The sequence below is a fragment of the Saccostrea cucullata genome, unplaced genomic scaffold, assembly GCF_032062105.1.
Source record: "Saccostrea cucullata isolate Sc308-1 unplaced genomic scaffold, CSIRO_AGI_Scuc_v1 ctg3798, whole genome shotgun sequence".
Classification (NCBI taxonomy): domain Eukaryota; kingdom Metazoa; phylum Mollusca; class Bivalvia; order Ostreida; family Ostreidae; genus Saccostrea; species Saccostrea cuccullata.
In genome coordinates this window covers 67108-139196 of record NW_026923489.1, presented here as the reverse complement: position 1 = coordinate 139196, position 72089 = coordinate 67108, and the positions used below count along the sequence as shown (strand labels likewise).

Below are 72089 nucleotides of genomic sequence, written 5' to 3'. Positions count from 1 at the left end.
TTCTAAATAAATAGCGCACCAAGGGAGATTATCTCGAAACTTGCGTATTACATCTCTTTTAACCAAAGAGCAGAGATAGAAATTAATTCAAAGACATGTCTGTTTTTTAGCGTTTTACCTCCAGTAACATTGAGAAAAATTATTTGACTTTTCAGGATAATTCCTGGTAATTCCAGCACAACCCGATATTCGCCCTCGTCAGGAAATTCTGTATTGTTTATAAGAAGGAAGAGACCATAACTTCCATTATTAATTGTGAGGTCCTGTGCGTATTTGTCGTCGTTGAACGATATATTTGTCGGCACATCACTGTCTAATTTTTGCCATATAAAGGTTGTAATCGGTAGTAGTGAAGCAACTGTAGAATTCAATATGGTCGTGTATCCATAAATAATGTGAGTCTCTTCTGTTATTGTAACTGTCGGTACTAAAATGATTGGTTATAAAACATGAAATAAAAAAAAAAACAATTCTAACATTGATAATATCGATGTTATAGTTTTAATTTTGCGTTAAAAGAAGATTTAAACAAGCATCAAAACTTATATTATGATAGTACAAAACCTGTTTTCAAATTTAGTGCACATTAAATTCCAAAAATACAAATTCAATTGAGGCGTTTGCAAGTTTTTGTACTCTTATTTTTTGTATTTTCAATACAAAAAAGCATTAATTATTGCTGGCTTATATCAAGTAATAGCAATGGATTTCATATTCAGTACATGTATAAAGAAAATTACATGTATAGTGGGTAAAATATGACCACAAGAAACTTATCTAAATTTTTGGGTGTGTGAGCAAAATCGTGATTATGTTTATACTTATAAAAACTTTAAAATTAGATAAAACTCACCAGTATTTTTCTATTCTCAAAAATACTTTTGCCTCATTTTGGGGAAAAAATAAAATTATATAGAAGTATTAAAAACAAATAACTACAAAGTGTAAATGCCAACAACAGGTGAAGTAGTCAGTACTCGATTCCTTTGCTCAAATCATCAACATTCTGATGTGCAAACTGTCTAATCTTTTGAAAACATCTGTATTCGCAATGATATATTACCTACAGTACAATTGTTAGCCATGAACTCAAAGAAATGTTGATCACACTGACACAGGCCATCAGTACAAACTGCTCCTTTGTATCCGCCACAATCCTCCACTGTTGAGCAGTTCCTATGCTCTGCTCCAGTGAGCAGGAACAATATTGAAAGGACCTTCGCAAAATAAATGGTATTACTTACATCTTCCTCTTCTCAAAGTTCTCAAATACATTGCTTATAAATTAAATTTACAGAACAGCAGTTACTTTTGGCCTGGTTGCATAAATTAAAGTTGAAAAACCATACTTTTTGGTATTTAGATTTTTAAAAGTTTCTAAAGGTTGAATACTAGTGTATAGTGTATATTTAAATCAAATTCTATTTTTAAGAAATATCTACATTGCGATTAAAGTCAGTCAAACATCATAGCAAGATCCTCTTATCCATATGCTGAAAACATTTAGATATAACTATTCGAAGGTGTATTAAAGCTTACCCTCTATTGTAATTTAAGAAATTTGCCAGTAAAACACGAGTATGCAAATGTCTGATGTGAACAGATGCATTCCTTGCACAATTTCCTTTTTACATGACGAAAAGCACTAAAAATATACTCAATGTTTGAATACTTACTACCCTATATATCTATACTTATAAATTAATACATTTTGCAAATAAATTTCGAAAGGGTGCACCAGAGTTCTTACTTACTTCTCTTACAAAACACTAGGTACAATATTTCACTTGCATAGTTAGTATAGTACATAAAATTAATAGTTTTACTTTAATTTTCTATAAACAGCCATTAGATAGCAAAAAAAAAAAAAAAACATGAGTACGGTGGCGTTTCCGGTCAGTGGATCCAAGCTATTGGTAACAAGCAATGATCGTTTATTCATTCATTAAAATTTCATCACTGACTTATTCAATCAAACCTTAATTTAAATGATATTAAAAAATGAGTTATGATAACCGATTGAAAAGGGAAATGTGCAATTTATTTTCGTCATCTACTGATCTTAATATTGACAGAAGCTTCTAGAACATCACATAACATCAAGTCCGATTTTTTAAAAGAAAAACGATGTGATTATAGCTGCATTAACTTAAAAAAAAACTTTTATGTGGATTGGTATTGAAGCAATGGTAAATCATTTTTGCGAAATTATTCATATATCGAAGACTATTACGAGGGCTGTTCAATAAATAATGTCCTGAACTGTATGACATACAATACAGATATCATATGACATTAAGCTTGACTTTCTCTCATTATTTAATCTTTAATGAATTTATAACAGTTTATGTGACCACTTTTCATCACATTGTTTCATTGTGAGAAGCTGGAAAACAAGGGCTATTCGAGACACTGCATTATAAAAGAATGCTAAGAATAAGTAGACTAGAGTGAAAATAAAAGCTTCATTAAAGCTGCTGTAAAACTTGTTTAAAATCCCATAGAAATATTCACTGAAATACTAGTATGTGACATTTACAGCAACCAATGCCTGTTTTATAGACAAATGAGCAAGTGGATTTCAATGATAAAACATTATTTAATGAGCATCAAAAATGGGTACCGTCCTTGCCAACAAAAAACTATAACAACTTATGTACTGTTTACCAAATTTCAACAAATAATATTTGATGATGTATGATTGACTTTAAGACAGGTAGCAAATTTGATAAAGTTCATTTCGGGAGCAGTTTACACTGTTTTTAAGAAACGTTTGACGGTAAAAAAAGCTTAGTACTCAAAAGTCACCCTATATTTTGAAAAATGAGGGAAAACGACAGCGTGTACGAATGTCTTAACAATTATTTTAGAATATCAGTGATTGTATTTATCCACGTATGTTTGATATTCAAACAGATAATTGCTAAAAACCCTTAAAACAAACTTTACCATAAAATGCACCTGATAAAACAGCGAAGGTCTGACAAGAGCAAAGAATTGCAAGAGCACAAAGACAGATTTATTTGCAATTTTCTCAAATATAAATGGTTTTGTTCTTCAAAAGCGTATATAGGGAGACAGTTTAATTTCTGGAGAACGCTAGAAAGCAAATGTTGTGCAAAAAATTCTAAAGGTTTATCAGAGGAAGGACCCAGAATCAGGAATCCACCACATTAAATTTCTTCATGACAGCGTCCAAACCCGCACGCCCTGAAGAGTAAAGGGGGTTTCTGGATAAACAGAAGGTAATGTTTTTTCACATTAACAATATTCGCCAGATCTTTGATCTTTTGACTTGTTTTTATTTTCAAACTTGAAAAAACACCGTTCAGAAGGAACAAACAAGTCCAGGAAATCCTTGGATCTGCATTTTCCAGTATACTAAGGGTCATACCCAAAAATGAGTTCTAAAATAATCAAAAATTGCACAAAAATGTTGCAGACATGTGTTTTAATTAAAAGAGATTAAAAAGTTAAATCATGAAGACTTAATCATTGAAAAGCGTCTTTTTGCTTCTTTCTGAGCACCCAGGACATTATTTACTGAACAGCCCTCGTACATCGTAGGTTTTTCTAATGATCTTATCTTTGAATTTGTATTTTCCTCACTGATTATCGTAGAAATAAATCCGATGTTCAATACGTACTTCGTAATTAGTTTGCTTACATTAAAACTTAAACATGAAAAAAATGAATAAGGCATTGTTCTAACGCAAATAAGTTGCAAAGTTTTGTGCAGTATTCATGCTATACGTTAATTTTCAGTGTTGTTTTTTCCCCCTGAATAGTCTTTTTGTATTTAATACTAGGCCTATTCATATAGTGTAAAAAGCTCATTTTTTCACAGGTACTTTGGTCTGTGATTACAAATATCTATATACATGTACTTCATAGGCACATAAAAATCAATGTCAACTGATTTTTAAAAACCTATTTTAATATTCACAATTCCCTATTAAAGCAATTTAAATGGTCAGCAAAAATTTGAAAATTATTTGTTGATTTATAAAGGAGATACGGAACTTAAACCTCTTCATAATGAAAATAAGGTTCGTGCCTTTTTATTACAAATAGAAAATATCATATTAATGACATAATGAGATGCTGCTAGTCGATAGAAAGGGTTTAATTGTATTTGGAATAAACTTCTTTATAAATTGAAGAAAATTACTTATAATGTACATACATCAGTATATTTAACCTATGTAAACAAAAACATGACATGGGTCTTGCTTTCATAACAAAGATTTCAAGCTCTAAATTTTTACGTCTTAAGGTAGAGACCGATAGCAATCACGTGATCGAAAGAATTCGCATATTTGCACGTGCTTTTTTTCCGGATTCCGGAACGCCGTCAAATAAAAGTCTCCATTTACACATTATTGTCTATGCTACAAGATGGCCGACGAAGCGATCGACGTATTAAATCTTTACGGTTCTCGAAATTGAAGCATCTTCATGAGAATCAAAATAGAAGTGAGACTGAAGCCGAACATGAACATAATTTTAATGAAACTACTCCTTGTCCAGTGTCCGCTGCAGCACCACGTGGGTACACCGGTATCGATCAGTGCCTGATGTTGTTTTCTGTATAGACATTTTAAAGACCATGACCCTACAGATGTTAATTGGTATGATGGAAGAAGTAAAATTTTTGCAGAACAGATTTTTTGTATGCTGTGTCCGTGTCAGATACATAAGGTGAATATTTACGACTTAGTATGTCGATCATGACTATGGTGCTTGTTTGTTTACGCACATGTCTGGTACAACCAGTATATTTAGCTTCAATTACCAATAACCTTCATAGAAGATTTTTTTCCTTCCTAAAGTAGTTTTGTTTAGCTAAAAATTAAAACATTTCATGACCAGACTGTAACTTCTAGAATAGAAGAATAAAACTGGACATTTCTGGTGTCAGAACATGATAAAGGCCGGATTGATAAAAAATGTAAAGTAATCATACTTATCTGTGCCTAACACACGAGGTGGTGTTTAGTTACTAGGATAAAAAAAATGGAAAAAAAAACATTTTGCTTAAATTGTTCAAATGCAGAAATGTGTAAACTTTCTCTGCTTTGGATGACAGATGCTTTTTAATTTATTATTATACTGTAACCCCTTTTATAAATGATAGTGGACATTTACTTGCAAATGTTTTGTCTTTTTTAAATAAAAAGCAAATTGTAAAAATTTGCATTGAAAAAAAAAGAAACATTTTTAGGATCAAATGACAAAAAAATAGGGTCAGTTGGGTAGCAGGAAACAAGACTATTTTTTTAGCCTTATGTAATATTTATGTACCTGTAATAAATTTATGTATGTATTTGTTTTATGCTCAAAAGGGCCCTGATTATAAACAGATATCATATTCATAGATTACAAAAGAAATATTTAATACTACAGGTGAAGCAAGCTATGAACTAGACAGTGTATTCAGCTTTCTCTGCTGAAATAATGTGACCAAATCAAGTGTCACCTGGAAAGAGGAATGTCAAGGGTGATTTTTACATTAACTCCAAAATAGCCATTGGTTTGTATTTTTTTCTTTCAATTTACACTTGCATATGTATCAGGAAAAATCCAGAAATTTTTTTTCTAGGGGGTGGTGAAAAGGAGGTGTTTTATAATACATGTATTAAAAATTTAAATTTATGATTTTTAGTCCTTGTATTTTTAATTTAAACACCATAATGTACATACAGTATTATTGTATACATATACATGTAGAAGCATTTTCTTAAGTCAATAATTTCTCAAAGATCATATTAATATTTCAGGAAAGTTCACGCCAGATCTGCTACAGCAAACTGAACATAAAGTGGCATACTTGTTTGTCAGGAAACGAGGAACATGTATGGCTGGACTGAGAATCTAACAGGAGATCCCTGCATCACTACTTACATGTAGGTGCTCTATTGACTTAAATAAATGTATGGTTAAATATTTGTGTATAAACATTTAAAAAGTCAAGTTGTAAATTGAATTCAAAACTCAATAACCAAATAAATTGTAAAATGTAAAGATGTTTTCTAACTTGAATGAAATTATTTCAACTAAAGCACCACAGAATTGGTATGATAATATGAAGAAGTCAGTATTGTTAAAACACTTGTAATTGACATGGTTTTTTAACAATATTGACCTCTTCACATTATCATAGCTAAATTTGCAAAATAAATCAAAATTGTTAATAAATTCTACAATTTTTTAAAAAGATCAAGCTATTTACTTTATTTTATTTTCATCATGTTACAGATCCCATGGAAATATAGGGTCACTAATCAAGTGTCATCTGCAGTGTTACAAAAGAATATTGGATTTATATCAATAAGGTAATTAGGGACAAAACTGAATTAAAAAAATGGAATAAGATGTAAAAAGAAAAGTATTTTAATTCCACATATGATAGTTAGGTTGCTAGTTGTATATGCATTGATGTGTCACTAACAGGTACATGTAGTTTTTAATTTCCACAAAAACTTGATCCTTTGGTATTAACTCTTGAACAGTTTGTGCTGAGTCTTTGTATTTCATGTTTATTTCTTTTCCTTTAACCCCATGGTCTTGGCCTGAGAGTGTGGCCTACATTTAGCAACTAAAATATTTGATCTTTATCCTTATATACCAGTTTGTTTAATTAAGACAATTCATTAATCCAAATAATTTCCTTGGGAGCAAAAGTGCCCAGATTAATGAGGCGACTTTATATGCATTTGATTTAAAAAAATTCATGACATTATATAAAAAAGGTATCTCAAAAGTGTCTTATATTCATATAGACATAGTCATACTATGTTTGCAGTGTAAGAAAGAAGTAAAACATGTATTTTCATTCTTATTGTATTAAAATAGTTTGTTCTTTTCAGAAAAAGAATTACCAGAAGGAGACAGTAAAGAGGAACGGACATATCACACCATAAGACGAGCTTCAAAATCTAAATATACAGAATGAATTTTGCTCACTGCAGATCCTTGTGAAAGAACACCTTTGTTGTATTGACATAAAAACAACGGAATTGTCAGGATCCTTGAACATGACGCAACTGGCTGCATACGATAGCAATTAAAAATGCATACATCCATGTTTACATTGATCTTTGTTAGCCAGTAAGACAAAAAGCAAAATAGCAAGTTTATCCTATTACCGTACACGTACTGAATGTATTCACTTTATTTTGTTGAACTGCATCATGAGTTTAAAAATTGTACAGTATCATATACAGTTTATGGTGGGATTCCTCTATTTTTTATGAATCTGTTTGCAGAATCTATACTTTAAAGTTACAAAATTATTACCTCTAATACATTTTATGTTTTATTTTGTAAATTATTACACTATTTTTGTATGTATGTAATGATAACCAAATCACCCAAATTTCCCGCACTTTTTACCATGTGATGCCTTAGTGTATTAATATCTGACAACTGATGACCAGGCAGTCTTCATTCAACAGTGTAATACATAACACATTTTTATCTGAATATTTTTAAAACAAGGATAACATGCCGTGGATTGATTCTGTGTTCAAAACTTCATAACACTGGGTTTTCTTATTTATGTTGCACATGTATTTGGAATAAAAGAGGAATTGTTAAAAGAAAAGTGAAATTAATCATTCTATTGTTGTCAAAGGAAGATAATAAAACCAGTTTACTTATGCACAGAATTAGTCAAAAGATATTGTCATTAATAATTCATCCAAGAATCATATGTATAATAAATCTACAAAGTCAATTTGAACGATATAAAGGAAAGTTCTTATCTTTTTTAATATAAGTGCAAAAAGGTCAAGCAGGGCAACATGTGTCCAGGTGTACATGTATAAATTGTTTTCTGTGATATAGAATGTAATTTAGAAGAATATTACTTGGAATTTAACTCATTTTCTTTGAAATATTTTGATTAATTCTATCTATCAAAGTCAATTTGAATGATACAAGGAAAACTTCTTATCTTTTTCAATATAAGTGCAAAAAGGTCAACCAGGGCAACATGTGTCTAGGTGTACATGTATAAATTGTTTTTGTAATACAAAATGTAATTTAGAAGAATATTACAAAGAATTAACTCATTTTCTGTGAAATATTTTGATAAATTCTTGCTAATCTCTCTTAGTCACCATATTCTTCAAAATTGCATCCTTCTAAAGGAAGGGGGTAGGGTAGGGTGTATGATAATAAACTTGTTCCAGGTTGAATTTAAACCCCATTATGTAGTATGATTTTTTTCTAAAATTTAAGACACTTATAGGCTAACTATAATATGCAATAAAGAAAGAAATTTGATGGGTAATTTTTTCACAGTGGAAGCAGAAGTGTGAGACTTTATGCAATGAATAGGCAATATTTTAACCTAATTTGACCATGGATCTTGGTAAATGTAATTCTGTTTTTTGCTTACAATGCTTGATAAATTTAAGATTGATGTCAAATATTAATCTATACAGACAGATGTTTGAATTCATATAAGACAAATGATAATTGATATAGCAATAAAAAATTTACAGCCCTTTTCATATCATTTTCTTATATTATTTTACCCTGCTTTTTCAGCTCTTCGGTGGTTGATGAAGGCTATGTTAAAATTGTCAAATTTCTCTAAAACTAGCCCGATGACCTGCCTTGAATTTTTGATATGATTTAGAACAAGGACTCAACACAAACATATAAAAAATTCAGAAAAATTCAATGGGTAGTTTTTTTGTTGACAAGCTATCAATCTCTACCTTAATTGTATCTCGACAACTTTCATAATCATAAAAAATACCTTGAAGACTTGAACTATATGATAATCGTGATGACTTTAACTTTTCTATCGTCAGCTTTCCTTACTTATGCAACAATATACCTTCATCACCTGCATACGGAGAATATATCTCAGTTGATTCGATACGCAAGAGCATGCTCTACGTATGAACAATTTCTAAAACGAGGTAAATTATTGACAAGCAAGATGATGAAACAAGAATATCAGCAGTCTTGTATAAAGTCATCATTTCGTAGGTTCTATGGTCGATACAATGACCTTGTCAGCAAATACAATTTATCATTGGGTCATATGCTGACTGACGTTTTTCAAACCAATTGTTAGTCCATTATTTATACACTGAATTGATGACGGATTTTATCCATTATTTCCTGATCATGACAAGGAGCACACGGCGGGTATGACCGGTCGGCAGGGGATGCTCACTCCTCCATAGCACCTGATCCCACCTCCGATGTTTACCCGGGGGTCGGTGTTTGCTCTGCTCTTGTTTTGTATTGTTTTTTGGACTTTGAGACTGAATACTGTTCGCTATCTCCATATCCTTCTTGAATACTCTTTGCTACCTACATATGTTTCATAAGTTAAGTATTTGTGAACATAAAAAAATGAAAAATAAATTCTTCAGTTGAAACTGTGTGCATGTTCCGTAAGCTTTAATGATATGTTAAAGGAAAACTACCGGTAATATACATTTTTGCAAATCATTAAAGTGGGATTTTGAACAAAGTATTTCTTTCCCCAGACCTGCAGACTGTCAATAGAAACTACATTATATTTTTCTTCGGTAGTGGTATCAATAAAGAATGGAGTCGTTCAAGGCCCCCCGCTCTGAGAAAAGACGTTTCTAAACTTTCAAAGTTCATGAAAGCTTTACTTTTCAAAATTATATTGTTTTTAATCATCTTATATTCTTATACGCAATTAATTCTGTATGTCATTGTTTTGATATTTTATGAATAATTTATCTTTTCACTCGTGTTTTAAAGATGTGTGTAAACAAAAAAGTAAAAGCTTCACGTATGATTTGAACTCTTTCTATATCAAAGGGTTTAGTGCAAGGCCGACCACGTTAGCCACTACGCTACGAAGTATATGCATTTTCATTTCTGTCAGTGTGGTTTAAATGAACGGGTTTGTTGAAACGTACATTTTTTTCAGAAAAGGTCGATTTTCATATAGAATGGGTTCAGATTCCATTTTTTGGACAAATGAAATAGATTTTACATTTACGTTTCCATCATTTAAGCGTTAACGAAGAATGGAGACTTGACCCATTCATGTTCAAAATTCATTTTTTATGGCTCTAGTAAACCCATTTTTCACTGAAAATGCTTAACTGTCAACATTGAAAAAAAGATTGTCAAATGACATGTCGTTCAGTTAAATAAAATAAAAAGATGTTTTGAAGATGATATTACTGAGAACACGATTTGAGAAAAAATATAACTTTTCCGTGAATTTTGAAAATTGAGAAACAAATTGTCTCAGAGCGGGGGATTGATTACACCTTGTACGCCCTCTTTCTTTAATTTTCCGCGATTGCGATGGGTTTCATCTAGTATCATCACAATTTTATCTATGTCTGTGTAGTCTAATTGTGACATTATGTTAGCGCAAATTTTTCCATATTTCTACGCGTGAGTATACACGAAAATGGCATTCAAATCAATTTCACAGTTGGTTTACTAGAAAAACTAGTAACGCAGCAATAGTAAATATTTTAAGTCGGAGACTATTAACTACCAGAAAATCCATGACAAGCCAAAAAAAAGGTCATCAGACTTTTCATTGAGGGGCACGAGCAGATAGTTGTTATGATTTCTAAAGTTTACTATATATCGACAAAAGATTTTGAGCCCCCCCCCCCTTCCAGGTTCCTACTGCCATGGATATGCTCATTGTTATTATTTAAAGCACAGAGACATTTATTTCTTTAAAATTTTTGCCTAGATATTATTTGCAGTAACACAACTGCAGTAATGCAAAATGATATTTAATCGTCTGTAACTATAACATTTTCTGTTCTTATTCGTCGTTGTCTGATTTCTGCTCCTGAATGAAATATATTAAAAACGAATTACTTACATGGAATAAGTCAAGATAGGAAACCAACATCTTTCCATTACGAATGCAGAAGTCATAATCACGTTGTACCGTTATGTTAATAAACAAAGACACCCGATTTGTGCTTTTGAAGGACATTTAAAGACGTTCAGAAATTTAAGCCTTACAAGAAAATAAAGGATAATTTTGTAGCTGAGCAGCCATAGTGATTTAATAATAAATATTGTACCCAGCGGAGAGATAATTATGTAACTTAATAAAAGAAAAATAGTCTTAGCTATTTAATCTGCATGTCTCACAGTGTACTATATATATACGAGTATGTATATGAAATTCATATATCATATAGATACATGTATATATTCTACAACGCTCGTACACAAATTTTATATTCATTTGTAAATTATCTGATTGATCGAATACATTTCATTTAAAAATGTTATTTGTCGGTGTAATAGGCATTGGACATTAGTAAAGGAATACGCAAGTTTTATAATCTCAGTTATCAAATATTTATGAATTTCTTTATCATTATAATATTGATTGAAGACATGTTTTCATGTAAATAGGTAAGGACAATTGTCCTTTGTTTATTTTCTGTGATGAAATATATGGAGATAAGAAACATCATTCAAGCCTAAAAGTCCATAAAACGATACAAAATAGGAGCAGAGGAAACAAGGACCTCCAAACTAAGAAACTGATCAAAAAAGAGGGGGTAAAAAATGAAATTTCAACTTAGAGATGGTCTTTTACAATAAATACAATCTTTTTTTTAAATTCGAATTCAAGCTGCTTACATATACATTTACAAACTTTACTTCAAACTTTACATTTACAAACTAACGGTATTTCCTGTGATTTTCGTCACTCGGGTGTAATTTTGTGGTGAAACATGTATTTCCTTTCATATTTTAATTTAAAAAGATGGAAATAATGATATTAGCAGGAATGAATAAAATATAATGTTTAAATTAGTTTTATTGCATTTGTCATGCATGTCTGTAAGTTTCCATGTCTCATGGCCATTTGGTAGATCTGCGCTCTTAAAAACAGTACTACACGTATATCAATATCGATGTAAGGTTCATGCTGGTAATAAACAGGGTGTCCCAAAACATTTGTTATACTTTTAATCATCTAATAACTTTATCAAACCAAAAGCATACACAAAGATATTTTGACAACATCTAATGTACAAACATTTAATCTGACAAACTTTCGAGAAATTCTGTTCAAAAGTCAGGTAATTATGATGTCCTAATGACGTCATCATATTTTTTAATATGGAACTTTCATGTGAAGAGCTTGTAGAAATTGTAAAACTTTACTATCGGTGTAAAATTGCTACATTAGTTAGCATCCTGATATGAAAGTGCTCAACATAATACTAATTTACAGATTTGTGAAGGAGTTTGAAATTAAATTTAATGACACATGACTTAATTCTGGTATTGGAAGACCAAGAAAAATCCGATCCAAAGAGAACATAAATACCATGGATAGAATTTTTACTGAAACTTTACAAAAATCCTTTAGACAAGTCCTATATAAACAAGATAGCACCTTTGAAATTGATTCCTTACAAGATAAATGTAATGCAGCATTCGAAAGAGACAGAAATTAGAAGGCGTTTGAGTTTGCCCGTTGGCTTTTAATTAGACCCGACTCTGAAAATTTAACAGATGCACGATTTTTCCATGAAGGCTCCTTCCATTTAAACAATGTTGTTTAAGAGAATCTTAGATTCCATTGTTTGGTGAAACCCAACTTTGAGGTGGAAAAACTTCTGAACTATTATAATGTTACATTTAAAGCTGGGTAAATAAAAACTTCAGGAATTGTGTTCAAACAAGGTTAATTCAAAGGGACGTAATTTGGAACATGCTGTAAAATTACAGCTGCTATTATAAAGAAAAAATGTAGATAGTTAATAAGGAAACTGTGACAAATGTATGCTTTACAAAAATTTATAACATTTTCATTATATAAATTTTTAATTTCATTGTTGTAACTTGAGGCATAAAATTTTCATAACGGTATAAAAGTTTATAACATGTATATGTTTTGGGACACCCTGTATTGTAGATTATATACCTGGATAGAATGTACATGACAAAGCATAATTTTTAACAATACATGTGCATACAGACTAATCCAAATAATACTCAAGCAAGTTGTCACTTAGAGGACATGCAAGCGATCCAACTGCAGTTTCTGCTTGCTTCGAACATCATCCAGTTGACTGTATCAGCAACCATGAAGGGAGTTATTGTTTGCATTCTTGTTACTGTGATTTTATTTTGGTGAGATCAGTCTAGTGCTTTATCTCTCATTTCATCATTAAGTTAAATGCTGACTGACGTTTTTCACTGTCAAGTGTTGTTTAATTGTTAGTCAATTATTTATACAAGGAATTGACGACGGATTTTTTCCGTTACTTCCTGATCATGACAAGGAGAACACGGCGGGTGTGACCGGTCGGCAGGGGATACTCACTTCTCCATGGCACCTGATCCCATCTCTGATGTTTCGAAAGTCTGTGTTTGTTCTGCTCTTATTTCGTATTGTTTTATGGTCTTTGAGACTGAATACTGTTCGTCATCTCCATATCCTTCTTTGTTATATTGTATGCATTTGCATTTTTAACATTTATAGACAGATACGTGAAACTTTCTACAAAAGTAAGACTAACACCTAACAGAATTAACTTTTTGAAAATCATTATGCTGTACATGTAGGTCACTCGAAAACAATTATAAGACATCTGTAAATAAAATTGTATATGTAAAAATCTTTGTAATTTGTAAATCAGACTATTCTATGCAAAAGAAACTTTGTTAATCTATCAACAAGTGGAATACCTACTCCTAAGGTAGAACCTATGTCTGAAAATTCTTCGTCACAATTAAGATTTTTAAATTTTTCAAAATGATTAATAAGTACTTGCTTATCAATTAGTTAAAAGCTCATGATATGTTTCCTTTTTTTCCAACTATTAGAGCCTGTGAAACTTGGCAAGGTAATTACAAAATGAGACTACATATTTTCAGTTATTTTTAAGAGTACTTGTTAAGAAGAGAATATGAAAATCACAAAAATACATCTTCAAACAACTTCGTTTATAGACTTTATTAAATGAACAATATTCAGTGTAATATTTTTCAAGAATAATTTATTCAATTGACATAAAAGATAAGTCCACATTAAAAAAAGGGGCAAATGAACTCTATTTTTTGGTCAATTTTCCAACCGACATTTGTAAATATTTTTCAGAAGTCTTCGTCAGAATGTTTTCAATCTTTAACATGATGAAGAACATACGCCAGTGATTTCAAAAAGTGATTAATTAAATAACATTCGCATCTAACTAATTGGCGCTGGGTTATTTACAGATGCTAATGTTCTTGGCATTTTTCACTAACATCGGATTTAATTATCAAATAATTGTTTGGGGGTTAATTTCCGATAAGAAATGTTTATAGAAATTGTACTTTTTATTTAAAAAGATAATATTTAATAGATTTACTGAAAAATTGTAATCAAACACCAAGAATATGAATAAGTAACAAAAATTATGAAAAGGAATGCATCATTCCATGATAGATCTCACGAAAATGTACACACGATCACACGATCTATAACACGTACATCTTTGATTTAGACACATTATATCAAGAAATAACATTGTTTAGTTGGCAACTGAAAATTCCTTAGGATTTTTGCATTCCTTCCTTAATTAAGGTCATGATCTAGTAAATAAAAGCTGTCTACAGGTTTCCCTAATTCTAGAGAAACATGTATATTGTCATTAAGCATTATAACCAAACAAGATCCCCACGGGTCTTATAGGTCACCTGAGTATCATGTAACAACTTTCCAACAATTGAATTTGATTCGTGTGTTAAAGAAAAAGCCATGAAATTCACAATTTTGAAAGATGTACCATTATCTATCATAACTGGACACTTAGCATTCTTACTTTGCTTACTTAATACCCAGAGGTAGATCAGAATAACAAAAAAGAAAGTGCATTTCCATTTTATAACCAATAGCTGTGCTCCCAAACCCACAGGAAACCCTGACCCTGGGGCCACATATTCCAAAATTTTGGAAATTTATCATAAATTTTAAATTTTATTTCATCATAAATGGTTTATTAAAACCAAAGGGCAGATTTCAAGGCATTACTTATTTTCAGACTATATACCCCCGTACATGTAACCCAAGGGCCCTGAAATGAACCATTTTGGATGAGGCACCTTTTTTCATCATAGATATGTACCTAAATAATTTGCATATTACCCAGGAGCAAAGGAAAAGACTTTCTAAAGAATTTCACAATATAATTATTAGAGCCCCGTCTGAACACCAGAACCTTAACCAAGGCGCCATGAAATTTAAAAATTGGGAAGAAGCATCCTTCACCATCATAACTATGTGCATAGTTAATTGGTTTAATACCCAGTGGCCCATTTTACAAAAGAACTTACGATTAAGACCAAAGACTTCAGATTATTGTAAATTTTGCAAAATTAATAATTCTCTTTGAAATTTTCTGCGTAAAAATATCTTACCATATTCTTTTTAAAAAGTTTAAAACAATTTTTAATAAAATGTTAATTAAAAAGTTACATGAATAGATAAACTTGGTCTTAAGTCGTAGGTCCTTTTTTTTTAAAACGGGCCCTAGGTGCAGAGGGGAAGATTTTTTTTTTAAAGAATTTATCCAAGAGTTTACCCAAAAGTAATGGAAAAACTCTTATAAAATCTGTAAGAATCAAATATTCTCCGACATAGAATACTACAAACATAATCAAGGCACTACTTTTCGGCACTCATTTTTAGTAAATCTGGAAAACTTTTAACTTTTAATATTTTTCCTTTCTCATTTTAAAGATATTATTTACTGTCATTTTTCTAAAATGTGTATTTTATTAGTCAATGTAATTTAACTTCATATCTAAATTCAATTGATTTCTAAATTCAATTCTTCTTTTTTTCAATTCAATTCTTGCATTTTTCTAATTGTCAAAGGACGCCTACCCCTGACGTGACATTGAAGGTTGTCCGATCGTCCTCCTCAGTTGAAATTGATGTCCTTTTTCTGTGTTTATATGAAGCAGAATTTGTGCAAAATCTTATGCATGGAAAGAAGAAAACACTAGCTATGGCCTTCAACTCTCCACATTTTCATATATCGACAACGTATTGTCAATTAACAATGGTGTTTTCCATTCTTTTGTCGATGATATATAACCTAGTGAGCTTGAGATAAAAGATACTACAGAGTCTGACACATCATCGTCGTACAGCAAAAGACAGAGGGTGGTTTGGAAGTGTGCTGGTGAGGTTTCAGGTTAGAACACCTCAAGAAAAAAAAGAGGTGAAGGGGCTGGTTACTAATACCTATGACCGCGGTATTAACTGGAGGCCCTTGTGGCAGTTTGGACGATATTTTTTCTCGCCTTTTATATTACTCAGTGTTCATCCATGTTGAGTTAAACAAGAACAGATCCGTGAAAGGTAAGCTGCTTTTGTAAACAGGACACGAGTTCTTTTATTCTTTCATCGGGTGTGTTCAAATTGTTTAACTTTTCACACATCACTGAGCACGTATTGACAATACTGGTGAGTTGGTTTTGCTTTGCCACATTTAAACTGGATTTCTGGATTAAAGTTTGATTATACATATGTATATAATTACTACTCAACAAAATCTTTACTTTTCTTAAGTTTTTGGGATAAAGATTGTTCTATGAAAGTGCAAGGATGTATCAATCAAACGTGTTTCGAAATTATAAGCTTCAATTGTTTTTAGATGAAGTAAGTTTTTAAAAATTATATTTCCGTATAAATATTATATCGACATTTATTATACCGACAATCTGAGAAAATGTTAACTTCAAATCCTATTCCAATTACATTTAAGTCTTTGAAATCCATTTGCAAATAAATCAATGTAAATTTCACGATGTAAATGAAACAACAAAATTTTGATAAGACAACAACAAAAAAATTAATTTGCGAATTCAATTGATCTTCGTACACCAAACACTTAATCAAATCTTACAACAAATTTATGTCAATAAAGAAATTAAATATCATTTTTAGAGTTTCATTGGGGTATGATATGAAATCGGTCACGTGATCAAATTCTATAACGCCCGAAGAGTTGGAACTTTCCAATTTGCTCGTGCAGTTTGCTTTCCATACGCAAGAACGTCTGATCATGTGACCCACTGCATGTCATTGAAATTTGAATTTCAATTTTATAAGCAGCGTTATATAAAGAAAAACATTAGCAAATGTAAATATTTGAAATTAAACATTTCGTTTTAAGATAAACTTGAAACACATTATATTTCTTTTCTCTATGGAAGAGTTTCATATGAACTTGCACTTTCTGAAAAAAAGATTAATTCAAATTAGACAAATGATTTAAATGATTCATATCATTTAGGCAAAACAAAGGATATATGATTCAAACTACACGAGACTAAGACAGATGCTATCACATGATTCAAATTATCTCTTTTTAAACTAAAGGAGGTTCATGATATACATATGATATAATTGAAATATAAGATTGATAATGCAAAAATTCGTTACCTTCTCCGTCTGGTGAGCTTGAAACGTGCTTTATAGTACTCTGTTTAAGATAATTTTCTAGGCAGAAATACAGTAAGGCATATTGATTCTAAAGTAGAAATATCAAAAAGAAATATTAAGCATAAAATGTAAAAATATTTTTGGCCTAACATAAAATACACCATATAAAATCGACAGTACTTTTATCGTTATGTCAAAAGTTTTCCGAAAAAAATTAATAATAATAAATTTCGATAAATAAAATTAATAATTAAAATAACATCAAATATGGTACAAATTTGAACAACATCGTAACATTTTAATGTAAAAGTTTTGGCTTGATATAAAATTAAGAATTACATGTATTTGCATTTGGTAGTATTTAAAACATTTTAGGCGTTGCAATGTGAAAATTATACAAACTGGTTTATATGTAGGCCTATAAGGTCATATTTCAAAAGTTTAATTCACCTTTGAAAGCACCGCCATTCTTTCATCAAGAAGTTGAAGAGTTGCTGAGGATATATCGATTGTTTCAGATCCTTTTCTGATCTTTTGAATAATATAATCCATCAGGACGAAAACACCGCTCCATTCCGGACCAGATCTATTAAGAGGAGTTAAAAATTTGAAAAATACGCTTATAATGTTTTCAGAAATCATTGAAAGTTTTCGTTATATATTTTAAAAAACATTCAGAAGGTACTCTTCAATGTAATTCTTAATTTCGATAAACTTCCATCATCTTTCTGTGCATGTTATTTTTATTTTTTGCAAATTGTCATGTTTTAGAGAACGGAAAGCCTTTTAAGATAAGTGTTAAAAAATGTTAATTATCGTTATCTTTCTGACATGATGCACTCCATACTTTACATTTGATCGTGTTGTTCGATATAATAAAAATCTAGGTACTGTGAGCAATAAGCTCACTAAATGATACCCCGCATCCCACAAGTGTATAAATGGCAGTGTCCATGCATGTTTTGCTATGGGAAACCCAAAATATGTGTCGGATAAAAAAGTAAAATAGAAGGTGCACAATGGCAATATGTAATCAAGATTCTGTGAAAGTTTCATCAAATTTCATGCAGTGGTATGAGAGGAGGTGCAGATAAGAGATGGGTACCAAAAGGCGTAAAGACGGACGGACGGACTGACAAGACAGACGGGCGGACATCCCGATTACAGTATACCCCCCAGTTTTTCAATCAGAGGGGTATAAAGATCGGAATTCAGAAAGGGGACTGGTAAAATGGTGAAATTGCTTACCCACTGTGTACAACAAGGGGCTTTACCCCAGCTTGAATATTCGAACGAATAATTTTGATACAATCAACAATGTCTTTGGCTACTGTGCTTTCATCCAAAGCATAAACATGAAAGTGGGTGATAATTCTTTTTACTCTCTTGTTCTTCTTCTGTAAAATTATTTTCAATGATAATTAATCAAAATAGCATGCTTGCTGATGTCAGAGAGTGTTTTTTTATAAGGAATGATAAATTATTATTCCATTTGAAACAAACACTTCCGAGCATGTTTGTAAAATACATTTAAAATAAATATAAGCTTAGTTTAGAGGGTAATTTTCATCACAAACCTTGTAAACATTTAATTTTCTGCCTTTCAAGTTCTTGCCATACATAAATGTAGCCATGAGTTTTATAACCACATCACCATATGTGCATGATGCGCCTTGTTTTCGTCTGTAGTAACGGAAGCACTATAAAGATATAAACAGATATCATTGTTTTTCAGGTAAGCACGATATTGAGTGACCTAATGATAAAATATCCACAGGATCCAAGGGTGGTGAAATTATCATATTGACTAAAAAAAACAGCTTATTTTATTCAAATATGTCATATAAGGAATAAACTAGAGGTACTGTGAGCAATGAGCTCACTAAATGATACCCCCCGCCTCCCATATGAATATAATGGCAGTGTCCATGTTTTGCTCTGAAAAATCCAAAATATATGTCAGATCAAAAAGTAAAATAGAAGGTGCACAATGGCAATATGTAATGAAGATTCTGTGAAAGTTTCATTAGATTTCCTTCAGTGGTATGAGAGGAGTTGCGGATAAGAGATGGGTACCCCAAAGCGTAACAGACGGATGGACGGACGGACGGACGGAAATACCGATTACTATATACCCTCCCGCTTTTCAAGCAGGTGGTATAATAATACAAATTAGGCAAGCCCATCTTGTTATCTTTTTTATACCCAAATAGAGGACAAACAAGTAATTTAATATATTACACTTTATTTACATGGACTTCTTAACACCTTTTTATACCCCCGCTTGAAAAGCGGGAGGGTATATAGTAATCGTTAATTCCGTCCGTCCGTCTGTACGTCCGTCTGTCCGTCTGTTACGCTTTGGGGTACCCATCTCTTATCCGCAACTCCTCTCATACCACTGAATGAAATTTGATGAAACTTTCACAGAATCTTTATTACATATTGCCATTGTGCACCTCCTATTTTACTTTTTGATCCGACACATATTTTGGGTTTCCCGGCCACAGGAAAACATGGACTTTTTCACCAGTTATAACCATATGGGAGGCGGGGGGTATCATTTAGTGAGCTCATCGCTCACAGTACCTCTAGATTTTTATTGGTTTCATGTTGAGAAAATCAATTAATTTTTCTGAGAACTAGTTTCAGATGAAATGAATTTTCATTACCAAATATGTCAATGAAAAAGTTTTTGAAATATTTTTGATTCAATGTACGGAATATTCTTTTGGTCAAATCGTTTGGAGATGAATAACTTTTCAAAACTAAATTATCAATCTTGGAAGTCCCCAATCAATTTCTATTCCAGAAAATAAAAATGTGTTTTAGACAGGTAAAAAGTGAATAAGATATGAATTGAGCGTGGTGAGACTTCTTCAGTAAAGTAAGCAATAACATATGATTCTTTTCTATTTTATTTACATCCCTTCAAAATAATCACCCTTTACTGCAACACATCTTTGAAGTCGTTTTATCCAGATTTGACCCGCGTCTCTATACTCCGGAAGAGGTATACTCTTTAGACACTGATAACACAGCTGAACCCAATGCAGAACGAGAATGAAAACGCCTTCCAGATAGCATTTTTTCAATTTAGGGAATAAGAAAAAATCACATGGGGATAAATCTGGTGAATAAGGGGAGTGATCCAGTTGTTGTATTCCATTTTCCAACAAGAAATCTTGCGTGTACTTTGCAGTGTGTGCTGGGGCATTATCATGTAAAAGCTTGATCCCCCTCATTCCCGACTTTGGTCTTCTGTTTTTGTATTGTTTTTTCTACCTCAGACAGTATCTTTTTCACGTAAACAACTTTAGTTACACTTCTGCAATTTTTTTTTTTTTTTTTTTTTTTTGAAGGTGTGTAATTTTTTTTATTTTCTAGAAAACCTGAAAAATATTGCTGTTAAATAAATACTTAAGATGTGATTTGACTAATTTTTCTGATTTATTTTGTTTTTAGCACCGTAGAGGACTTTCATCTTTCAGCTTCCTCAGCCTCGGGAGGGTTGGGTACCTGCTCAGCGGGGGCATTTTCTCTATACAAGAAGAAGATGAAGACTCGCTACCCACCCGATATATTTTGTCGGACAGTTTTCTGTACATAGCAGGTAAATTTTCCACTTTTTTTTTTTTTTTTATTTATTTTAACACTTTCACATGTACATAAAAAAATAATTTTCATCATTTGGTTCACAATAACATCGGGTCTATACACAATATAGAGTTATGTTTATAGAACATGTAGAATGTGAAAGGTGTTTTGAAAAAAAAAGACAAAGAAAAGGGGGAGGGGTCAGCAAGAAAAAAAACCTTTCTTCTGTTACAAATAATACAAAAAAATAAAAAATCACTCAAATAAATTATAGGATGTACATGTATATATAAGCTTGTATATGTAACTCTGTTACTTACAATGCATCACAAATATTTTGCCAATGCCTTTCATATTCTTCATATTTACAATTCTTCATCAATAAAAATTTTTTCAATCAAAATTCTATCTGTGATCCTCTTTAATACAGCTTCAGCATCTATTCTTGGAACATTCTTATATTTACTGGCAAAGATAAATTGTTTTACAATAAGTATTAAAAGGTTTTGAAATTTATAAACATTCATATTTTCATATTTACCAAATAGTATTGCTTGTTTATCAAAACAACAATGAATATTGAACTTATTTAAAATCCATTCTTCAATAGTACACCAGAGTTCTTTTACATGGAAACATTCAACAAATAAATGATCAATTGTTTCTATGTCACTTCTGCAGAAACTACATGCTGGAGAATCGATCAATTTTAGTCTAAAAAGATAATAATTAGTTGGGATGATTCTATGTAAGATTTGAAACTGTAGGCATTGAAGTTTAGATTCTTGAGTTATTTTAAATGGAAGTTCAAATATTTTAGCCCAGTCCGCCTCATCGAAGATAAATCTGTTTTCTTTCCATTTTTTGATTGAGTTAACTGGCTCTTTCTTTTTACTTATAAATATGTTATACATATCCTTAAAACCTTTATCATGTTTATAAAATACAAAAATGGAATTTGGAAGATGTGGTCCAATCAACTTAGCATTTTTAATTTCATCACAGTTTACCTTTTTCAGTCTATCTAACACTGCTATTCTAAGACCATTATAATCAACAAAATTTGTTTTCACTTTCAAGTTTATTAATGAGTCGAGACTTATGAAACTACCCTCATTGTTAAAGAGGTCAGTAAGAAAAACAATGCCTTCATTAAAATAGTTTTTCCAAAAAAAAGATTTTATTATTAATTTTAATCCTTGGATTATTCCATATATGTTCAAAGAGCACATGCCTGTCCTTTTCTTGATTTATTATAGTTAGCCTTGCCCAGCTTGACAGAACTTCTTTCCAAAAAACATTATTCACTCTTGTTGAGAGATTCAGAATATAATCAGAACCCCTTATCCAAAGATTGTTTATATCTACTTTTAGTTCAGCTTCAAATAATTTTACCCAGTTTGCTTGTGAGTGAATAAGTCTTCTAATCCAGCTTGATTTAAGGGCAGAAATGAATTCTGTATAATCAATCATTTTTAGACCTCCATATTTATAGTCCTGGATTATAACATTTTTCTTTACCTTGTGCGTTTTGCTACCCCAAAGAAAATAATACATTTCAGTCTCAAACATCTTCAAAAAGTCTGACTTAGGGTTTGGTAAAGTAAGAATTAAATGGTTTAATTTGGGTAATATTAAAGTTTTAATTACTGTTAACCTTCCAATTGGGGTAAGTTTCCTTAAACTCCACTTACGTAACAAAGTTTTGATTTCATTTAGCTTTATGGAATAATTAAGATCAAGCATTTCATTCAAGTTTACTGAAAATTTTATTCCTAGAAGATCAAATATTGAATTTTCCCAGTCAAGCTTCCACCTTGAGTGATGAAATACATCCCTTGAAAAATTTTTACTTCCAATCCATATCATTTTAGTTTTTAAGAAATTGATCTTTAAGCCTGATATATTAGCAAAATAATCTAATTCTCGGAGAATACCATCCATAGATCTTGGTGAACCATCTGAGATAAGAGAAGTATCATCAGCATATTGAGAGAGTTTGTACTCTTCACCCTCAATTGTTATACCTTTTATATCTTGATTATTACGAATTAAGATTCCAAGAATTTCAGCACATAACAAAAAGAGATAAGGTGAGATCGGATCACCTTGTCTGCATCCTCTTTGGGGGAAAAGATAGTCTGAAGTAAATCCATTTTGTATAACACATGATTTAATACCATTATAGAAGGTTCTAATCCAATTTTTAAAAGAGGGTCCAAAATTAAAAAAGTCAAGGGTTTGATATATAAAGTTCCATGAGATTGTATCAAAAGCCTTTTCAAAGTCAATTAACATCAAAAGGCCAGGTATTTGATTATATTCTGTATAATGCATTATATCATATATCAGTCTAATATTCTCCCCAATAAATCTACCTTTTATAAATCCAGTTTGGTCTCTATTTATCAATTTGCCCAATTTAGTTTTCATTCGTTCTGCGATGCATCCTGATGCTATTTTATAAACAACATTTAAAAGACTAATGGGTCGCCAGTTTTTCAGAAATTGTTTTTGCTTTCCTGTTTTTGGGATACAAGTAATGATTCCTAATTTATTTGAGTCTGAGAATTGAAGTTTTTCATTTGAATTATTTATTGCTCTTGTAATAAAGGAGCCAATGTCTTTCCAGAAAAATTTAAAAAATTCACATGTAAATCCATCCGGTCCTGGACTTTTGTCATTTTTCATTTGTTTTAAGAAGTTTAAAACTTCAAAGTTTGTTACAGGACCTTCCAGACTGTTTGATTCTTCTCTACTTAATTTGGGAATATCATAATCTTTAAGTCTATCATGAATATTTTCAGTATCTACATTTTCCCTTTACTTATATAAGTTTTCATAGAAAGCTTTTGTTTCATTTAATATCTCGCTTTGGGAAGAAACAATTGAGCCATTGTCCTTTTCTATTTTAGGTATTTGCTTACTTACGTAGTTTCTTGATTCTAAACTTACAAAATATTTTGAGGGTTTTTCTCCCTCCTCAATCCATTTGACCTTTGACCTTATACATTGACCTTTAAATTTTATGTTCTTTATTTCTTCTACTTCTCTTTTCTTTTCTTCAAGTTCATTAATTAACTGATCTGTTAAATTCTGCTCTAATTCTAATATTTCTCTCTCTAACTGTTGTTCTCTTTTGAAAGTTTTCTTTTTTTTATATGTTGAAAATGAAATTGATTTTCCTCTTATTTCCATTAACAAAATATCAAGAAAGAGTTGGTCACTAATGGTGAGTTGAATAGTATCATTCTCGATGCAACTTATTTTTTCCATATTATATACTGGGCATATTGAATATTGGATTTTAACATCCTTAATCTTACATTTTATTTGTTCAACATATTCTTTTTCGTGCAACAGGGAATTATTGAATTTCCAGAAACCCTTTCCCTTTTTAAATTCATTTAATTTACAATGTAATAGAACTGGTGAATGATCAGAACAATAACTATTTTCAAACTTGACACATGGATTCATAGCTAGCATGGATTCTGTTATCAGGAAAAAGTCAAGTCTAGCTTGTTTGAGTGGATTTTTTCGTCTCCAGGTAAACCTTTTTAAAACTGGATTATCTTCACGAAATACGTCCTTAAGGTTTAAAACATCCATAAGCTTCATTACTTCAAGTCTTGATTTCGGATTGTTTAAATTTTTGTAATTCATTGAATCCAAATCTTTATCAAAAACTAAATTAAAGTCACCCCCTATAACAATTTTATGAGAGGAATGAATCTCCTCTATTCTATGGACTAAACTTATGTAAAAATTAGGTGTGTCAGAGTTTGGACCATAAATATTTATTAGTAAAAAAGAGATATCCTCAATAAAGACATCCAAAATTTTTAATTCAAAGTTGTTGTTAAAGAGGATAGCGACTCCCCTTGAATTGGACTTGAATGAACTAAAAAATGCTTTATATCCCCACTGTGCTCTTATCATAGTTTCATCTTTTTCTACAAAATGGGTATCTTGTAAAAAGTAAATATTGTAATTCTTAGCTTTTAAGTTCTTTAGCACATCTCTTCTTTTATGAATGTTACCAAGGCCTTGACAATTTACTGAGAGTATTTTTAGGCTGTTATCATTATTATAATCCATAATATTCTAAAAAAAAATGATGAAAACATTGCTGACCCCCTGATAGACAGAAACAGAAGAAAAAACAAAAAATAAAAAAGGTGTATATACAAAAATGTGTGGGTTGCCTGAGAATACATGCCTTGTTGATTTTGAGAGTAGACAGTTCATACCAAAAACAGATTATAATTGATATTTCTTAAGAGTTAACATTAAACATTTCTTTAAAAAATGAGAATGGGTTTACAGGTGTAGGAAATACAATATACATGGTCTATTCTATTTGTAGAAAATTAATGAATCTACCTAACAGGTTGTGAAATAAAATTTATTAATATATATTTTATTCTCTTATGAGGGAAACCACTACATGTGTAATGTAATCACAACTTGTCCGTTTTTTTTAATTAATTATGTTATGTATCTATAAGTAACCAAAAAGACAATGTATACAGATCCCTATAAATTATGTGACATGTTGAGTAGAAAAATTAAACTTCTATAGGTTGTCACACAATACTTAACTCATTATCCTAATTAAAGTTGCTGCATTTTTTGGGCTTCTGATTTTCGATGATTTCAAGTTTTTAGGTAAAAACTTTCCTCTCGGAAATTTGTGGTTGTCTACATGTCGGGCATGCGCAGTTCCTCCTTCTGCAATTTTTAATTGGAATCTGAGCGACAATCCCGTTAGAATCGAAAAATATTGCATACAAAACCTTCCTTGCTGTTTTGCCGCGTTTAGCAATGGTAGGTCGTTTACTTTGTTTAAGGAGCCATATTTTGTTTCCCAGTTTTCTCTCATGTTCATAAAAATGTAGCCAAGTTTCATCCCCCGTAACAAATTCATGAAGACGTCTTTTATCACATTTGTCCATACATTTTCAAAAGTTTTCGAGATATTTGTAATCGCTTTCTTTTTTGCTCGTCATTTAAAATGTGTGGAATCCATCTTGCAGATACTTTCCTGACTCAGAAATGTAAAAATAATTTAAAATTTTAAAGATGCTACCCGATGAAATGTTCAGTTTCTTGGCAATCTGGTTCACAAGAACTCTGCCGTCTCTGTCGATGATATTTTTCACTGCTGCAACTGATTTCTCATTGGTAATTGAAATGCTTTATCCATCGATATACAGTTTTAATAGACACAACAAAGTTTTCAAATAATGACACAAGTTCTTTGAAAATTTCTTTTCCCTTGATATTCATTAGAAAACGATATTTGATAAACGACCTGATGTTCAAAATGTGTTTTCGGGACTTTCCTTCTCTCTTCATGTTTACAGTGTCCACAGGGTGGGTTAAAAAAAGATGCTCTCTTCGAAAATTGCTTTATAAATAGGTTGTGACCACGTTTCAAATCAGAAGTATGGAAGACAATTAATAAACATTTTCAAAGAGATTCCATTTCAATCAAATGTAAAATTTAAAAGGAGTACGTGTAGTGTCACTATTTAATGAATAGACCTCGTATGAAGCAATCACAAGTTTACATCGAGTGTTAAAGTAACTTTTTAGTATAAAACCTTTCTAGAGAAACACGCAGTGGACACATCAGTCCGGTAGCTGTTTGAAACAGCATCCACGAGATAAGCGGAAGTCCCTGGTTCGAATTCAAGGCTGGCCGACATTTCCCCCGCCTGTTATATTAAGTAACTCACAGCAAAGCCCAGGAGCAATTTAGAATAGTTTCTGCGAGGTATTCAAAATGGAAAACCTCAGGGAAAAAAGGAGGGGTAGTGAAAGGGACTATGTACCCCCTTGTTGGTAACTCAGTGGTACATTGTACGACAACCTTACGAAAGACCTAAGACGTTAGCGGGAGGCCCCGGTTAAATTCAGTCTGCAAGTGAGTTAAGGCTAAATATGGGGATTTCTAGACAAATGATCTAATGAAAATGCATTAATTGTATATTTTTATACACAAAGAAAGTTCAAATTGATTTCCCAATTCAATATCCCCACAGCATATAATAGCTAGTACACACTTTGACGCCATATCACAACGTCATTGTTCTTTCTCATTAAAAGGTAATAAAACACATCAACAAAACAGTTCGGCGCAAGGGCATCTCTTATTTAATTAAAATTAATAACTTATAATATTAAGGAGAATATTCTAAAGATTAACAAAATTGCTGCACAGATCCTATGCACTTTCTCAATGGATAAAACATTTACGAAATTTACATAGGACTGTGAATTCTTATTATTTATTTTCTTTGAATTTTTACCCTGTTAAAAATTAAAACTCTACAAATTCTGACTAAACAATTGCAGTGTCGACATTTGTGCAGCAATATCATAAATCCTTTGAATATCCTGCGTCTATTTATACCTTGTTTCCGTAAAATAAAGTAAAGTATGACCGTGCACCAAAGCGATTTTGTTGATGTTTCTTATTTAAAACATGTTTAGTAAGTGTAGATGGCGTCATTAAATGACGTCATAATATAAACTGGCTATCGCATATCGTGGGTACCAAGAATGCGTTAGAAAAATAGTCTTAACTTTGGTCTTAACTTTGGTAAAGTGGTAGGTATAGCCAATATGGATTTAACTAGGATTGTTTGCATTGAAACTCTATACATAACCTTAACTCACTTGCATCTAACCGATATTTACCCAGCTATTTATATTGCTCAGTGTTGGTCATACCTTTTCCATTTCGTTTAACGGAGCCAGCATTACAATTGCAGATACATTCTGCTCCCAAATCATGTCCCAAAAGTCAATCATGGTTCTTCGTTGTGGATACTGGGTTATAATGTACTCATTATTCTACAAAATATGTTATTTGTATAAAAAATATAATGTTAATTAGTCGGAAAAAGCTACAATCCAAGATGCATCCTTTCTAAAGATAAACTTTCTTGCACAAAAATTGAAGCGAATAAATTGCTTTTTTTTTATTTTTATCATAAGTTCATGTTATTTCACTCTAATATCCAAACTTTCAAAATAATCTAATCAAAGATTTTCAATCAATGCATTCAATGCACATGTATAGAAACTTAATATTATTTTGAGGATGTTGTTTAATTGATATATAATAATTAAACAACAACCAAATTTATGTTAACGAAGTTGCAAAATTCCCATTATTATACTTTTTTCGCATTGAAATATTCATAAGAATTTCTTTACAAATCTGTTAAGAAATATAGGATGAAAAATGAAAAAACACAGTCGGATTTCCTTGGAAATTGAAGCATAAAAAGGATAAAAAATGAAATTAATTTTTATATTTTGAGGAGGTTTAGCATTAAATGAAGAAACAATTAACGAAATATTTTACACATGTGTTCACTGTCGGCAGTACTTACAAAGACATGACTAGCATTGATATAGTTCATCTCTGGTAACTCCAAGGGATGATGCAGCTTGACTCTATTGAAATCATCTATAACATTAAAATATCTGATTAAGAAGGGGAGATTAAATTTTGCAATTGTTCCAAAAGGAATCAGTTCAAGTAATAGAATTGTGTCTAAAAATTCATAGTTTTTTAACTTTCGATACACTTACAAGGGATTGTTGAAGATCTATTTTTCTCGAAGTTTTGCATCAGTTTTCCAACAATTGCAGAACTTGTTGAGACGAGTGAAGTCAATTCCTGAAAGGTTGGAATTAACATATTTAAACACAATCTAAAAGAAATATAATAAGGAAAATATATACACATGTTAACATTTTAAAGACATCACTTACTGAAAATTCGTTGCTTAGTCTTGCACCGTTCTCTTTGGTTAATTCATACACATGATTTAATAAAGAGTCGACCCGGATAGGTCTACAATTCAAATAGATGTAAGTCAAAAATGTTCATCCTCAAAGAGTTGTTAACCTAACGAAATTGAGACTATAGAAATAATCTATGAAATAAAGTGTCTAGTATACGCTTTTCATTAATAGAAATATATATACAAGAGAAAATTAATCACTCACTTAATATTATAATCTCTCCTTAATTGTGTATATCCACTTTTGCTAAAATAAAGTGTAAAAAGAAATGTTCTGTCAGATTTCTATTTAAAGTCAATTGATTCAACTGAGTAAAAATCTGTCTTACTTAACCATTTTGTTATATTATTGGTTTACAGATAATATGCGTGTAGCGTAATATTACTATTTTTAATAAAGCTACTGTATTCATGAATGTTAATGAAAAATATTCAATTACAAAAGTCCTTAATAAATACGAAATAGGAGCAGAGCAAACATGGACCTCCAAAACATTAGAGGTGGGATCAGGTGTCATGGAGGAGTGAGCATCATCTGCCGACCGGTCACCCACCGTGTGCTCCTTGTCAGGATCGGGAAATAACTATATAATTAAATTTTAGTTTCCCTTCATTCAGCAACAATAGACTATATATATTATAGTCCTGTCGTTTTTTTGCGTTATTTTATAATTGTATCCTACGAAAAACCATACTTTACGAAATCATACCCTTCTCCTATCCTTGACATGGAAAGGTCGGTGTATTTTTTCCGTTTATCTCTAAAAAAGTCATATTGAAGATTAAAGAAATATTTTGAATGTAATTAATTATTCTTTTTACATTAAAGTAGCAATCCAATTTTTAAGATGAAAAAGATTTTTTTCCGCTGATAAGTTTGAATTCTCTATTTTTGGTTAATGAACTTTGCTCTAAAATGTTTTTTTTTAATGAAAATTATAATTTTGAAAATAAAAGTCTATACAAGTAATAATTCATAAACAAAGTATATATTAAATTGTCACCACATAATATATTCACTCAGGACTTTAAATGTATACAAATAAAAAAAAATAATTTAAGAAAAACGGACAAAATTAAAATTTAGTAAGGGTATTTGTTTCTATTGATGTTCATTGTTATACATGTTAAAAAGCTGGTTTAAAAACTTGTTAATATTAATCAAATTTATTGCACCTGTACTTTCTGTGTACTAAGACAATAACAACAACTGCCAGTATCACGATTACAATGACCCCTAAAGTCGATCCTACAACAACAGGAACTGTGCTGCCTGCCTTTGATGATTGAGCTTTAAGAAATTGCAAAGGAGCGTTAAGAAAAACATTTATTTTTCACCAAGAGGAAGCTGAATTAAAGAATGAATGCTGATTTTTTTTGTTTGTTTTCGTTACCTATAGTCGTCTGAAATGGTCCTATTGACCCAGATTGACTGCATCCCGCCAAAGTGCAAGCAAATAATATCAACCTAAATAAAGGTAAAACAGCTTCTTAATTAAAAGTTCAGAACCTAACCGAATGCAGAATAAATTTACAATATGTTTTTAAATATCCTTTGTACCTATAGGTAAGCCCTGGACGTAGAGGTCCATTACAGTAACTCCGAGGCCCACGTGAGTGACAGCTGTTATCCTCACCAATAGTAAACAAAAATGCTCTTGATACACCAAGTTCTTGAACTAGAATAATTTGAATTAAAAAAAGCATCCTTTATTGAACTTCAAGTAAATAAAACATTAACTACATCACTACTAAATTAAAATGATTTTTCTTTCTTGATAATGCGCTTGGTTGTGTTTTTGTCTGACATTTGTATTTGAATTTACCATGAAGTTTTATTGCTGTCATAAAATTATCATCCGTCGTCCGATACAGAGTAAATTGATTCATTCTTGCCTCATACCAGTCTTGAAGAGTTTCCCACATATAACTCAGAGTACGAGGTTGTTTATTTAGATCTACAAGATATTGCACAGAAGAAGAAAATATTGAAAATTAGCTTCCTTTTCTGAAATTATGACAAAGAGAGTTATATTGCGTGAAATTTAAGCAAAGAAGATCTACTTAGGATCTCACATGATTTGTAGTTGTATATGACTATTATCCAACGAGTTGTATGTTTTATATCCCCGAGCTATGGCGGGGGGATAGAAATTCACAACGAATTGAATGAAAGTCATATCTAATTACAAATCATGTGAGATTCTTTTATCCCATGTTTATACACCACAATTAATGTTTTACGCTGTTTTTAAAAGGACTCCACTTTGTTTTACTTCATCACTCTAACACAAAACCCATTGTGAGGTCACAACTTTGGGATAAGAAAACGATATCATATGAGATATATAAACGGGATAGAGGGTCAAATTTGGGATAGAATTAGATCTATCGATGACTTGATGTGGGAATATGCGAAATTGAAAAATAAGAAAGCCCATCTTTTATTTCTTTCAGTCTGTACATTGCTGATGTTTCATTTTACGATCTTCATGGTATTTACATCAATTTTAAGATGTGTTTTAAAAAGGGTATTATGTCTTTGATTTCCTTATGTATGTCTCTATAAATATATTTTTCTGGAGATAATATCAATTGATGTGAATAACAAAATGCTTACCAGTACAATCTGAACAGACTGCTACTCCAAAATAAACGATATGACCATTCATGTCATTCGTGAAAAATGTTGCATTTAAAGTTATTTTTATAGTTGTTTCCATGACAATATTATTCATCACAAGGGCAGAGTCAGCCAACAATGGTGGGGCTAAAATAGCAAAACTATTGTCAGATCTCTGCAAAATTATAAGTAACAAGTCATATTTTTACTTTTGTCTTCAGTAATTAATTTTAAGTGACTTGAAAGAAATTCCTGCAAATCATTTATTTCCTTTTATTTTTTTAAAAAGATAATATAGTTCACTTATACGAAAATTTTCAAAGGCAAAACTTGAATGATATTAGAGGTTTTTTCAAGACAAAAAAAATTTAAATCATGAAATGTACAAAAAACGGCTTGAAACTGATTCTACATAATATAAAAAGCTACAAAACGTATCAATTTTAGACACACCAAAATCAGATCTGTATAGATAATACCATAGATATTTTACTAGAAAAAACACTAACAGTACTTGAACTACCAATCTTTTTGATAACGTGATGACTTAAATTTTCAAACGTCTATTTCCCCTATTTTTGCAACAATATATCTTCATTACCTGCATACGGGGTTAAATTCTCTGTTGACTCGATACACAAGAACATGCTCTGCGTATGAACAATGTCTATGGCGAGGTTATTTATTGACAAAAAAGTTGTTGAAACAAGAATATCAGCAGCCTCGTTCAAAGACTTCATTCGTTTGTTCTATGGCCCATACAATAACCTTATCACTATATGCAATCTATCATTAAATCAAATGCTTACTGGCGTTTTTTTTATACTAATTGAAAAAAAATTGCCATTATTTTACACACTGAGTTGTTGACGGATTTTTTCGTTATATTCCCATCATTACAATGCAAGCAGCACTAGCGGGTCGGCCGGGTACGCTCATTCCTCCATGACCCTGATTCCACCTAGCCTCTGATATTCAAGAAATTGAGTTTGCTCTGCTCCAGAAAAAATAGTGTTGTTGATATCTTCATATATTTGATATCTAAGTACTCATTTTTTTGTATAAATGTATTATTATAAAATTAATACTGGTTCTTTATTTGAGCTGCAAAAGATGATGGTTTAGTACAGTTTGCTAAGGTACTGAGTAAATTTGGTTATTAGGAAATTTAATTATTTTTTGGTCAAAGTAATCCAAGAACTACATTTTTTCTTGCAACATCACAACTACCTCTTATTTACAAATGATATAACTCCAAAAGAGTTTTAAAACAATACCCGGAATTCCTACTTCTTGCAAACAGCCATTATTTTCTCAAACATCGAAAATTTGAAGCTATCAAACTGCAATGTAGTGTACATTGGAATAGGAATTCCATGACTGTAAGTCTGATTATAATAATATATATGTGCATCTTTGCCTAAAAAAAATTGTAGCACTAAGGCAACTTTATAATCAAGAGAAATAATTCAATATTTCTTTTATGAATTTATACGCATGAATTCCTTCTTTTTTTTGTTTTGTTTTTGTTTTTTTTCAAGAGATATCTGTTTATATAATTACCTCTTATGGGATCTAAGTGTATTCTGTTGCTGAAACTTTCTCCAGCAGAATTAGATACACGTAGTTGATAAAACACCATATCTTGAAATCCAACATTTCTAATTTCTAGTATATTTTCCTTCTCATTATCACCCGTTATAACAAATCGTCTGACATATTTGTAATTATCTATGAAAATGATGGAGGACATCCCGTTATATTGCTTTAACCACGTGTCGGTAGTTGTTTCTGTTGATTTTATGGTCCCTCTTAACACGGCGGATGAACCCTCCAACACGTGTGACGGTCCATTTAAACTGACCACCGGCACTGTAAATAAAAATGATTTTACAAGTAAATTGTTTTGTATGAATAACTGATAAAGTAACCTTACATGTTATCACTTTTTGAACGTTTAAAACATTTTTTTGGAGAGAAAAAACTAAAATACAATATATAATTGTTTATAATGTATGGATTTTTTAAATTCCGAACAAAATGCACTGAAAATGTCAAATTAAATTAGATTTTGAGACAAATATTGTTAAATGATTTTTTTAACAAAGAAATTTCTTTTCGAATTATTTTATATAAGGTAATTAAGAAGAAGAATTTTCTTTGGAATTATTTTTCTTTATTTATTCATTCCTTTTTTCGCAAAGGTTCTGCAAAAATTTTTTTACACAGAATACTAGTACATACCCATTATGATCTGCAGATGCATGGAATTGCTAACTGTAGTTCCGAGTTTATTAGATGCTATCAAAACATACGTAGCGTTGTCATTCATATCTATATTGTTGATAATAAGGATTGGTGCTTCCAATGATGTAGAACTTCCATTGTATTTAGCAGATAATACGTCGATGGTCAGGATGCCCTTACTCTCGATTTGTGATTGCCATTTAATATCAGTTAGAGATAAAACAGAGGACATGTTTCCTAGAATCATTGCTTTTCCACCTAGAGGAGCTGAACTATTTCCGTGAATGAAAATGATTGGTGGTCCTGAAGCAAAACATATAATATACATAGGAAATCTAATTGACTACATGTGGTATTGCATGATTTTGAAGTGCTGTCGCTGGATGATGTAATTTGTCTTTGTGTGACATAATGCAATTTTAATTCATAGTTATGATCTTTATACATGTACAAGGAAATCGCAAAAAAAAAAATATTGAATGCATAGACATTTTGCACTGGAGTTAAAGAAAACTAACAAAACTTTTCAAACATGTTTCTCTATCTGATGATCATTTTATAAAAATAAATTAAAACAGAAATGATCACCAGTCTGAATCCTAACGCAGAAATATTCCATTAAATAATAGTTACTGTAGATCACTAAATTTTTGAGACCCCTTATTTTCACTAGATAGTCATTGTCTCTTTATGAGCGAGACTAAATTTTGACGAATTGTGGTGATGGCTTATATAATCCATAGGAATACTAATATACGCGAGAACCATATTTTCGCGAGCACCCTGCCTCTCTTAATTACGCGAAAATTAAGTTCTCGCGAATAAAAAGTGATTTAAAGTTTTAATATGCATCTATATTCAATACATGTCGAACTGACACGACATTTTTGACCAATACATACGTAACGTAATGACATCACTCGATGACTTTCCTATGGCATTCCATGCTTCGCAATAATAATTTCCCTGATCTTTGGAATCCACGTTATGTATTGTGATGTTGGGATTCGACAAGGATCCTCCATTGTATTTCCGAAAATTCCCCGTGATATTTATAGACCTTCCGTTTTTTAACCAGGTAATTCCTAATAGCGGAGGGGAATCTGATGAGATTGTGACCAGACATGGAATTGTTATAGTGGACGAAGATTCAAGAGGTTCTGATAGGGCAACCGCTGGTCGTTCTACAAAATATTGATTTTGTTTGAAATTCATCTCATGTATGCAATAAGAAATCAAAATGACTCTTAAAATTCTGAAGTACATCTCTTTTAAGCAAAGAGGAAAGCTAGTATGAATTCCAAAAACATATCTGTTTTTTTCATATTTTACCTCCTGTAACCTTGAGAAAAATTATTTTGCTTTTCAGAAGAATTCCTGGTAATTCCAGCACAACCCGATATTGGCCCTCATCAGGAAATTCTGTATTGTTTATAAGAAGGAAGAGAACATAACTTTCATTATTGATTGTGAGGTCCTGTGCGTATTTGTCGTCGTCGAACGATATATTTGTTGGGATACCACTGTTTATTTTTTGCCATTTAAAGGAAGTAATCGGTAGTAGTGAAACAACTGTGGCATTCAGTTTGGCTGTGTATCCATAGATAACGGCAGTGTCTTCTGGTACTGTAACCGTCGGTACTAAAATGGTTGGTTATAGCCAATTTAAAACATTAAATAAAAAAACCGCCACATCTAACATTTGTAATATAATAGCGTGAATTTTGCGTTAAAAGTAGATTTTGATCAAGCATCAAAAACTTATAATTCTGTAGTAATAGTACAAACATCCTTTTCAATAAAATTCTCTAATACAAATTAACCTAAAATCCAAAAATACAAAAACAATTAAGGCATTTACAGGTCTATGTACTCTTTATGTTTGTATTTTCTAAGAAAAGAATGATCAAAAGTACAGTTGATTCATATCAAGTAATGACAATGCCTTACATATTTAGCATTAAGAAAAATACATGTATAGTTTGTGAAATATGACTAAAAGAAATTTTTCTAACCTCTTGGGTGTAAACAAAATCTCATCTCTGTTTTTCTTTCAAAAATAATAAAACTATATTCTATTAATACTAATAAAAAAAAATAACCATTATTTTTCTTTTAAAAAATATGTATGTATACTTTTTTAATTATTTTGGGGTTGAATAAGTCTTTCATTAGCTGTATGAAAAACAAATAGCTACAGAATGTAGATATATGCTGATAACAGGTATTAGAAAGTACTTGATTCTTATGCACAAATATATATTCAAATGTGCAAATGTTTATATATATTAAAACATCAGAATTATAATTAAATTCGCATTGATAAAATACCTAAAGAACAATTATTTGCCATGAACTCAAAGAATTGTTCATCACACTGACACAGGCCTTCAGTACAAGCCGCTCCTTCGTATCCGCCACAATCCTCCACCGTTGAGCAGTTCCTATGTTCTGCTCCAGTAAGCAGGAACAATATTGAAAGGACCTTTTATCGCAAAATAAATGGTATTACTTACATCAACCTGTTCTCAAATACATTGCTTTTAAATTTACAGAACATTTATTTATTAGTTCATTTGGAACTGCTTGAATAAAGTTTAAAAAGCACACTTCTTGGTATTTTTGGTTTTGATAAAATGTTCATGTAATTTCAAATTAAAAAAAAAAGTTTTTTTGGAGTTGAATATACAGTGTATATTTAAATCAATTTCTATTTATTACTAAATGTCTACACTGCATTTGAAGTCAGTCATAACAAGGGTTCCCTGATTTAGACATAGATATTCGAGAGGTTTAATGAAAAAAACATCTGTATTGAGGATAACTCTGTATCGTAATTTAAGAAATGATAGCTAGTAAAACTCCAGTATGCAAATGTCTGATGTGAACGAACTGCATTCGTTGCAAAGCACTTTGCGAAAAAAACAAAGATGAAATATTGAATTTATATTATTTGCTTTCTAAATGAAATCAATAACGCCGTGTTGAGTTCAGTATATGCTTTCTCTAAGGATGTCAGATACTATAAGTATTGAAAAAAATATATTTTAGCTACTTAATTTTTAGCCATGGAATTTTTATTGTTCAATGTGGCGTTCGTGCTAAAAATTTCATTTAAGTATTGCTACATGCTATTTTATTTGAAAACTACAGGAAAATGAAAATAGATTTGAAGGGGGGGGGGGGAGTCATATATTTTCAGTTGTAGGCACTACAATAGCTTAAGGGTAGAAACGGGCAGATTTGAATGGAAACTTAATAAATGTGGTTACACTGATATTCTATCCAGATGTGAGAGAGTCTGTCATTACTGCAACTCAATTCGACTGAAAATGCATTGCATTTTTTTGCTAGAATGTCCGTTTTATGATGTTTCTAGAGAAAAGAATCTTTAAAACTTTTCTGAGTTTCTTGTTTATATATCGTCAACATTTAAATGCAAATTTTTAAAAACAACATATTTCAATATAGGCATATTTCAGTCATTATACATTAACTGTGATGATTTTGGTTATTGTTCATCTAAATGTTCCACTTTAGGCCCAAATTGGTTGAATAATATGAGGTACCAAAAATCGATGTCAGGCCAAAAAAGGTTATCAGACGTTTTATTGAGGGGCACGAGCAGATAGAAGTTAATTTTTTTTTTAGGGTTACCATTTACTTACTTTCTACTATTTATCTATTAATACATTTTTTGTTCTAATTCATCGATGTTTGTTTTCCGCTCCTTTATGAAACATAAAAAAATTAAATACTTACATGTAATAAAACAAGAACAGTATCCGACATCTTTCCATTACAAATGTGCGGAAGTCTTGATAACGTTTTAGCATTTTGATAATAAACAAAGACACCCGATCTACAGGTGCTTTTTAAGGACATTTAAAGATAGAAATGTAAACCTTAAAATAAAAGAAAGGATATTTTGTAGCAGAACAGTCATAGTGATACAATAATAAATATTGTACCCAGCGGAGCGATGATTATGTTACTTTAAAAAAGAAAAATGGCCCTAGGCTAGCTATTTAATATCTCTATCTCATAATGCATATGAAATGCATACATCGTATATACAACGCTTGTACACAAAATCTACATTGTAAAACATCTGAGTGATTGGATTCAGAAAATTAATAAGAATCCTTACAAACGAAGGTACATAGCGGGTTCCAGTAAATGTTCGCACAAGTCTCTTTCTTTACTCCTCACTAAGATATTAACAGTAGTGAACGAGAAACTCACGAGTACTGTGCAACAATATACTAGTAATTAAAAAGTGGTGTAAATCAGATATGGATAGATAAAAATTCCAAGGAACTTTTGAACAATTTGAAATCACAAGATTTTACCTAAATCAACAGCTTACGACTTTTAAACTTTACACACAACTGTTCTTCAAGATAAATTAAAGTCAAGGCTTTTCGATATGATTGACAGCTGCTTTTTCGATAAAAATGGAACTCGTAATTTCCTTACCTGGTCATTGGTCATTTAAAAAACAATTTTGTTAAAAAGCACTCCGATTGTACATACAAGTACTTTGACTCCGACATTAAAAAGATGCTTGACTTTCTGACTGACAATATCTATGTAGTTTTTGGAGAATAGGTCTTCCAACAATCTATTGGAATTCCCATTGGTACCAATTGCGCCCCGTTATAAGCAGACCTATTTCTGTATTCATATAAAGCAGGAATTGTACAAAATCGTATGCATGAAAAGAAGAATACACTTGTTGTGGCCTTCAACTCGACATATAGATATATCGACGACATACTGTCAATAAGCAATCATGGTAATTTTCATTCTTATGTCAATACGATATATCCTGATGAGCTTGAGGTATCACAGGGTCTTTCACGTCTGTTTTACATTTAGATATTTTCCATGAAAAAGACGTTAATGGTAATCTAACAACCAAGGTCTATGATAAATTTGATGTCTTAAAATTTTCTATCGTCAGCTTCCGTTCTTATGCGGCAATATACCTTCATCGCCTGCATACGAAGTTAACATTCCTCAGTTGATTAGATGCGAAAGAACAATTTCTACAACAAGGTAAATTATTCACGAACAAGTTGATGAAACAAGAATATCAGCAGTCTCGTTTAAAGTAATCATTTCGTAAGTTTTATGGTCGATACAATGACATTGTCAGCAAAAACAATTTATCATTGAGTTAAATGCTGACTGGCGTTTATCATACTAATTGTTAGTTCATTATTTATACACTGGATTGACGAGGGATTTTTCCGTTATTCCCCGATCATGACGGAGCACACGGCCGGTGTTACCTGTCGACAGGGAATACTCACTTTTTCATGGCACCTGATCCCACCTCTTATGTTTTTGAGGTCCGTGTTTGCTCTGCTCTTACTTTATATTGTTTTATGGACTTTTGATCCTGAATACTGTTCGTTATCTCCAAATGTTTCATTTCTTTATTTAACAATGTTATTTGTCGGTTTAATATACATGTACATTGAACACACGTAATAAAAGCAATACGCAATTATCATTATACGCAAGTTTTTTTTATCCTTTATAATATGGATTAAAGACATGTTTGCATGTAAATAGGTAATGACGCCTTTGTTTATTTAGTGAAATGTAGTGCATGAAGATAAGGAACAGAATTCAGGCTCAAAAATCCATAAACAATACAAAATAAGAGCAGAGGAAGCACGGACATCCAGACTGTGAAACTGTTTCAAAAAGGGAGGGGGTAAAAAATAAAATTTCAAGTTAAAGATGGTTTGCAACAATAAAAGCAATCTTAATTTAAAAAAAAAAGATTTCAAGCTGCTAACATGTACATTTACAAACTTTGCAACAAACTCCGGGTCTTTCATATGCTTTCCTTCACTCGGGGATGTGATTTTGTGACCGGGGGAACACAAATTTCCTTTCTTATATTAATTTTCAAATGTAGAAATAATGATATCAACACGAATGAAAAATAATGTTTTAGTGTTATTGCCTTTGTCATGCATGATTGTAGGTTTTCACGTTTCGTGGCCATTTGAAACATCTGTGCTTTTAAATACAGGAGTACACATATATCAATATTGGTGTTAAGTGTATACTGGGCATATTCAGTAGATTATATACCTGGATAAATTGTGCATGACAAGAGCATGGATTGCCTTCAAATATACATGCATACAGACTAAAACAAATAATAATCACGCAAGTTGTCACTTAATGGACATGCAAAGCGATCCAACTGCAGATTCTGCTCGCTTCGAACATCATACCAGTCTCCGTTGTATCAACAACCATGAAGGGAGTTATTGTTTGCATTCTTGGTACTGTGATATTATTTTTGGTGAGGTCAATGCTTTGTTTCTCATTTGTTTACAATCTTGGGAATTGCATTCATAATATTTACAGACAGATACATGAAACTTTTGATTCTGCAAAAGTAAGACTAACACATTACAGAATTAACCTTTGAAAATCATTATAAACACTGTACATGCAGGTCAACCGAAAACAATTCTTCTCAGAGATCTGCGATAATATTTTGTATGTAAAAATCTTTTGTAGTTATTAATTCAGAAATTCTATACCAAAGAATCTGTGTTAATTAATTCATCAACAAGTGGAAACCCTACTGTAAAATGGACGTACATTTTGTTTTGCAAGAAATTTCTTTTCAAGAAAAAACATCTCCTAATTATTCTTTCTACGTGTTAATTTGTATCGATTGTTCATTAAACACATTTCTCCTTTCTGAGTGTGAGATAGTCTAACTGTACAAAATTCTTTGAAAACTAGCAGTTAATTTCAATATCATGCACCATGATGTTAGATATGAAAATCATTTTATTCCTTTCAGGAATAGATACTTAAACTTTATTGTTTACTTGTTAAAATTTGAAAATTTTTCTTTTTAAAAACATTTTACAAAAAAGTATATACATTAAAACTGACTTCATATACAGTGAAAGAAAATATAAAAATCTTGACATATCATGATAATACTATTTTCTTGAATAATTTCTAAAATATTGATGATACAGTATTACACAATTTTCCTCACACTCAACAGTCCTAGAATAAACCCTCTTTTAAAAAATATATACAGTGCATATAGTTAAAATCATCAAAAGAAGAATAGAAAAACAAAATTTTGAAATTTGAATGAAAATAAATCGAAATAATTTAATTTTTTTGTCAAATCAAAATTGAGCGAAAGCCATTCCATAAGAAGGTAACGAGTTATAACTTTTTTTCTCTCAAAATTCATAGACTTTTTTTTAGGGGAAAACCCTGAAGTAATAAAGTAATCGTGAAAAGAAAAAATGAGAACAAAATTCAAACTTTCAGTGAGTATGACGTCAATAATCACCATTATTTTTTTAAAATTCATATTACATGTAAGTTGCCGATTAATGTCTGAAATACATGTACTGTATACCGACTCAGGATTAAACAATAAATTATCAACTGCCCCATCAATAACTATTCGCACTCACAATCTCTGCGGATTTTTAGTCTACTTGATCGTTAAAAAGAACACGCGGCGGATGTGACCAGTCGCCAGGGGAAACTTACACCTCTGTGGCTTTTGATCATGACTATAATGGTTAAGAGGTTGGTGATAGCTCTGACCCCTTGTTTTGCTATCTTATTTGACGTTGAGGTTAACTATTGTTTGTTCATTACATGTTTCATAGTAGGCTTCTCTCCATAAATCAAAATTGATAAGTTATATGTATTCGAAGTTTTTTTGTTAAAAAAGATTTATCAAAAATGTCATATAAAGAGATTTATTTTTGTAAAAATATTTAAAAAGTGCTTGGACACAGATTTGAAGAAATATTTTCATAGACTTTCGGTATAACAATCATGGCAAACATGTATGTTGTTTTAGCATTTAACACGGCAATATTTAAAATATTTTATCTGAAAATCTGTGAAGCTCCGAATTTCTAAAACGGAAGTTGATTTTGTAAAAAGGGCAAGAGCTCTATTTATGTTGAGTAAGTTAAATTGCATATATATCATTTATACACTAAAAAATTGTTACTTTTCTTAAGTATTAGGGACCAATTTTACTTCTTGAAAGTGCAAGGATGTGTCGATAAAATGCATCCCGAATTTTGTAGTTTCAATAATTTGCAAATAAATCACCCTTTTATATTATTTTTTGTGATATGCCAAAGCTAGATACAATATATAAGTTATTATATTATACCGAAAATTTGAGAAAAAATTGTGTCAAAGCACCTTTAAGAGGAAGGCAAAAAGTAAGAAAGCTGAGCAGAACTATCGGAAATTACAGCAGTTCTTATTAAGATTTGCATCATTTGCAAAAAAAAAGTATTGTATCCATGCATTTCATTGTTGCAGCTTATTTAACTGTACTCTCTGTTATATTTTTGAGAAAAGGCACAATTAAGAGGTTTTATTCAGAATCTTGTGTCATATTGATAATAGATGTTATGCAGTAAGCAACATAACTTTCCTATACACTGTACATGTCATAGAAACATTTGAAATATTCTTAAGAATTTAAGGATGATCCTAATGCAAACTTGGGCATAAATAAAAAAAAAATCTGGTTCAGCTTAACGTCGTCAAAATTAAGACGACATAAGCTAGTGGGAAATGATCATTCATAAATTTAGGAATAAATAACTAAAGAGAAAACATTATTACATTTAATAAAAACCTCAGAGTATACAGGTTATATTGTTTAATAATTAACGTTCTTTTTTAATGTTCGTATAAGGAAGAGATTGAATGGATATGCAAATCATTTGTAAAGTTGTTAGCATTACCTTTCAATTTCCCATACCAAAAATATAAATTATTATAGAATGAACTATTGATGCTACATGATATCTGGCTTGATAGCCTACAATTGATCAAACACACCTCTTGTGATACTTTACAGGTGTATTTGCATTTTTTTTCTTTTCAATTCAAAATAATAACAATTCTTCCATTTTGATTCTTAGAAGGATAGTATTATACATATAATAATTGTGCAGTATATTACACAAAATGTCTTTCTTGTCCTTCTTATAGATCTGCATCTAGTCATTGCGATTCATTGACTGGTTTACGAGATGCGAAATGTACAACAAAGAGCCGATGGGTGACCACACGTTATAGAGCATGCGGGTGATTGTGGCGAAAACGATGTACAGTGAGAAAAACGTGAGATGCTTAATTCATTTTATCAAAAACTCTAATCTGTATGGTCAAATTTACTTCTTGTTTTTATCTGGCAATATATCTTTGAATAACATGTAATTGTGCTGAAATCTAAACATACTTATAATATCCTTATAATACATATGTTATTATTGAATGTTGATTTCAAATTTATAAGGTTTTATTATTGTCATACCAACAATATAATTTATATTTATTGCAGTTATTGGAATAAAGTAACATATTATTCATGCAAAGTTCGATGTAGAGGTAATGTCGGAAAAAAATATCATTTAATGGAGCCGAGTGGTATTTTCATCGCGCAAAATTTCGCATACATCAAGGTAAAATAAAGAGCATTTACTGTTTTACCTGTTCGCTTAATTAATAAAATTAATTAATTAGTAACAAGACAGTAGAATTTTGTGTTTCTTACATATGAAGTACAATACTAGTATGATATTACTCATCATATATTATAGTTTGTTTTATGTTTGCTCTAAAGTGCTAAAAATTGGAACTTTCCTGGTATATAATCCTAAAGTAAATGTACCTGTATTTTGAGAAGGTTCCCTAAAAATACCTGGGCGGTAGATTTTACCCAAACTTGGCATGTTATATACTATATTGTATAAATTAAAGAGTTTCTCTACTGCAACTTTCACACAATAAAACCCTTGTCGGCTCCCTTGAACCTTTCTCACTTTTTTAATAATCAACATTAAATATAGTGACGCAAAAAGTAAAACTAAAAAGAACTCAAAATCACTAAAAATGCTTTGTTTTATATGTACCTAGTGGGATGAATGTCATTTTCATGAGAAAGGTACTGTATAAATATAATTAACCGGAAGAAAATGCAATTAATTATTACAGTGAAAACTGTCTAATCCGAAACCTGGGTAATCCGTCACACTGTAAATTCCAACGTTATATTTGGTTCCCATTTTACTGTTTCCATGTTTTTGTAACTGTTTCATCCGACATCCTGTCTACTCCGACATAAAATTCATCTCCCAGTGCATGTCGGATTAGACAGGTTTCACTGTAGTTTTATTTTTCTTGTAACTGATCTCTTAGTTGATGGAGGATGGAATACTTGGCACAGCTGGGGTTCATGGAGCTACTGCAAGCGAAAAAGTGGTTACTCTTGCATCGAATACCAAACAAGGAGGCGATTCCGACTGTGTAATAATCCAAGGCCTAAAATGGAGGGAGATGTTATGGAAGCAGTAGACAAATCGATACCATCAGGTCATGTCTTTTAAAGGGTAAGAAAGCAAGGAATACAACTTCTTGAAAAACGAAAACGAAAAAGATTGTTTTAACTTTGTTACATTTGTTCATTTAGTGATTTAACTAAATGACCCTTGAATTTCTAGTCAATGGAAAATGGAGTAATTGGGGATCTTGGGATTCAGTTGGAGGGTGTTTGAAGACTTGTGGAGAAGGTTAAAAATTGATGCCCAGAGAACGATCATGTTCCAATCCTCGACCGCAATGTGGTGGTCACTACTGCTATGGAACAACACATAAGTATAGAATGCAATCGTGTTCACTCCCAAAATGCTGAAGAGGTAGATATTATAGCTGACATAATTGTGATTTAATAAATATAGCACGGATATTTTATTTTGAAAGATATTTGCTTTAACCTTTGTTAAAAAAGACTACCTCTATTGATATGTTTTAATGCAATTTTACGTTAATTAAAATGATAATTTTTTCTTGCAGATTTGTATTGCACAAAAAATAAAGAAATTCGATTCAAAGAATTTTCACTATATCTTTTGTGGCAGAGTCATATTTATTTAAAATATTTTTTTATCTTTATTGAATAACTTACTGAGCCATAATTTACTTTATGCCATACTTGGTAGTAGTCTCCATTCTTGAATTCTACTCACAAAATCTCATTGGCCAGTAAATTTGTACCCCCTTGTTTAACCGGTTTTTCTGCTATATATACTGAGGCATGGGCCCATCCCTGTCAGTGCGGGAAACTTAACTTACCTATTACCAGCTGCCTTGTCACCACTTGAAAGGTAATTTTCTTAGTGTATTAAATTTTTGTATTTTATTTATTAAGTCCAAGTTATAATCTCAAGCATTTTTCATATTTTTGAGAGAAAGGTATTTTAAACTATGAAATTGACGTTTTTGGCTTAGTAAACTTAAATTTTCTTATTTTTGAAGTGAATAGGAAATAAAAGTATTTTGTCTCAGTGTCTATGTGTATTATGATATTGTATATATGTTTTTGTATTTGTAGATCTGCCATTGCTTTTTCATTTCCAAATAAATTTATTAAACTGAACCTGCGTTTTCCATCTCCGCTTGGTTACATTTGGCGTCGCCGGGAACTAAAGCAATTATGGCTAGTGGTGACAACGGAAAATTACATGTAAAATTCCAACAACGTAAGTAGAACTTCAAATTCCATTACATCAATGAAACATCGTGGGAAAGGAATGTTTACTCGAGCGTAAACTACCCGTACTGATAGTGATACCATTCTCGGCTGTTACAATGGCGAGTCATTCAACTGTAAAGTCGTTACAGAAAGAAATCAAAGGTCTGCAGAATCAACTTAGCGAAATGGGCTGGAAAACAAATTACGAACCAAAAGAACCAAAAACTGTTTATGTGCAGCGAGATCGCACTGTTCCGAAATTCACCGGCAATAACATGGATATAGAGGACTGGATAGAAAATGTTCAATATGTATAGCACGTGGTATGACAAAGGAAGAAGGGGCGGATCTAATTTACCAAAATCTATCTGGAAATGCGCGAGACGAAATCAAGTATTTGTCAGGTGATGTACGAAAAGATCCTCTACATATGGTTAAAATTTTGCGGGATGTATTCGGTGATAGAGACAGTGCTATTAAATTACAGAAGAAATTTCTTGACAGAAAACAGAATGAAACTGAAACACTGCGTCAATATTCTTACGGTCTGATGGATATCATTTAAAGAATTACTCGGAAAGACTCATCAGTATTCGGAAACCAAGATAGAACATTATGTGAACACTTTTCAGAAAATGTCAGAGACCAGTATCTACGGAAACATCTAAAACGTATTTTGATCACGCAACCGGATATCACATTTAGGGAACTTAGAGAAGAGGCTATACTCTGGTCAGAAGAAGATGAACATGGCGAAGTATCGTTTCAAGAATCACTGGAGAAGAAATCAATTGAACAAAACCGGGAGTCCGAGAGTGAAAAGAAAACTGAAGTATATATCGACAGAAAAAATACCGAAGCAAACGGAAAGTGAAAGTGAAAAGAAAATCAAAGGACTTACCGACGCATTGAAGAAACAATCGTGTCAGATAGAAAATTTAACAAAAGCTGTCAATTCCAAACAAAAATACTACGACAACAACTGGTATTATGATCGACCACTTACCATGCTTACATGTTACCGATGCAGAAAGCAGGGACACAAAGCTAACGAATGCCCAACAAAACCGAATTCTACAAATTCTGAACAGGAAAACAAAAGCCCTTCGTAATGCCGGGTCCCGTTATAGAGGGCAGTGAAACGGACTCATGGAAAATGAACGCACGTTTAGTTGGTAAATGTCCTTCAGTATTTGTGACAATGAATGGTGTTAATGTTAATTGTTTAGTTGATACTTGATCATCAGTTTCCACAGTGACAGAATCATTTTATGAGAAACATCTGTAGTCAGCAACCAAATTAAATACAGAGATTGTCTTTTGTTTGAAAGCATCTAACGGACTTTCTGTACCGTTTATTGGATACATCGAGGTCAACATTGAGGTCATGGGTCAACAGTTAGAGCAAGTGGGTGTGTTAGTTGTGAAAAATTCCGTTGATTTAGAAACACGTCAGCGTAAAGAAAACATTCCGGCCATTCTGGGAATGAACACGATTTCACTGTGTAAGAATCTATTAGAAACACAACAGGGGCAGAGTACACAGAAGAAGTTGAAGAAATTTCAGCAAATTACAAATTAAAGGAACAATTCAAAGCATGTTACAGAAATATTAAACGTGATGTCATAGGATATGTTAAAGTCTGTGCAAAGTCTCCAGTACGCATTCCGGGAAAATCTGTGACTGTTATCAATGGTACAGCACCAAAGATGCCAAGACTGTATGAAGCCATGGTAGAACCTTTAACATCTACTCAGCATTTGTCATCAAACATTATCGTTGTCCGGACTCTTAGTAAAGTGAACCGTGGATTTCTATGCTTTCGTATCGCAAATATTGGTACTGACGATGTGTGGTTAGCACCCAGAACAAGAGTTGCCGTTCTTGTCAATGGCGATGTACTTGAAAATTCATCTAACATCGAATTCACTAGAAAAGGAAATGCTGAAGAGATTTTTGTTCAACAAGAATTTATGTGCAGTGAAACCACAAATTCAGAGGAAGTGACAAGAGATTTCAAAATTCCACCGGAAATAGAAAAGTTGAATTTAGATCCTGCACAGATGAAAGAAATTCGCACTCTTTTCTACCGAAATCAAGATGTATTCTCTCAAAATGATGATGACATAGGATATACTACAGCCATAAAACATACTATTCGGACAACAGACGATCAGCCTATAGTGCAACCTTACAGACGAATACCCCCATCACAATATGAGGAAGTGAAATCACATATTCGTAAATTGTTGAACAACAATACTATAAGGGAGAGTACTAGTCCTTACGCATCACCGATTGTGTTAGTCAGAAAGAAAGATAATTCGCTCCGCTTATGTGTGGACTACCGTAAACTTAACAGCAAAACTCACAAAGATGCCTATCCACTACCCAGAGTAGAAGAATCATTTGATGCTCTATGCGGTGCAAAATTTTTCTCGACAATGGATCTTACCTGTGGCTATAACCAAGTAGCTGTCCATGAAGATGATATCGAAAAAACGGCATTCACAACTCCAATGGGTCTGTATGAATATCTTCGTATGCCGTTTGGTTTGTGCAACGCCCCTGCGACGTTTCAGAGGTTAATGCAACACTGCTTCAGGGATGAAATATTTAACATTTTACTAGTGTTTTTGGACGACATTATCGTCTATTCAGAAAACATCTCAGAACATTTGAAGCGATCAGAGACAGTGCTTAGAATCATCCGGAAACATGGATTAAACTTGAAAATTTCAAAGTGCATTTTTTTAAAAGCGAAGTTCGTTATCTCGGACATGTCATATCCTCCGAGGGAATCAAAACTGACCCAGAAAAAATAAGTGCTGTGCAAAATTTTGAAAAACCGACAACTGTGAAAAAACTCGAGTCATTTCTTGGATTAGCGGGATACTATAGACGTTTTGTGAAAGGATTTAGTAATATAGCATCGCCATTACACAAGTTGTCCCAGCAGTTTACACCTTATCCAAGGAAACCGTTTGGAAATAAATGGAATTCTCAGTGTGACGATGCGTTTACTACATTGAAAAAGCTTCTCGTGAGTTCTTCTATCTTAGCATATGCAGATTTCCAAAAGCCGCTTATTCTTGAAACAGACGCAAGTATGTTAGGTTTAGGAGCCATTTTATCGCAAGTCAAAGACGGAAAACAACATGTCATCGCCTATGCTAGCAGATCCTTGAGACCAAGTGAAAGGAACATGCAAAATTATAGTTCGCCAAAACTGGAATTACTATCATTAACCTGGGCAATAACAGAAAAATTCAAAGATTACTTATTGGGATCAAAATTCACAGTGTTCACTGATAACAACCCGTTGTGTCATCTTAACACATCAAACCTCAGTGCAATTGAACAACGCAGGATTTCAAAGTTGGCTATGTTTAACTTTGATGTGAAATTCCGACCAGGCCGCCATAATGAAAACGCAGATGCTCTTAAGAAATCATCTTCTCAAGACCCCTGGGGGTCATAATTTGAACAAACTTGAACTTACACAACCTGAGGATGCTTCCATATAAATATGATCAATTATGGCTTTGCTATTCTTGAGGAGAAGATTTTTAAAGAATTTTCCTATATATTTCTATGTAAAACTTTGGTCGGCCATTGTGGCCCCGCCCTACCCTCGGGGGTCATGATTTGAACAAACTTGAACCTACACTACCTGAGGATGCTTCCATATAAATATGATCAATTATGGCTTTGCTATTCTTGAGAAGAAGATTTTAAAAGAATTTTCCTATATATGTCTATGTAAAACTTTTGTTGGCCATTGTGGCCCCGCCCTACCCCCGGTGGTCATGACTTAAACAAACTTAAATCTAAACTACCTGAGGATGCTTCCAGATAAATGTGAACAATTCTGGCTTTGCTATTCTTAAGAAGATTTTAAAAGAATTTTCCTATATATTTCTATGTAAAACTTTGGTCGGCCATTGTGGCCCCGCCCTACCCCGGGGGTCATGATTTGTACAAATTTGAATCTACACTACCTGAGGATGTTTCCCCAAAAGTTTCATCTTTCCTGGTAAAGTGGTTCTTGAGAAGAAGATTTTTAAAACATAACACCAAATTTTCATTAATTCCCAATTATCTCTCCTTGAATGAGGGTGTGACCCTTCATTTGAACAAACTTGAATCCCCTTCAGCCAAGGATGCTTTGTGGCAAGTTTAGTTGAAATTGGCCCAGCTGTTCTTGAGAAGAAGTCGAAAATGTGAAAAGTTTACAGACAGACGGACAGACAGACGGAAACGGTAAGACGGACGCCGGACAAAATGTGATCAGAAAAGCTTATTTGAGCCAAGGGCTCAGGTGAGCTAAAAAGCTTTCAAGATTAAGAAAAAAAATTATCGAGCTCGTCCAAGTTTGAAGCGACGGAGACTATTCTAATGTGATTGCCCAAACTCTTTTTACTCCCCCCCAGTTATAGCTGGTAGGATAAAGAGTCGGGATGTCCGTCCATCTAATCTGAATCCTCTTCCCCCAAGGATAAGTATTCCTACAAGCTTTAGTTTTTCGTTGTTTTTGTTACTTTTTTTTTTTCCTCAAAATTCTGTATGATATATCTAAATGGTATATCTGTCACATATCTTTATGTGATAATGCTTTGACCAGCGTTTACTATGAACGATTTTTAAAAATGAAAAAAAAAAAAAACAAAGAAGTAAAAAATAATATTAAGATTGCATTGAAGTTTATTGGGACAAGTCTTATTTTTTCTTGAAAAACAAATGCAAGAAATCAACATATACCTAGGTGAAAATATGCGTTAAACAGAAAGAAATAGGTAAACAATCGCAAACTGTTTTTGTGACGTTAGATTAAACAAAAATGATATTCTAATTTTTAAAAAGAGAGGGAAGTAACTCTTTTGAAAAAAAAAATATTAAAGCTTAGAAACAGGACATGAAACACTATAATATATTGATTATAATAAATGCACATAATGCTAATATATATTTCTGATTAACTTCTGCATATCTGTGACTGCTAGTTCAGTTTCATGGGATATAATGTTATCAGGAAAACATTTATAAAGTGTGACATAATAGGTTCAGTATACTCTACTAAGTTAATTGTTGTAAGATAGATGCATAAACATTGTAAAAATACTACCAAAGGCTATTCTATTAAATAAATTCGAGGTAGAATCAATTAGTATATAAAATCATAAAAAATGTAAAATTGAATTGTCAACAGCCTTGTGTGTTGAATCAGGGAGACAATTCCATGTAATGTGATACTGAATTACTTTGTCTTGATGTTTGAGATTTAAATAAAAATAGAGTTCATATGAGATCAAACAACACAGACGGAAATTCTTGAATTTCTTTTCCAGAAATAAGTTCAATACTGTCCCCATCTTGAGTTAACTCAAAGACTGCAATGTACGGATTGTCCTCTCTTGGAGGTTTTATGGAATAGAACTGACACAGAAGATCATTTTCATATACGTCAATAACAAAAAATGTTCTTTTACGTAAATCCAAAAGAAAACCCAAGTGGACGTCCACATCTCTTCCTTTAATCCATGATAATTCTGTACTTTTTATCTCTTTACCCTCCTTTGAGAAAAAAATATCTAGCCTATTTCGTGAATTCTTTCCCAGACCAGCAAGGTATGAGTTGTAATTCCGGGTAAGGACTTCGACTCTGTCAACGTCTCTAGCCAAGCAAATTCCAGTGACTGCAACGCTTTTTTCAGTTTCAATTTTCTTGACGTTTGAAGAATGACATTTAACTTCCCAGTACATGAGTGGTTTTGTCAGAGAAGTGTTGCTAATTGTGCCATCTAAGCGCATAAAATCACTGCTAGAATGGGGGTCACCTCGTTCTCTATTGAAAAGCTTTTTTCCTGACTCTTCAACGTAAAAGTCTTCATGGCAATGCCTGTTCATAATCATATCCATACCTGTCAAATAATGTAGCATATATAATTACTAAATAAATTAATATCTTTTTTAAATAATTAAATACAAGTTTACACAACAAAAGTCCATGGTATGCATATGTACATAGAGTAAGTGTAAAGAAAAAAACAAATATACATATGAGGACATCATCCCTGAACGATTCTAGTCTGCAATTACAAAAAAAAAAATCTCAATGTTTTTCTAAACTTGCAAAATCACTCTTGACTGAGGGACACATTAAATATCGCCAGTTTTCGTCACTTTCGATCCAATTCAAATTTCAGACCTCGAAAAGTCGCCTTACATTGCAGGGCAGATGGACTTAAAGACTTACGTCGACCGTCCTCATAGTTTTAATACAACAAACACTTCATTCCATGTAGACCCTAAGTCATGCATTTTTGGTCCGGAGTGAAAACGCCCTTGAGGCTTCATGGCTTCTTTCTAAGCATTACTGTGATTATCTTTTAAATATATTTGCATGATTAGTGTCATTTTACTTTTTTTTTACAGCGACGTTATTGTTGACGGTAATCAAAGGTACTCTAAATCGTCTGAAATTACACTGCCTGAAAAAGTATCAACAGGCAAATTTTATTGGAATATATACTATTTGTTATGCCCCCCCCCCCCCCGTCGAAGAAGGGAGGCATATTGCATGGCTGCTGTCTGTCGGTCAACGTTTTCGTTCATTATCCTCACAACCGTTCCAAATACTGAAATGAAATTTGATACACAGATTTTTCAGTTAATTTCTAGGCCAACTGCTGTTTTGGGTGCAGTCGAGCCATTTTTGACAGAGTTCTGGCCCTTGGACTTAGAAAAATTCCAATTATTTTGGGGATGGGGCATAACTATTTTACAACCTCTTTCGACAGACAAAACATAATTTGCGTAGGAAAGACAATAAGATCATTATAAATCATCAAAAACCAAGTCAGTGATTGTATGAAATACAAAAAATCATGGTCATTGAAAAGATGTTTTGTTTCTTATTAACATGTACGAGGGTGAATCCAGTCTTAGACAGGGAAAGCTATGTACTTCATGATGGCATATTATGGTCACACTGAAAAACTATTTCATTTCACGAATATCATGTCACATGATAATAAACCATTAAAAAGGAAATTTGTGCAAAAGTTTAAAAGGCTTTTAGATATTCTCCTGAGCACGTAAGCAAGCATAATTAACGTCCCTTAAAACGTCATGTTCATATTTAACTCCTTCCCTTCTGCATAACACGAGTATCATAAGCATCTCATTGATGGCAAAACACTCTTTAAGAAGAGACTCATTAAGTCAATCGCTTATGGTTTGATTTTTTGAAAAGAGACAAAATCTAGTACTGTCCTTGATTCTTTTATGTCATACATAAACAACTTCTCTGCTAACTTTGTATTGTATGCTGTTTATTCTAAGTTATATTTTGTCTCTAAAGACCACTTTCCTACAAAAGTTATAACGTTCCTGTGCGCCTAAAGCGCATTTGACGAAGCCATTTGCAAGAAATACAATTCTAACTCTTTGAAACATAATACAAAACTTTGATTTCTCGTTATCTGATGTCATTACTACGACAGCCCTGGAGGGACATTGTCTCATTTGTTACTTACTAGCATTTATTACAAGAGACCCATGGGCCTTATAGGTCACCTAAGTATCATGTAACGATTTCAAACCATTAAAGTTGGTTCGTGTTTTTTACAAATCAAAAGCCATGTCAAATTCATAAATTTGAAAGAGGCACCATTGTTTATGATAATTATACACTTGACATGCTTAGTTTGGTTACTTATATATTTCCAATTTATAACCAACAGTTGTGCACCCCATCCCAATGCAACTACTGACCCTGGGGCCACACATTTCAAAATCTGGAAATTTTAGTTCATCATAAATGGTTGAATAATACCAAAAAGCAGATTCCAAAGCATTAATTAGTTTTCGGACTATGTTCCCCCTAATCTCCCCCTCCTGGTTTTCCTGACCCAGGGGTCCTGAAATTAACCATTTTGAATGAGGCACCTTTCTTCATCATAAATACAGCTCAACGCACTTTTTAAACTCACATTGTTTTTCGCACAAATTAAGGTCACATTGTTATAATGCAAAATTGCGTAACATGAGAACAAATCATATTTTAAAAGTGATTTTTAACTTAATTTTTATTTTAGTTTAAAGCATACCTTTGCCTTGCCTAAATACAGAAACAGTGCAGTTCATGTAATTTCTGTATTTTTTGTACATTGATATGGCACCAAGGCGCAAGATGATAGAAGTATTTTTCATCTGTTCGACTGTTTTTCATGTTAAAAAGATGGATTTATTAAGGTCAACTTTCTGAAATCTAGCATCATGAAAGATACCTTCCAACACAAAATTTCAAAGTTTCAGACCATAAAAAAAAGAATTTTCTTTTCAATAGTAACAATTTACTGTGTGGAAATTAAACAATACTATAATCCTATACCTTGACATGATTCCTTTAAATTATGCAGTTTTGTCATTTTTCGGCGCTGCATTTCGACAAAATCGAGACAAGTATGGAAAATGTGCAAAGTACTTAGAAAAATACTCATCTGTACGAAGTCAATTTGAACATTTCAACTAAATAGATCAAGGAAAGATCGATTAATTAATTTGTTAATACCTTTGACAGAATCATACATATGTAACATCATACAGTTTGTAAACAAATTCCCTTTATAAACATCGAGGTTAAAAACTTAATATAATGATTTTAGAGAATGTGACCTTTAACATGAAATATTTGATAATATAACGTCAATGTCTTGTACAAAAGCTCGATTATTTTAAGTTTTATTGCAAGAAAAATGTGACCTTAATTTGTGCAAAAAACCATGTGAGCTTAAAAAGTGCGTTGAGCTGTATATTTAGATCATTGGCTTGATACCCAGTAGCGAAGGAAAAGATTTTCAAAGAATTCATGCATTTTTACTATATAATCAATAGAGCCCCGCCCTAATAAGAACTCCTGTTCCAGGGACTCTAAAATTCACAAATTGGGAATAATCATCCTTCGTCATCATAATTATGCACTTAGTTCATTGGTTTAATACCTAGAAGCAGAGGTGAAGATTTTAAAAGAATTTATGCATTTTCACAATATAATCAATAGAGCCCCACCCTGACACCATAAACCCTGACCCTGGGTAATGAAATTTACAATTTACGACATTCTCGCTCATTATAACTATGTACTTAGTTTTTCAATACCCAGGAGCAGTGAAGATTTTCAAAGAATTCATGTATTTTTTCTATATTATCAAAAGAGACTCCCTAACACAAGACCCCCCAACCCAATGGCCATGAAATTCACAATTTTGGAAGAGACATTCTTGCTCATCATAACTATGTACTTGGTCAATTATTTAATACCCAGGAGCAATGAAAAAAATTTCAAAGAATTTATGACTTTTCACCATATAATTAATAGAACCCCGCCCTACATGTAACACCAGAATCCATGACCCTGGGACCATGAAATTCACAATTTTGGTAGAAGACTCAATGCTGATTACAATCATGCCAACAGTTTGACTGCTTCATGTCCTGGAGTAAAGAAGATTTTAAAGATTGCATTCATTTTATTGTTCTTGGTCCTACCCCTCAGGCCCTAGGGGGGCAGGGACCCTGAAATTCTTAATTTTTATACCCTTTCATCTATGGATGCGTTGTGTCAAAATTGGCTGAGTGGTTGCAGAGAAGCTGAAAATGTTGAAATGTTAACACATGACGGACGACTGACGACGACGGACGAAAACGGATAGCTTAATAACTTAATGTTTGTGACTTAATTATCATGACCTTTTTGTATCTTGCTATAATTAAGTGTACCTTAGCTATAGAAAGTATAGCTTGGCATATATTTATTTTGAAAATGATATGTTGGAAAGACATTGACTTACTTCACATGTCTTTTGACTTAGTTCTTATGACTTAATTGCTAATTTTTTTTATTTTCTATTTCTTATCACATGTTAATTTAAACAAAAAGGCGGTGTAGAAAACAGATGTTACGAGTAATTTTAGAGAGGAAAATATATTTTGCCTTTAAATTTATACTATCGACAAGATCAAAAAGGTCTTAAGCTCTTTCAATTGTTTTAAATCATTATGAAATATTGAAGTTATAAATAAGAATTAAGTTTACTAATAAATAACAAGTCATAGATAAAAAGAAACAAGAATTAAGTAACAACAACAAAGTTACTAGATAGTAACAGATGAGAATCTAGTACAAAATGTAAACAAATGTAGACTTTGACAAAGTCAAAGTTTCCTTGACGTTAAACTCCGATAAATCAATCAGAATCACAGTTAAGCTATGACTAAACATATCATTTTTATTATAAATATAACCCAAGGTACACCTTCTCCATAGCTACGTTACAGCAACAAAAAGTCGTAATAACAAATATGTCAATTTTCCTCTAGGACTTTGGTACATTTTTGTTAAAAAATTACAAATAATAAATGTTCAAGGTTTCACATTAAAAATTTGTATTAAATTTCACATATATCTTTAAAACCAATAAAACTGGAAATTGAACAGTAACGTTTATTTTTCCGGATTTTATTTTTGCGCAAACAGAACATATATTGGCTTTTCATCGTCATCCCTACTATTATTATTGTGATTTAAATTTAAGACACTTGGTTTAAGTTGACCTATTCAAAGATTATAGAGAAGAACCCGTTTTATAAACAAATTGGTAATAAACAGGAAATTGTTATAGTCTGTTTCTTTTGATCCAGATCTTTCTGAACGACTTTCAGTAGAAAGGGGTGGCTAAAGGGTGGAGGAGGTTAAAATATTAACAAGTCTTATCATAATTTACGGGGAAAATTACAGCTCACTAGTGACCGATACGTTGGTTTAAAAAACTGTAATATCATCTTCACCAACAAACCTTTGTTTGCTAAATGTATGGCTATTGTTATTATTGAGCACAAGCTTAAGAGGATCTTATTACCAACAGCTGACCAATCGTTGAATGAATAGCAACGTTTACGCCAAATATATGTTTTTACATTTTACTTCGAAGACGTGGTTCATGTCTATCTATGATCATGTCAATGGAGTGCAAAATAAAAAGAAAATATTCTTATGATCAAAATACAAAGATTAGAAACTATGAAAGATGTAACGGGCGTTTTTAATTGTTTTGTTAACTGGAAAAAATATGTTTCATAAAATGTAGTTTATGTCAAGTTCAGAACACCAGCAGTTTCACCCTAAACCCTGAGGTCCTGTGAAAAATGTGTTTCCAGACCCTTCTGAATGACTTTCATGATTTTAAACAGAAAAAGGTGGCGAAAGGGGAGGGGGGTTAAAATAACAATATATCTTATCATAATTTACGATGAAAATTAGAGCTCACTAGCGACGCTGGTAAAGAATGTATATATTATCTACACTGACAAACCTTTGTTTACCTTATATGGCTGTTGTTATTTATGCGCACCGAGGATCTTACCACGAGCAATAAACCAATCGTTTAATGAATATCAACGCTTACGCCAAATATATGTTTACATTTTACTTCGAAGACGTGGTTCAGGTCTATCTATGATCATGTCAATGGAGTGCAAAACAAAAAAAAAGTTCATATGAACAAACTACAAAGATTAGAAACTATGAAAGATGTCACGGGCGTTTTTAATTTGTTGTTAACCAGAAAAAAATATGCTTCATAAAATGTAGTTTATGTAAAGTTCAGAACACGAGCGCTGTCAATGGTGAGGAAATAAACAGCATCTCTTATTCACCGGTAGTACAACAAAGGAATTAATACAGACGCAAATCGCTTTGCCGTATGATTAACAAGAGGCCCATGGGCCACATCGCTCACCTGAGCACTGTGGCTAGGAAAAAGCAGAATTGGTTTATACTTGAAAAGCTTAAATCCAAATCTAGTCCCAAGACCAAGCATGGCTTTGCTATCCTTGAGAAGATTTTTAAAGAATTTTCCTATACATTTCTATGTTAACTTTGGTCGGCCATTTTGGCCCCGCCCTACCCCTGGGGTCATGATTTGAACAAACTTGAATCTACACTACCTGAGGATGTTTCCCCATAAGTTTCATCTTTCCTGGCACAGTGGTTCTTGAGAAGATTTTTAAAACATGCCACCAAATTTTCATTAATTCCCAATAATCTCCCCTTTAATAAGGGCGTGGCCCTTCATTTGAACAAATTTGAATCCCCTTTACCCAAGGATACTTTGTGGCAAGTTTTGTTGAAATTGGCCCAGCGGTTCTTGAGAAGAAGTCGAAAATGTGAAAAGTTTACAGACAGACGGACAGACAGACAGACGGACAGACAGACAGACAGACGGACGTCGGACAAAATGTGATCAGAAAAGCTCACTTGATCATGATTTGAACAAACTTGAATCTACACTACCTGAGGATGCTTCAATATAAATATGATCAATCATGGCTTTGCTATTCTTGAGAGGAAGATTTTTAAAGAATTTTCCTTTACATTTCTATGTAAAACTTTGGTCGGCCATTTTGGCCCCGCCCTACCCCCGGGGGTCATGATTTGAACAAACTCAAATCTACACTACCTGAGGATGCTTCCATATAAATATGATCAATTATGGCTTTGCTATTCTTGAGAAGAAGATTTTTAAAGAATTTTCCTATATATTTCTATGTATCACTTTGGTCGGCCATTTTGGCCCCGCCCTACCCCTGGGGGTCATTATGTGAACAAACTTGAATCTACACTACCTGAGGATGCTTCCATATAAATATGATCAATTATGGCTTTGCTATTCTTGAGAAGAAGATTTTTAAAGAATTTTCCTATATATTTCTTTGTAAAACTTTGGTCGGCCATTTTGGCCCCGCCCTACCCCTGGGGGTTATGATTTGAACAAACTTGAATCTTCACTACCTGAGGATGCTTCAATATAAATATGATCAATCATGGCTTTGCTATTCTTGAGAGGAAGATTTTTAAAGAATTTTCCTTTACATTTCTATGTAAAACTTTGGTCGGCCATTTTGGCCCCGCCCTACCCCTGGGGGTCATGATTTGAACAAACTCAAATCTACACTACCTGAGGATGCTTTCATATAAATATGATCAATTATGGCTTTGCTATTCTTGAGAAGATTTTTAAAGAATTTTCCTATATATTTCTATGTATCACTTTGGTCGGCCATTTTGGCCCCGCCCTACCCCTGGGGGTCATTATGTGAACAAACTTGAATCTACGCTACCTGAGGATGCTTCCATATAAATATGATCAATTATGGCTTTGCTATTCTTGAGAAGAAGATTTTTAAAGAATTTTCCTATATATTTCTTTGTAAAACTTTGGTCGGCCATTTTTGGCCCGCCCTACCCCTGGGGGTCATGATTTGAACAAACTTTAATCTTCACTACCTGAGGATGCTTCAATATAAATATGATCAATTATGGCTTCGCTATTCTTGAGAAGAAGATTTTTAAAGAATTTTCCTATATATTTCTATGTAAAACTTTGGTCGGCCATTTTGGCCCCGCCCTACCCCCAGGGGGTCATGATTTGAACAAACTTGAATCTACACTACCTGAGGATGCTTCCAAATAAATATGATCAATTATGGCTATGCTATTCTTGAGAAGAAGATTTTTAAAGAATTTTCCTATATATTTCTATGTAAAACTTTGGTCGGCCATTCTGGCCCCGCCCTACCCCTGGGGTCATGATTTGAACAAACTTGAATCTACACTACCTGAGGATGTTTCCCCATAAGTTTCATCTTTCCTGGCACAGTGGTTCTTGAGAAGATTTTTAAAACATGCCACCAAATTTTCATTAATTCCCAATAATCTCCCCTTTAATAAGGGTGTGGCCCTTCATTTGAACAAACTTGAATCCTCTTTACCCAAGGATACTTTGTGGCAAGTTTTGTTGAAATTGGCCCAGCGGTTCTTGAGAAGAAGTCGAAAATGTGAAAAGTTTACAGACAGACGGACAGACAGACAGACGGACAGACGGACGCCGGACAAAATGTGATCAGAAAAGCTCACTTGAGCCTTCGGCTCAGGTGACCTAAAAACCTAGACTTTCACTTTTATCTAACAAATGAATTGTCATTGTGAGCATGAAAATAATGCTTTTTTTTACAAATGGTTTTCATTTACGAAATGGATGGGAAAATAGTCTTTGTACCTTTCCGATCGCCATAAGATTTTCCTTTTTTCAAGCGTTAAATTCCTGTACTTTCATAGTAACCCATAAATCAGTTCTCATTCAGCTGATTTGTCAGTTAAAGTCATGTCGGTGCCTCATTTGCTAATCTGACGCCAAAAAAATAAAGTCCCGATTCCCATGCAAAAACATTTGTCGAAAAAAAAGTTTAAATTCATGACTGCAGATAATTGTATCATAGAGAATACTTATGTAAGTTTGAATGAATTCAAGGGAGATCGATTGAAGTACATTTCTACATATATTATATAGGGTGGGGAAAACTGAAACGCAAGATAACTTTTCTGTTTACCGTGTCTCCACGTGCTAGTCACTTCCTAGCCACATTTCCTTGAATAATTTACCCTATCTCGCTGTAATCTCGCTAGCTCTCGCCAGAACCACTGCCAGAGCTACTCTGAACTCATTAGGTTTTATAATTTGCAGTACACCGAAAAATAAAAAGTTCCGAACACATTAGTAGGATTGATCGTAATATTTTTTTTTCAGAATTAAAGATTTTCATTTCATCATTAACTACCTTAATGAAAGTTCAATCAATTCTGGCAAAGTAATACTAGGACAGTTTTGGTCAAATATTAACAAAGTCCTCAACATTGAATACGACTGTTTGGGACAGCCCTGGTATTTTTTTCATTTGATCAAAAAGTATACTGTAAAATCACAAAATTTCGAGGGGTCAAATTTTCGTGGTTAAAGGAAAACATAGGAGTTCGTGAGGATTTAATTTCGTGGATGAAGAATTGTTTTTGTAATATCTGTGAAAAATTACATTTCATGGTGGACATAAATTCTTGGGTCTCTTCATACCTCGAAAACCACGAAAATTAACCCCTCATGAAAATAAGTGATTTCACAGATCAAAATTATATATAATAAACCTACATACACTCAATGAACGGTGTTGTTGTGATAAGATACGGCTTTGACACTGTATTTCTGTCTTCATGTAGTCGTACTGTAACTGCATATTTTGTTTCGGGTGTTAGTGTAGTACACAAAATACTGTTGCCATGAACTTTAAAATATCGTAAGGTACACTCCGGATTTACATTTTGTGTTACCAACATGACATCAAACACACTTCTAGGGGCGTCTGACTCCCAAAAAATCCGTACACACACAGAGCTATTGGCACTTCTTAAAAGTACATCACATCTTTGTATTGCGACATGGAATTCTGTAATAATGATAAACAATTTAACGTGTTCCTTTTCACACATTGGTTAAGAAAATTGCAAATATAGTAAAAGCAATTCGGTAGATTATATAACAAAAAGGACAAAATAAAAGTCTTTATGTACATTACTTACATAGTATACATTATGCAAAAAAAAAAAAAAAAAAAAAATTAGAATTCAAGGTCTCCCAGTCATGCAAGCTGTTGGAATTCCTATAGACAAATTGTGATTCTTTATTTACCAAACTGCTTTTTTCCCTATGAATCAGAATCAACAGCAAAAATATACATGAGAATAAAACGCCTGTCTTGGTCTTTAGTTCGACTTTTCGATGTATCGATCATATTTCATCAAAAAGAAAGACTGGTATCACTTCCATTCATATATATATATCGAATTGATAAATCAAAGTAAACATAAAATAAAAGAAATTACACAGCCTGTCATATCTGTTTCATATTGATAAAAAAATCAAGCATACTCTTCAGTGCTGAAGGTGTAACTTTAATTAAGAAAAACAAGAGACCCAGGAGAATCTCTAACCTGAGCACTGTGGCTAGGAAAAAAGCAAAAATTAGTATAGTATTGAAAAACTTAAATGCAAAAGTGGTAAAAGGGAGGGGGTATGATTTGAATAAAATTTAATCTACACTTACTAAGAATCAATGACTACTTATTTTCATGCCCCTTAAACGAAGTTTCGGTATATTAGTTTTGTCTGGTCTGCCTGTCTCTCTGACTGTCCGTTTGTCTGTTTGTTCGCAAAACTTTAACCTATTCCATAACTTTTGAGTGGATGGGGATATGGCTTTCATCTTTCATAGTGTATTCCTTGTGAGAAGACATTTATTTGAGCACCACCAAATTTGACCTCTGGACCTTGGAGTTTGACCTTTTTTTTCCAAAGAAAATATCACAATTTAACCTTGGTCATAACATTTGAACAGTTAGAGCTAGTGCGTTTATTCTTCACATGTGTATTAATTGGGACAAAACCTTGTAAGGGGTATTATTTTTTTTTTTACCTTTTCATATTGACCTTAGAGTTTTTAAAAACTTTTACATGTCCATAATATTTGAACAGTTAGAACTACGGCTTTCATATTTCAAAGGTGTATTTCCTTGTAACGAGACCTTCTTTTGGGTATCCACATCTGACCTTGACCTTTGGAGTTTGACATGCATTTCAGAAAATGTAATCCTCGACATAAGCTACCATACGGGGGCATCAGTGTTTCACAATCACATCTTCTTTTTTTTTACTGTGACTTTCTTCCTACACATTTTAACTTTTATTGTGTCCACCACTCTCCACAGTGCACTGGGTATCGTAATTTGATAATACTTGAATCTACAATATCTGGGAATACTTCCATACAAATATGGCCAATCATGGCTTTGCTGTACTTGAGAAGAATATTTTTAAAGATTTTTCCCTATGTACTCCTGAGAATACTTCCATACAATGTGACCTGACCAACCATAGCTTTGCTATGGTCAGGGTTAGGGTTAGAAAATTTTTCCCACATATTCCTATGTCAAACTTTGATTGTCCATTGCGGCCTGTCCCTAATTCCGGACGGTCATGATTTGAATAAAAAAATTTGAATATACACCACCTTAGAATGCTTCAATATAAATATGACCAGTCATGGCTTTGCTTTTCTTAAGAAGAATTTTGAAGTTTTTACCTATGTAAAACTGTGTAGGCCCCACCCTAACCCTGTGTGTCATAATTGGAACAGACCAGAATGTTTACTACTTTAAGATGGTTCCATATAAATATGCTCAATCATACATGAAGCTTTGCTATTCTTGAGTAGAATAATTTTGAAAATTTTCCCTTTGTACTCCCATGTAAAACATTGATTGCCCTCTGTGACCCAACCCTGTCACCGGGGGGTCATTATTTTTTTTAAATACGTAGAGATGCCATAAATTTTACACAAATTCACAATTATCTTTCCTTAGATTGATTGATTGATTGTATACTGTTTAACGTCCCTCTCCAGAATATTTCACTGATATGGAGACGTCACCATTGCCGGTGAAGGGCTGCAAATTTAGGCCTATGCTCGGCACTTACGGCCTTTGAGCAGGGAGGGTTCTTCATCGTGCCACACCTGCTATGACACGGGTCCTCGGTTTATACGGTCTCATCCGAAGGACCGCCCCATTAAGTCGCCTTTTACGACAAGCAAGGGGGTACTGAGGACCTATTCTAACCCGGATCCCCACAGGGATATCTTTCCTTAGAAGATTCAAGAAGGCGAAGCAGCCTTTTATCTTTCCTCAGGAGATTCAAGAAGGCGAAGCAGCGTTTTATTTGAACAATCTTGAATCTCCTTTACCCAAGGATACTTTGTGCCAAGTTTTGTTGAAATTAGACAGGTGGTTCTTGAGAGTTCGAAAATGTGAAAAACTTACGATAAAGACGCTGACGACAACGTCAACGATAAACTATAGACAGATTTTGACCAGAAAAGCTGACTTGAAGGCTCTGGGGAGCTAAAACAGTAAGTACCTGGTTTATTTGTGACAGCATTTTCATCTAATAACGGTTCCGATATTTTGAAGTCAAATCTTATATCGGAATTCATTGTGCACATATCAGGGGCTTTTTCAAGCAGCTCGTTTAATCTGTAAAATAAGATGTACACGTAAACAATTTTACACCATTAATTTATAAATTAATTAAATTGATTGATTTATTATTGTTTTTTAACATATGTCAGCCATATTTCGACGGTAAATTAATAAGATATATATGAGCGTTAGCTGAATTCAATACTGTAGACGTACTTTTTTCCACGGGGTCATAATTCCGCGGAATCTTAATTTCTGGTTAATCCGCGGAAAGAAAATTACACGGATTTTCTAGATTGTCACTATATGCCTTTTATTTATATAAAGTACGCTTGGTCAAATTTCCGCGGCAAATTTGTGACCGCGTACATAGCGTAAATTAATACCACGCGGAAAAAAGTACTTCTACAGTTTTCTACAAATGCTAAGGAATAATTAACAAATATGAAAGATACAACTTCACCAAAAATAATCCAGGAATTGTGGTTTTTAAAAATGGCACAAAAGTCCATTGAGCATTACAAAATAAAAGCAGAGCAAACACGGACCTTAAAACATCAGAGGTGGGATCTGGCAATTTTATTAATGCAAATTAATACGTGGAATAAATTGGCGAGCATTTTTAAAACCTTGCCCTTCCATATTACTTTTATCTTATATATAAGTTCCAACTTTAAATAAATACTTTTAAAATATATTTCTCTTGGTCCATATTACATGTACATGTAATATGACTGTATGGAGATTATATCTCATGAAAAAAGCCAAGAGAAAACCAAAAGAAAAACGAATTCAAAGTTGGAAAAGCCACGTTGGAATTACCAATTGTAAAGTTGGAAAAGTCAAGATAAAAGTTGGGACAAACAACTTTAACGTTATAAAAGCCATTTTTAGAGTTTAATTTGAAATATCAAGGCCTGGGGCCATAAAAATTAGACCAGTTCGCTTTTGATCTCAGTCTAACTTTTTCCAAAGGAATAGATAGTGGTAAAGTGAGACTGAGATCAAAAGTGAGCTCATCTAAGTTTTATGGCCCCCAGGCCTAATACTAAGTTCGGAAAGGCATGATTAATTTTGGAAAAATCAACTATAATGTGGGAGAGGCCAAACTTAAAGCTGGAATATACAACCTCAAATTTCGAGAAGCCAAAATAAAAGCAGGAATAACAAACTTTACATTTTGAAAAGCCAGCATTAAAGTTTGCATTACCAGCTATAAATTTGGAAAAGCCAGATTAAAGTCCGATTTACATGTACCATTTTAAAGTTTGAAAACTCAAGATTTAAGTTTTAAAAGCTAAATTTAAAGTTAAAAAGCCAAATTTAAAGTTAGAAAAGCCAAAATGTATTATGTTGTGCTTATATGCTTCCGTACCATGCATTTTTTAAGAATATTTTTTCTCAATAAATGAACTTTTGCTGCTCCAGAATTTAGTAATCTCCATAAACTGATTGATGTAAAAATTAGACAATTTGAAGACATATTATTTAAGTTATGATTTTGTTTATTCTGCGACATTCAAAAAGAATTATTTATAACAGATTAAGGTCCATCTCTGCAGTAGAAATTAATCATTGCAATATACGTGAGTTGATCAAAAAGTTCGCAAATTAATTGAATAACTTCCATAAAAGAGATGATACAGGGTTTCAGTGTTGAATTTTTTTTAACTAGCCCTCTCCAATTTTTACGTGCATCTGCAACCGTTCTGCCCATGAGCGAATCACGTGGTCTAGATGGTCACGTGACATGCTCCGTATCATACTGTCCAAGAAGCTAAAAGATTTCCAACTCTTTTACTTCTTACTAAGCAAGATATTTTCTTCATAACAAAAACAGTCAATTTGTCAGAAATGGCCGAAAGTCTCCAATAGTATTGGTGGATAAGGAATGACCATGGTGACCACCACAGCCCGAGACCTCTGTCAATGCGGATAAAGTATGTGTGTCTCCTTTTTATCACATTTCATATGTTTAAAGTCTAAAGTTAACAATATTTTAGCTAAAATAATTATGCTACAGTGTAATGTTAAGATATTCAACTATTTTTCTAATTGTAAACTGGCGATCTTTCAAATATTGCTTTTCAAAAGACACATCTCTTCCCCATCTTATTGGGAAACAGAACAAACATCAATTTTGAACATCTTCCTTCCTTGAAAGTTCCTTCACTTAAACAATGACTAAACTTCTGGAAAGTTTTTGTCCTCATAAAGTAAAACCGTGTATAAATTATTGTATATTACTGCATTTAGGATTTTTCAAAATACACGTTTAACTTTACAGCTCCTCGATTACGACTGGGTCAACCATTTTTTTCACAAATGCTATACATATTGACGTCATTTTCACATAGTGACCTCACAAACATGAAGCAAAGCATTTCATTACCTGACAAATGTGTTCGAAATTTCATTCTGACCTGAATTGTGGTTTTGCAAATATAGAGAAAGACCGGAAAATTTTTATTACCCATCGTACATGGAGTCATACTACCGTTTTCTGAAAGACTGTAGGTAATCTGGATACAATTCAAAATTCTTCGTCTGATATGGAAAAAAAAAACTCCGATATTCACGTCTGCTTTTCTTACTTTTTCATTGGAATTGAAAGTTTAAAATATGATTTTTCATCTTGTTAAGGCAATCCACCCTCCTATAATGTTATAGGTTTCTACAAAAACTGTTTTTAGTTTAAATTAATACCTGATAGAACAATAGGTTTTGGGGGAATGCTTTTCAATAAGTGTACTGATAAATATTGTCAGGTAAAACAATTTTTAAAAATGCATATTTTCTTTATTTAATTAATTATTCAATCTTTAAAAAATGTTGACAAGGGCAATAACTCCTTCGCAGGTCTCTTCATTATGGCATGTGCTTTATTGTACTTCAAATGTTAAATAGTTTCCCTGATATTCACAATTCAAAAGTATCTTGTAACTAGGAAGTATTTAGGAACATTCAGCATCAGAATTATGCATTTTAACCAGTTTTTACATATTTTTCATAATCTGTTAACAAAAAATGTGTGATTTTTTTCGTTGACATATACTTCTGTTAATTTCTATCTCACATCTTAAATAATATGGTGACCTATGTATTTTTTGCAATAATTGAAAATTTGAAAGTATATTAAATGAAAATAAATGCATTTCTTGTACGTTGAACCATTAAAATTGTGATGGTTGAAAAACCTTAACTTACAAAATGCCCCGAAACATCTAATATGACCAAGCTAAAGTTATAAAGCATTATTAAAGGAATTTATTTCCCAATTTGATAAATATATAGGAATTTTTCATTTACTAGATCTTGACCTTAAAGACGTCGTAATGGCTTTGGTTAAAAAGATAACCATTATCCATTCAATGGAGGTAGAAGTATGAGGGTAAACATTTTTTTCTGAACATTGGATCCTGTTTGTTTTTGTACATATAGTTTCACCCAGGACTTAATGTTCATATCTAGAACATTTACATTCCAATCAATAACATCTAAGAACGCTTTATTTCAACGTGAAATGTTATAACAACGCAAAAGGAAATAAATTTGGATTAATGCATTTTGCGTCGGGATCAACATTGAATGTAAACACGCAAAATGTAATTATAATATGATTTTTGAACTAATACATTTTGCGTTAGGATAACTGCTAAATGTTTAACCTCTTTTTTAAGCCCATCTTTGAGAAAACATAAAGCATTAATTAAGTAGATTTGTTATACCTTTAAGAATTTGTTCCTATACAAAAAAAAGTCTAATATTTCTGAAAAAAAATCGATGTTTGACCGCTGAGTGAGATGTTGGACTGGTCGATTAGATGTTGGACCGCTTGCGTCACAGAATGGGCGGAGCTTAATCGCATTTTCATTCGTTGGTGTTTAACAGTGACGGACCTGAGGTTACATAACAGAAGACAGTACAAAATATATGTTTGTTAAAAAAATATAATATGAAAGGCATAACAAAACATTTATTGACCAAGTTCTGGGGCTAAATGCGTTTTTTTTCCGACCCTCGAACCAAACTGTCTGCCTGAGGCCGTTTGCCCTTGAACTCAGGCAGTAAATGTATCATAGTTTTTGCGATGGTAGGCTATGAATTATCAAACATTTAAGACACTATAAGCAGAACTTCAATTGGTAAGCTGTTTCAGTTGTAATCAAATTGACTTAAAATGCATTCATACACACCTTGCTCTCAATTGAAAAAGTTCCTACAAGAAAGATAGATAGCGTTTATCATAACTTTCATTTCTTAGAATAATATGACTCACTGATTCACCATGGGTATATATATTTATATTCATATATTCCATTTCTCATAACTTTCATCTGATCAAGATACAAGGAATGGGGTTTATTTTAACTTGCTTAAAATGTTATGCTTCAGATGAAAATAGACGCTTTTCGCTCAGAGCTTACTCCGTACTACTCATACATGTCTTTTTAAACTTTCATCTTTAAAAATTTGCAAATGTACAAACCTTAGATGTCATACTTTCAAGTTTTTCATTCAAATTAGGACATCGCATTTCTTCTAAGTTTTTGTTTATTTTGATGTCATGTTCAAGCAGCTTTTCAATATATTTTTCCTTTCCGCCGCACATACTCTCTGAATATTGTTGTAATTCTTGAAAACTCCTAATTTTGTACTCTTCCAAACGTTGTCTTTTGGTATCTAAAGTACGCTCGATGTTATTTGCAGCAGACTGTTGACACTTCTGCAAAACATGTACAACTTATATGAATGTATAAATGAAATAAATAATAAGATCATGATGCCATTTATTGATTGAATTGTATGTCTCTAACAGTATTTTAACTTATATGAAACATAACCAGATAACGTTGCACAGACATCAAAGAAGTACAGTTTTCACCTCCAAAAAATGCAATCATAAAAAGGAGCGCTAGCATACAGCGAATATGTCTGGTCAGCAGGGGATGCTGACTCCTCCAAGGCACCTGATCCCATGTCTGTTTTTAGAGGCCCGTTTTTGCTCTGTTCTAATTTTGTTTTATTTAATGGACTTTTGAGCTAGAATACTGTTAATTATCTCCATATATTTCTCATAAAAATGCAGCAGATAAACTGTTCAGTATTGAGCTGATTTGTGTTTCATTACCTAGCCAATGTGCCCAAGTGAGTGATGTGGCTTATGTGCTTCTGATTTTAATTTTAACTTATTTATATTTGAAAGCTTTTATTATTTTCAACTCATAAACTGTGGAAGAAATTGTTACATTGAATGGATAAGGACATTTCATCATGTATGTATAAACAGCACATAGAATACTTACTTTGAAATTTGCAATATTGTCTTTTATGATTTTCACGGACTTTGATATATCAGAGTGGCTATCTTCGAGTGCCATGATCTTCTTTGAAATATCTTCCTGAATTTAGATTATTTAAATATACAAGATATCTTAAAGAGGCAAAAATATACGAAAAATATGAGAAACATCTTAAAAAAGGCATTTAATTATTTTTTTTATTTTTCACCCAAAGAATCTTACTTACACTGAGCATTTTCCTGCCTAACTGAATATCACATAATTTGTGATTGATATGCCTGGGCAAAGCATCTGGGCTGGAAATTTCTTCATGACAAGTTAGACAAATTTTGACATCTGAAAGCAAAAAACTCCAACATGATAATCTAGTAATTAACGAAGTGGTTTTTTTTTCTTTATCTATTTAGAATATATGTTGTTCTGTATATTGCGCTTTAAAATGTCTTAAAAATTATTTACAATTATATACTGCATATTGATGACATTAAAAATATAATCTGTAGATTCCCGAATTTTCGCGTCAGCTTATTATCCCTTGGAGCATATTCCTTTGCGCAACTAGTTGCGGCAGGGCATACATATAGCATCGCAACTGTGCGTATGTGCGCATGTTAGTCTGTCCGTTTCAGCTTGTGGGCAATATTTGAAAAGAAATTTTAGACTATCAATTCTCAGCTTCGATATACTAATGTGGCGTTGTAAAAAGACGAATCCTATTCATTAATATTTTCAAATTATTAAGTGAACTATTCTTTTATAAAACTGCATTTTATTACCTTTCAACTTTGAAATTGTACGTACGACATGACAATACTCATGTCCGCTTAATCCTTTGTATCACTTTTTTTTTTTTACAGAATTGAAGAAAATAGCAATTAAATAATTTCAAATAATTTTTATTGACTTGCCTGCATTTTGTGACTGGGTTGAAGAATGTAAACCACTACATGTGTATTTATTTACAATGTTCGCCAGTGTAAAATTCCTCTTTATGGCTTTATAGCCTTTGGTACCAAGATTTTCGACTTGTCTACATTGGGGACAGGTTACACTGGTTTGGCTTGCAGTGACATCTTCCTCTATAAGCTTCACTAAGCATTCGTGACAATAAGAATGCATACATGTCAACGTACAGGGATCCACAAACAGTTCTAGGCATATAGCACATGATAATTCAGGATCCAGGCAGGCCATCAATGACACGTCGCACTGTAAGGCATACAATAAATATATATTATTATAAAAGTAACTTTGATCTGATGGAGATTATGGACCTGGGATTGCTCCTTTCAGTAGCAGTACAAACCTTGATGTTGCATTCCACCTAATTTTCGGCATTTCTCATGCAATATATAAACTTGCCAAGTTAACTGATAATTTATCATTACTTCTTTGATATGTTTATAAGATTTAGAGTACGTAGCAAGTATATAGACAAGTACAAATGGAGGAATTTCGGATTAACTCTGCGCATTGTTCAAAGGACTTCTTATGATATTATCAATCAATGTTATGCGAACATTTTTAAACATTTTTAGGCATAATAGCAACAAGTTACTTGAAACAAGAGGCCCACGGACCTTATAGGTCACCTTAGTATCATGAAACAACTATCCAAAAATTGAATTTGGTTCGTGTTTTAAACCAGATGCCATGAAATTCCCAATTTTGAAAGAGGCACCATTGCTTATCTTAATTATACACTTAGAATGCTTACTCTAGTTACTTAATACCCAGAGTTAGATCTGAGTAAGAAAGAGAAAATGCATTTTCACTTTATAAGCAGTCGTGCACACAAGAACCACTGTCCCTGGGGCCACATATTTCAAAATTTTCGAAATTATATCATAATTTTATTTCATCATAAATGGTTGATTAATACCACAAAGCAGATTTCAAAGCATTTATTAATTTTTTTATCTTCAAACTATGTACTGTTAACCCCTTAACCCCCCTCTCCCCCCCCCCCCCTCCCAATACCCCTGACCCAGAGAACTTGAAATTAATCATTTTGCTAGATGCACCTTTCTTCATCATAAATATATGTACTAAGATCATTGGCATAATACCTAGGAGCAATGGAAAAGATTTTCAAAGAATTCATGCATTTTCACTATATATAATCATTACAGCCCCACCCTAACACCAGAACCCCTGACCCAGAGGCCATGTCTGATGAAATACACAGTTCTGGAAGACGCATCCTTCCTCATCATAACTATGTACATGTACATTGTTCATTGGTTTAATACCCAGGAGCAGATGAGAAGATTTTTGAAGAAACAATGTATTTTGACTATATAATCAATAAAGCCTCACCCTAACATCACTTACTCCAACCCAGGGGCCACAAAATTCACAATTTTGGAAGAAACACTCTTGCTCATCATAACTATATGCTTACTTAGTTTGTTTAAATATTACCCAGGAGCAAAGAAGATTTTTAAAGAATTCATTTTCACTATATAATCAATAGAGTCCTGCCCTAACACCAGAACCCCTGACCCTGGGGAAATAAAATTCACAATTTTGGAGGATGCACTCTTGTTAATCATAAATATGTACTTAGTTAGCTTGTTTAATACCGAGGAGCAGAGAAGAAGATTTTCAAAGAATTACTGTTTTTTTACTAAATACAATCAACTGAGCTCCGCCCTAACACCAGAATCCCTGACGCAGGGGCCATGAAATTCACAATTTTGGAGGATGCACTCTTGTTAATCATAAATATGTACTATAGTTAGCTTGTTTAATACTGAGGAGCAGAGAAGAAGATTTTCAAAGAATTACTGTTTTTTTTACTATTCAATCAATAGAGCGCAACCCTAACACCAGAACCCCTGACCCAGGGGCCATGAAATTCACAATTTTGGAGGATGCACTCTTGTTAATCATAACTATGCACTTAGTTAGCTTGTTTAATACCAAGGAGCAGAGAAGAAGATTTTAAAAGACTTAATGTTTTTTTACTATACAATCAATAGAGCCCCGCCCTAACAAAAGAGCCCCTGACCCAGGGGCCATGAAATTCACAATTTTTGAAGAGACACTCTTGGTCATCATAACTATGTTCTTAGTTAGTTAATTTAATACCCAGAAGCAGAGAAGAAGATTTTCAAAGAAATAATGAACTTTTACTATATGATCTACATAGCCCTGCCCTAACACCAGAACCCCTGACCCAGGGGCCATGAATTGCACAATTCTGGTAGAGGACTCAATGCTGATTACAATCATGTCAACAGTTTGACTGCTTGGTGTCCAGGAGTAAAGAAGAGGATTTTTAAAGGCTGCATTAATTTTAGTGGTTTTGCCCCCCCCCCTTCAGGCCCGGAGGGGGGGGGGGGGGTGGGGGTGTGGGCAGGGACCATGAAATTCACAATTTTTGTTTCCCTTCATCCATAGATGCTGTATACCAAATTTGTTTGAAATTGGTGCAGTAGTTCCAGAGAAGAAGTTAAAAATGTTCTAAAGTTTACGGACGACGACCGACGTACGACGACGGACGAAAACGGATAGCAATAGGTCATCTG

At 32.5% G+C, this 72089-nt stretch overlaps 3 protein-coding genes and 2 long non-coding RNA genes across 6 annotated transcripts in view; 2 read left to right on the top strand and 3 right to left on the bottom strand.

Annotated features, from left to right (window-relative positions):
• The window catches only part of LOC134264134 (uncharacterized), a 16232-nt gene extending 15023 nt beyond the window's left edge, over positions 1-1209 (bottom strand). The window contains exons 1-2 of the mRNA XM_062746429.1: positions 1064-1209; positions 119-427 (exon numbers count right to left, since the gene is read on the bottom strand). Coding sequence (XP_062602413.1) covers positions 119-427; positions 1064-1085 — 331 coding nt within the window. The 5' untranslated portion in view covers positions 1086-1209. The remainder of the gene's footprint in view (positions 1-118; positions 428-1063) is intronic.
• Positions 1210-4446: 3237 nt separating this feature from the next.
• On the top strand, positions 4447-7192 carry LOC134264128 (uncharacterized). 2 transcript variants are annotated; one of them, XR_009991454.1, is made up of 5 exons: positions 4447-4701; positions 5407-5533; positions 5796-5906; positions 6259-6335; positions 6870-7192. It is a non-coding gene; the product is annotated as an uncharacterized LOC134264128 (long non-coding RNA). The 2 variants fall into 2 exon arrangements; XR_009991453.1 differs by having other exon boundaries at positions 5781-5906.
• A 9899-nt stretch (positions 7193-17091) lies between these two features.
• On the bottom strand, positions 17092-36228 carry LOC134264136 (phosphatidylinositol phosphatase PTPRQ-like). Its single transcript, XM_062746432.1, has 21 exons — positions 36074-36228; positions 35075-35383; positions 34645-34926; positions 33740-34045; positions 33059-33367; positions 31493-31642; positions 30699-30830; positions 30434-30551; positions 30267-30340; positions 30049-30163; positions 29583-29633; positions 29078-29119; positions 28841-28922; positions 28658-28745; positions 28456-28532; positions 27788-27910; positions 19027-19149; positions 18698-18846; positions 17900-18035; positions 17450-17537; positions 17092-17243 (listed from the first exon to the last, which is right to left on the bottom strand). Exons 1-21 carry the CDS (start codon positions 36093-36095, stop codon positions 17212-17214), a joined length of 2808 nt encoding a protein of 935 aa, XP_062602416.1. The 5' UTR covers positions 36096-36228; the 3' UTR covers positions 17092-17211.
• A 3753-nt stretch (positions 36229-39981) lies between these two features.
• Positions 39982-44704, top strand: LOC134264126 (uncharacterized). The gene is made up of 6 exons (XR_009991452.1): positions 39982-40078; positions 42785-42916; positions 43137-43183; positions 43994-44184; positions 44296-44490; positions 44648-44704. It is a non-coding gene; the product is annotated as an uncharacterized LOC134264126 (long non-coding RNA).
• Positions 44705-50625: 5921 nt separating this feature from the next.
• On the bottom strand, positions 50626-69790 carry LOC134264125 (E3 ubiquitin-protein ligase TRIM39-like). Its single transcript, XM_062746420.1, has 8 exons — positions 69465-69790; positions 68783-68892; positions 68560-68655; positions 67743-67979; positions 67450-67472; positions 63192-63307; positions 60376-60666; positions 50626-51248 (listed from the first exon to the last, which is right to left on the bottom strand). Exons 1-8 carry the CDS (start codon positions 69748-69750, stop codon positions 50626-50628), a joined length of 1782 nt encoding a protein of 593 aa, XP_062602404.1. The 5' UTR covers positions 69751-69790.
• Between the last annotated feature and the right edge of the window lie 2299 nt (positions 69791-72089).

Excerpts from the sequence above, each read along its gene's own strand:
- LOC134264136 (XM_062746432.1), bottom strand. The coding sequence starts at position 36,095 with ATGGCAAATAATTGTTCTTTAG. Across the intron at positions 35,384-36,073 it reads GGCAAATAATTGTTCTTTAG|TACCGACGGTTACAGTACCA; the intron begins GTATTTTATCAA and ends CAACCATTTTAG. Across the intron at positions 18,847-19,026 it reads GAAAATTAAATGTTTACAAG|AAGAAGAACAAGAGAGTAAA; the intron begins GTTTGTGATGAA and ends ATAATTTTACAG.
- LOC134264125 (XM_062746420.1), bottom strand. The coding sequence starts at position 69,750 with ATGGCCTGCCTGGATCCTGAATTATCATGTGCTATATGCCTAGAACTG. Across the intron at positions 68,656-68,782 it reads TAGGCAGGAAAATGCTCAGT|GAAGATATTTCAAAGAAGAT; the intron begins GTAAGTAAGATT and ends ATCTAAATTCAG. Across the intron at positions 60,667-63,191 it reads TGCTGTCACAAATAAACCAG|AATTCCATGTCGCAATACAA; the intron begins GTACTTACTGTT and ends TCATTATTACAG.